Source organism: Strix uralensis, chromosome 1 (genome assembly GCF_047716275.1).
Source record: "Strix uralensis isolate ZFMK-TIS-50842 chromosome 1, bStrUra1, whole genome shotgun sequence".
Taxonomy (NCBI): domain Eukaryota; kingdom Metazoa; phylum Chordata; class Aves; order Strigiformes; family Strigidae; genus Strix; species Strix uralensis.
In genome coordinates this window covers 131263918-131328826 of record NC_133972.1, presented here as the reverse complement: position 1 = coordinate 131328826, position 64909 = coordinate 131263918, and the positions used below count along the sequence as shown (strand labels likewise).

Genomic DNA, 64909 nt, shown 5'->3' with positions numbered 1-64909 from the left:
GCAAATGTTAGGATTCTGGTGTAATTCTAAAATCCATTGTATTTCCTTTATATTACCCAAATAATTTGGCTATCAATCTTTTCAGTGTTTTGTAGCTCATGATAGTAAAAAAGATCATCAATAAGTCAAAGATGATATTGGATTGGCATGTGAGAACAGTCTTGTTGCATATATAGAAGCTTGGCTCGAGGCACTTGCAACACAACAGTTGATGTTCTTGTGGTTCATTTTTAGAATGGAAAAAAGAGATGAGAGAACATGACTTAATCTCATCAGTAGTCTTGTGTGGTGCAACTCTCTGAGGTAGCTTAGGGTACTTTGTCATCAAGTGAAAAATTGGAAAAATCTTTCTTACTGAGTCTGGATTGTCATCATATATAACTAAAATTTTGCAGTGGAGAAAAGACTTTTAAGGGGTGACAGTTTGTGATGATTTCTTGGCCTGTTTAATTAAAATTTGATTGTGTAGATTAATGACTATTGCTTACTTCTGCATATAGGAGGCATAAGCTTTGACACTGAAGTTAGTATCATAAGAACAGATGCTGAAGCCTGAAAAGAATTAAACTAACTTTAGTTGGAGTGAAGGTTATCTGAATGGATCTTATCTCAGTGCTGCATGTTGCTACAGTGATGAGGGATACTGGTGGTGTGAAAAGCTGTTGGGAGAACAAGAGTGCACCTATGATGCCAGTTTTATCTTGGGTCAGTTGAATGCTCTTTAAATAAATCTGAGTCTTTCCTGCTTTTCACACTTCAATTTGCACCAATGATGGTGTCAGTGCATGAATGGGGTTCTCTGATAGTTGAACTGTGGGACACACATCCTGTGCATTTTGGCTACTTGGCAAATGTTCAGTCCACCGGACCAGGTAAGATTTTGTTTGAAGTATGGCCCTTTGAAATGCATGCTGAGTGAAAACTGAATTCTTAGCGCCAAATGTCTTGCTCTTCAAGTCAGATTCTTGTGTCACACTTCTTGCTGATGTAAGCATAGCCTAAGATTTGTCTTGAAGATGTTGTGAAAGGTTGGTCCTATGATTACAGCTGTAATGTTGGGCACAAGAACCATGACAGGGCATTAATGGGAAAAGAATATACCCCCATCTTCAAAACCAGAAGTTGGCATTGTTTTCTTTTTTGAAGGGAATGCTGAAACACTGCTTGGTAACCTGATGGCAACCCCTCCTCTTTTCTGGGAGCTAGAAATAACCAAGCTATTCATAACATTAAATAAAATTGCTCACAGGGGTTGTCCTGAAACATCTAAATATTGTGTTAATGTATTACACAAATTCTCCTTTCCATTGCTTTGCTAGTATTAATCGTAGAGTGATTTGAGTTGGAAAGGACCTTAAAGATCATCTAGTTCCAACCCCCCTGCCATGGGCAGGGACACCTTCCACTAGACCAGGTTGCTCAAAGCCCCATCCAGCCTGGCCTTGAACACTTCAGGGAGGGGGCAGCCACAGCTTCTCTGGGCAACCTGTGCCAGTGTCTCACCACCCTCACAATAAAGAATTTCTTCCTTGTATCTAATCTAAATCTACACTCTTTCAGTTTAAACTTGTTACCCCTTGTCCTATCACTACACTCCCTGAGAGAGTCCCTCCCCATCTTTCCTGGGCATAGTTTAATTCTTATGTGGTCTGTTTCCAAGCTGTGTGATACCTGGCATTCTCCTCCATTTAGTAAAGAAAAGCTTGTGATGTTTCACTTACATCAGTGTGCAGTATTGATACTCTGGTGCCTATGAAAACTGAAAGCCATGAGATTTCCAGCCCCTGGTGGTTAATGTTTATGTGGCTCAAGGGTTGTGATCTCAGGGAGATCATACCAACAACTGTACAGTAACAAGCCCGGAAACCTGGTGGGGAGGGGAGGGTGGGTAATGGAGGACCCTTCTGTGCAGCCGGTAATTTGGACTGTGAAGTTGTCAGAGCTGAGACTTCTCCAGGAGGCTGAGTGCTCAGCCTCTCCTAGAGGTCCTGGGGAATCTTGACATAGCAGAGAGCTGTAGGTTCTCCATCTCCCATCCTATGGATCCAGGCCTATACCTGTAGTTGCTGAAAGGCCTGGATCCATGGTCCCATCAGAGAAAATGGGGCAGAGCTGTCCTGGAACTTTTAACCTTTGTAATCAGGAAACTCAACCAAAAGCTTTTGTTGAGTTTCAACTAATTCGTAAAACTTTCTACTGCATCTGGGTTTTGTCTGACAAGTTACAATTAGCTTTAGCTTTTGCTACTGAACACTGTTTTTACTATTCACCTGTTTGCATTAGCTCACTTAACTTGCTCAGCCTCATTCTCCCAAAATCTGGCATGGGACAGGTAGGTAGATGCCATGGTGGCAGATTGAATGCTTCAGGGCTGTGTGATAACAGTGTGGGTAGAGCTTGGTGTTAGGAAGAGAAGTGTGTGCCAGCAGCTTCCTTCCTTCCCTCTGGTGACGTGAAGATTTAGAGATAACTGGAGATTAGCTGTCATGGACCAGATGACTAACTTGCTTTTAAAGCAAGGAGCTGCAGTTACCTTTCTCCAAATTATGGTAATCAATCTTCTCTTCATGAAACTTTTCTTAATTTTTCTAATTTTTGTTTTCACTCGTTGCATCCAAGAATAAATGAAGTTTAATTTTTCTATAATGAAAGTGACTGAGTCTTTGAAATCTTTATAAGCTGATTTTCAAGTTTTGCATTTGATGTTTCTTTTGCTTTTCATGATACATCTGGTAAATGATTTCCTTAAACTTTGGTCTCAGTCTGAAATCTAAATGGGAAATAAATTTGAGTAAGTTTGCAAGATGCAGCAAAGAATTTAAACCTGTCAAAATTCAGTGCAGGAGGGATGCAGGGAAGCATGACAAAGAACAGTACTGACATCTGGAACTAAGGCAGGAAGATGCTTTAATCATATGCTTAATGCATGTTTATTCCCACAAGCCATTGGAGATCTTAAGACCTGCAGTTGCATGAAGAGGAGGCCAGATCTTGGTCTTGGCCAGTGAGAGCTACTCTGCTACAAACAAACCAGGGCTGAGCAGGGCCTGGGCCCTGCACGCTTGCATCAAACCTCTTTTCAGTATCTCATCAGAATTGCAAAAATGTCTTTGTGCACCTGCATGAACAAATGAAGATTGTCAACAATTTCTAATACTCAGACCTGCTGGGCCAATTTTTATTTTATTTTATTTTTTTTTTTTTTTTTTTTGGTGAATGACATGCTAGCTTTAGCCCAGTAATTGTCAAGGGGTCATAAGAAATCCTGTTGATTCATCTCTAACCAAAAGCTCTTGCTTTTCCCTTTGGCCGCTTCTGCAGAGTAGTTGTGAGTTGTCTTTTTTAGAACGATGTGCTGCATCAAAGAAGATGATAAGAACAGAGCTAGTGCTCTCATGATGATCAGGTATGTTAACTTAATTATATTCACTATCTCTTAGACTCCAAAATGATTATTCAAAATATCTGAACTGCTGTTGAAATTTTCAAATGGCCAAGGGTATCATCATTCAAATACCATAGCAGCAACCTTGCTTGCAAATGTTAGGTGCAGCATTTAGGGAGTTCTGTGGGAACTCTTCTTTCCTTGGGGTATGCATATTTCATTGGTATGGCCAGTTCTGAGATGCATCATATATTGCTGAACACAAATGATGTGCTAAAAACTGTCGATATCCTTTGTTTAGGAATATTTTTCATGACCTGTTCCTTGGCCTTACTGCTGCTTCTAAGCTAAGTAAGGAGCCTAATGAAAAACAGAAATGAAATAATGTCTGACTGTTATGCAGAGTGTCTTGTTTCTGTTACTTGTTTGTATCCAAGAACACTTCTGTGCTATGGGAATGTAATTTTTCTTTAGAGGGAAAACTTGAAAAAATCCTCTTCAAGTAAAAGTGGGCAGTGGGACAATATGTATATATATTTTTTTAGCCTGATAATCTCACAGGTTTTCCCAGAAGTGCACAATTTGTCCCTCTGCAAATTTAGTTTTCATGCAGAAAGGAACAATTTAGTTTTTCATGAGTCATCTTTGGTGCTGTTATGTGCATATTCATGATACAATTTTTTCAAGGCTCTTCAGTTAGTTTGCCTTGTCTGGATTCTGTGTAGAGGCAAAACTGTCAAGCTGAAAATTTAAATAACTTTTTCAGTGTCATCATGAAATATTTTAAAAAGTCTACACACATCCAGCTCTGCCAAAAAATGGGCAAAGAAATTGGGTAGCTGATTGTGGCGATGACAGTTAAAACCTAATGATTTGGAAATCACAGAACTGCTACAGTATCGGATTATTTCGTAGCAAGAAGACATGACAAATTGCAGACTTAAAGGTCATCATTCTCTAGATAACTTCCATGAAAAGGAAGTGTGCAAACCAAGCCTATTCTGTCAGGTTTGAATGGCTAAAATACACCTTTGGATTATGAGTCTGCCAATGTGGGGATCACAGCTAATACTTTGGTTGTGGGTGCATGCAACACAGGGCAAGATACTTTAGTCAGCAATTAAAAAGACGAAATAATTTTGACATAAAGTAGTGAGTAGAAAAATGACCTTTAGAAATGTTTGGGGTTTTTTTGCTTTCAAGATTTCTGTGTTGCAACTTTTTTTTTGGCTAGGAGATCACAGGATATTTTAATTTCAAACCTTTTATAAAGAATCATTTTGTATCTGGCTTCCAGCTACTCAATGCCAGGGGAAAAAAAAAAATCTTTTGAGTGCCTGTTTGAAACTATTAAGCAGAACTTCTCTCTGTAGTGTCATCTTTATTGGGACTTTTTTTCAGTGTTGCCATAGTTGCCATCACTATCCATTCTCTCATTTATTTATTTTAGAGCAGTAAGGACCATTAATTCCTTGTTTTGTAAAGTCACTTGCAAATTTTTGTTGTTTATGCAAATTTGGGTTTCTAAGTTTGTATTTTCAAGAGGGAGGTGTTTTCTTCTACAGCAATGGGGTTGTAAACATCTCTCACTGGCTGTGAGACTACAGCTTCATGTTAGTGTAGTTTAAATTTTTGTTGTAGGCAGATATGAAAAATCACAATTTGGGTTAAAAAAGACAATTCATACTATGGAGTAATTCTAGATCACCAGACGCAATAAATACAATACTTGAAATCAACAGATTTTTAAAACGTTCTTCTCCACCTCCTCTCCCGAGATGGCTTGAGAAACAGGTGTTGGAAAATGATGATTCTGAAGAGCATAAAATTGAAGACCTTTTTCATGCAGTGCTCATAATAGAAGTATTTTGTATTCGCTCTGGTCATATCTCACAAGATTCAGGCTCTGCTGTATCAGCAACATGATACTTGAAATTTAATCTGTGGGCCTTGGTCTCCATAGCCTGACAGAATTAGGTAATGTATTGTCAATGTAAAATAAAATTCTGAAATAAAGTAATAATAAAAAAAACCCACTTTTTTTCTCAGCAATTCTCTTTTTACCATAGTAAATTTTTACCATCAGTAACAGTGAAGGGTAAACCACTTCTGGAGAAACACTCTGAAATGAACTCCATTGCAGCTTGTGTAGGTGATGCTTATAACATGCAAAAGCAAGTTAAATCTTAGTCTTTGTCAAAATAGACTGCTCTGTGCCATCTACTCTCTCTGCTTGGTGTCTCAAACTGTATTTAATTTGAAATGCCTGTGGTACAACATCTCTAGCCGTTTGCTTCTCCCTTGTGCCCCATCTCGATTCCACAGAAGTAATTGAATTTGTGATGTTTGTTGGGTAAATGGATTCCAAAAGAGATCAGCAAATGGAGGATGATTTCTCAAGCCACACTTCAGCTGTCAACAGCTTGTATGGTCTTGCAAGAGTTGTGAAAGAATGAATATTGATAGCTTTTTTTCCCCTCTCTGTAGACAGACAGCTACCACCTTGCTTACCTTAGGGGAAAAAAACCCCCAACAAACCAAACTCCTTGAGAATATGTGCTGAGGCTTCATGGTGGTGCACATGTTGCATTTTTGCTGTTCTCCTGAGTGTGTCTAATCCTACTTTCATCCTGTGTCTTGATGCAAATGCTGACTCTTAGGGCAGTGAACAACTGCTTGCTGTTCCCACTTAACCTTTTGGCTTTCTGGGAGGCTGGCAAAGTAGTAGAAGGGGTTGTGTGACTTTGTGCTAAATATATGTCACCGCTGCTGACTTGTTTCCTTCTGTAAGCAGACCTACAGCTTCATTTTTCTCTCTTCCACCATGACCGCAGGAAAACCTGCTCCCCCTGAGGCTTAAACACCAGGCAAGCCAGGAAAGGTAGTATTTCGTCCTGTTGTGGTTATGGCTAAAGAGCTCCATGTAGCTTTTCCTGAGGTGAGAGTTGTTTGTACTTCCTTTAAAGCTACTTCTTTTTAAATCTCGATTATATTTTTTTCTATTATGTGAAGCTGTTAGAAATTGCAGATAAAACTTGCCATTTTATGAAGTGATAGGCAAGCTATTTCCTACCTGAAGTGCCTGGGGAGTGAGTGAAATAGAGCCATACCTGATCAAATGACACTTCTGAGACTTACTCAAGGGTCTGATAATAGTCTCATGGCTTTCTACATTTAGGCTGATGTGTGTGCCGTGCCTGAGAGGGCATAGCTCACCTATGTGAGGGCAAGAGGAGCTGGTTGGGTTGTGCAGGTAAAAATACCTGGCAGCAAAGAATTTGTGCAACCAAGGGGTGCTGCTGTGTTTCCATAGCCTGGCTGGGGAGTTGTTGCAAGGAGACGCATGGCTGAAGGGACCTCGGGAATAACCTGGGTCCATGTGATGCTGAGGTTTGGGCACTGGGAGGTGGTACTGGGAGGAAATGTGCAGCTGCCTCTAGCTTCTACCTGCATTCCTGTTTTTATATGGTCACCTTTCCTAAGACCCAGTGTCCTGGTTGAATTCCTGGTATTGGTCTTTAACAGGTTAAACTGATGCCTTATATACCTGAAGCATTATGTATAGTCACTTCTGTTTTGCCCTGAGAGGGGCTCCTCGCTGATGACCAAAGGCTAAACCTTTGTTTTCATTGACTTTTCTGAGCTTTTAGAAACTCTGCTGCCAGACCAGGTAACAACTCGTCTGTCGATTTAAAGTACCTTTTGGCTATAGTATTTTGAATACAATAATTGCCCTGAAAGGCCTTTACAACGGGATCCGCATAAAGCTTCTCTAAATCTTTGGGAATTTGCTTATAGTAAACATTACTTTGGCAAAAACTTCTGCTCTTCTCCTAGCATTTTTGAAAATGAGTGTCTGGTAATTTCTAAGGGGTGACCAAAGTAGAGGACAGATGGTGCTTTTTCTCAGCACAACTTTGCAGTAAAGGAGTTAAAAATAAAGGTTGCAGTATTATCAGGAGCTCCTGTCTAGCATAAATAACTTACACTGCTTAATTAAACCAGTGCTTGGGAATGTTATTTAATCACCACTGTTGCAGCCCAGGATTTGTAATAAGCCAAAGAGGCTAAACAAAAGCAATCTGTGTTCTGATGAAATTTCTTATGAAAATAGCCGGTTATAAGCCATGCAGATGGAGCAGGCTCTGCAGCTATCTTGCTGTGTAGCCTCCCTTCTGAGGTATGGCATCAAGAGATAACTGTTTTGTAATAAACAAGAAGGTTTTCATGAGAAGGTCTCAACTTTTTTAGCGGACGCTGTGAGCAGTGCAGGGCATTGCTTGGTAACCCCATCCTCTCCAGACTGCTGTGGCCGCTTGAGGAGGGCATCAGTGAGGGACCTGCTGTGTTCAGCTGCACTGGTGGATTGCCCTAGCATAAAAGTTGTTCTTGATTTCATCCCTTTCAAAGGCTAATTCAGTGATCTGGTTTCCCTGGACAGATCTTTGCAGAGACCTCTTCCGAACTAGAGGATTCAGGCTAGTGCAAGTGTCTGTGCTCAAGGTGGTGCTGCAGCAGGGAATGAAGAAGGTTTGTGCTGGGAGCAGGGAGGGCTCTGAAGCAAAGCCACTTCCCATTTCCCCCATGAATTTTTCCTAGGGCTTAACCAGTATCCTTGAAGGGCTGTGAATCCCTGTGGAAGCAGAGCATTGTCTCATGATTATAGGAAAGGTTCAGGAAAGATCAGCAAAGGCCTGGCTTGTTGATTCTGGGCCCCCATTCTCAATGGCTGCAGGATTAATTGCCTTTGTCTTAGTGTCAGTTGTGTTTCTTGCTCCTACTCTTGCTGTTGGGAGATTGGACCAGAAACCCAATCCCCTGATGGCTTTAAACCTTCTTGCTTCCAGATTCACTGAAGCTATGGTGAGGATATGATAGCTTATTCTTGTGTTGATATTTTCCTATAGCTACTTAACCTTTGGTGGCAGTAACTCTCCCCCAGATACCTCCCGAAGTCATTTAGAGGGAAATTACTTAGAAATAGTTATCTCTGTCTCTAGTGGATCCTAATATTATTGCAAAGACTGCTTTCTTTCTCGAGTCAGAATGCAAAACTTAAGAGCACTGCAGGCTTGATGTATTAGAGGTGTTAGAAAGTCCTGACACAAGCCTCACATCTGTGTTAGAGGGAACTGGTTTATGAGACACGGGCTGTATATGTATTATCTGTAATGGAGCTGACACCTCCTCACACAAAGAAAAATCTTAAGCGTGAGGACCACAGGCAGAACTAATGAGCTGGTCTATAACTGGAGCTTTAATTACTGAACTGATATGCTGTGTTTCTGTTGTCTTTGCTGGGTCAGACTTGTGGCTTTCTGGGGAAGGCTGCAGTATTATATTTAAATTTAAAAATGCCTTAATTAAGCTGTTTACACCCACAACTATTTTTTGTTTGCTTTTGTAGGGAAGCAAAACAGCTTTTGTAAATGTGGTACTTCATAATTAACTTGTGACTGAGTCTGCTGGTTCGACTTGTTTTTCACACAGAATGAACCGCTCTGAGATATAACAACACACTCTTGTGTGTTGTTAACTAATTTGGTTTTTCTCTTGCATCTGAAGAACTATGCGGTCAAATACGTCAATCTTCACTTCACCCTTAACTATCCAAAGTAACCCAGGTATTATTTGCTATTGCATTACTCCATTCCCATGGTAATGTTCTTTTGAAAATAATAGGGAAAGTCACTTTTATTGTCTCAGAATAATTTTCCCCAAAGCTGTTTTCCCCCCTTGAATAGTTTCTTTCTGATGTAAGTACTATGATGTTCTGTTAACATCACGCACGTATTTTTGGTTCATCAGTGCCTTCACAGTGGCCTCATAATTTCTTTGGTGCGTAGCAAGATGAAGATATGAGGGGAAGATACAGAATCACAGAATCATCTAGGTTGGAAAAGACCTTGAAGATCATCCAGTCCAGCCATTGACCTAACGCTGACCATTCTCAACTACACCATATCCCTAAGCGCTATGTCAACTCTACTCTTAAACACCTCCAGGGATGGGGACTCCACCACCTCCCTGGGCAGCCCATTCCAACGCCTAACAACCCCTTCTGGAAAGAAATACTTCCTAATATCCAGTCTAAACCTTCCCTGGCACAACTTGAGGCCATTACCTCTTGTCCTATCGCTTGTCACTTGGTTAAAGAGACTCATCCCCAGCTCTCTGCAACATCCTTTCAGGTAGTTGTAGAGGGCGATGAGGTCTCCCCTCAGCCTCCTCTTCTCCAGACTAAACAACCCCAGTTCCCTCAGCCGCTCCTCGTAGGACATGTGCTCCAGGCCCTTCACCAGCTTCGTTGCCCTTCTCTGGACATGCTCAAGTAATTCAATGTCCTTTTTGTAGTGAGGGGCCCAAAACTGAACACAGTAATCGAGGTGCGGCCTCACCAGGGCCGAGTACAGGGGTAAGATCACTTCCCTGTCCCTGCTGGCCACCCTATTTCTGATACAAGCCAGGATGCCATTGGCCTTCTTGGCCACCTGGGCACACTGCTGGCTCATGTTCAGCCGGCTGTCAATCAACACCCCCAGGTCCCTCTCTGACTGGCAGCTCTCCAGCCACTGCTCCCCAAGCCTGTAGCGCTGCTGGGGGTTGTTGTGGCCCAAGTGCAGCACCCGGCATTTGGCCTTATTGAAACTCATGCAGTTGGCCTTAGCCCATCGCTCCAGCCTGTCCAGGTCTCTCTGCAGAGCCTCCCTACCCTTAAGCAGATCAACACTCCCACCCAACTTGGTGTCGTCTGCGAACTTACTGAGGGTGCACTCAATCCCCTCGTCTAGATCATCAATAAAGATGTTAAACAGGAGTGGCCCCAAAACTGAGCCCTGGGGGACACCACTGGTGACCAACTGCTAACTGGATTTAACTCCGTTCACCACCACTCTTTGGGCCCGGCCATCCAGCCAGTTTTTCACCCAGCAAAGCGTGTGATCATCCAAGCCACAAGCAGCCAGTTTCGCCAGGAGAATGCTGTGGGAAATGGTGTCAAAGGCTTTACTAAAGTCAAGGTAAACAACATCCACAGCCTTTCCCTCATCCAATAAGCAGGTCGCCATGTCTTAGAAGAAGATCAGGTTTGTCAGGTAGGACCTGCCTTTCATAAACCCATGCTGACTAGGCCTGATCCCCTGGTTGTCCATTATATGACTTTTAATGGCACCCGAGATGACCTGCTCCATGACCTTCCCTGGCACTGAGGTCAGACTGACAGTTCTATAGTTTCCTGGATCATCTTTTCTGACTTTCTTGTAGATGGGTGTCACATTTGCCACCGTCCAGTCCAATGGGACCTCCCCAGTTAGCCATGATTTCAGGTAAATCATGGAAAGCAGCTTGGCGAGCACATCTGCCAACTCCCTCAGCACCCTTGGGTGTAACCCATCCGGTCCCACAGACTTGTGTGCATCCAAGTGGTGTAGCAGGTCTCTGACCATCTCCTCTTCAACTGTGCTGACCCCAATCTGCTTCCCCTCCCCATCTCTCAGCTCATGAGGCTGGGTGTCCAGGGAACAGCCAGTTCCACTGCTAAAGATGTAGCATTAAGTAGACGTTCAATCAGAGATAATTCTGTGCTACCTTACTTAATCATTGTCACTGCCTTTCTTATGCTGACCCATTTCACACCAGTATGAAAGCTGTGCAACAGTATTTGGGTTCTACCCATCCTTCCCCATTTCAGTCGTTTGTTCTGTTTGGCCTTTGCTGGCTGATATCTCAAACCATGGGTCAACATAACCTAATTCTTGACTGCAGCAAAGGAGCACCATCTGTGTTCCTGATGAGGATAACTAGTATAATCCTATAAAATCTTATAAGGCTTTGGAAGATTATTGGATGTAAGAGTAGAATTTTTGTGTGTGTGTTCCTAATTTTGTTAGCAGAAAGGGTAAAGCTTTTCTGCTTTCTCTAGCTCTGGAGCTAAGAAGAGGTTAACTCCTGCTTCTGCTTGCAAGAATTAAAAGTCTTCTAACATGTTTTCCTGAAATGCGGGGCTGTTTTTGCACATGTGTAGCTACATAACAAGCTCTAATTAAGAGGATTTACAGTCTTCTTCCTGAGCTGAATTGCTCTGAAATGTTTCCAAAGTTTAATAGGCTGATTGTTAATGCAGCGTGATTTTTTTTTTTTTATTTTTATTTTTACAAAACTTATTTGAGTGATGAGCTGTTAGTGATTTGTTTACTTTAACTGAATTAATTAGGTATTAGGTATTGGTAACTACTCTGAGCATTGTCCTGAATGCTTACCTTAAAAGGAGATAATAGCTGTTGAACTAACGGCACAAACTTGAGACTCTCCAAGAGAATGAACTGGGGGCCGGAGGGTGCCCAGTCTGAAATTGTAATCAGCATCTTTGGATGATTCTAGTTTGTATCCGGCTCCAAGTGGACAGTGAAGCTGATGCTGGAGACAGATTGTCTCTTGATTCATTACTCTCTACCTTACATAGAAAGTTAAATATTGGGGCAGAGAATGGGATGAAGTAGACTGAGCATGTTACAGACACAGAAGACAGAGGTTAGTTACAGTTATCTCAGTGAATCAGCTATGCAAAATGTAGCTGCTCCAGCAAAGCAGATGGAGAAACTTCCTGAGAATGCTAGGCTGGTGGTCACAACACCCATCTGGAGACAGATACCTGGTTTCAAATGGATATTTCAAATTAGGCAGATTAGGTTTTAAACATGAGTACTCGCAACCACAATGAGTAGTCAAACCATTATTTTGAGGCTTGCAGATTTTTCCATTTAGACTTAAGTTTCTAAATAGCTTAAATGCTTTTCAGAGTTAATGGGAACTTTCCATAAATAGAATGGAAATTAAATGCAGTCAGGCAAACCTGATTTCATCTTATATGGCAATATAAGTTAATCCACTTAAGAGCTGGATAGGAGATGGCTCTTATGCACACAGAAGAGCTGTTGTAATATTGTCTTGATTTTTAATGTAGCAATTTATTGTTTCTCTATAAAATTCACTGTAAAATTTCATCCACATGAATAAAAACAGTATTAAGTGAATAACTACAGAATTTATTGGATTTATTGTGATGAAATTTGCTCATAAAATGCCTACGAGCAGACTGTGATTCCATCAGGGTTATTTGTTTTTTTAATTTATTTGACTTAATTTTCTGTTTAGAACAGGGTTTAGTTCCTCTCTGTTATTGTTGGCAGCAGTTATGTGATTAACTGATGCCATCAGTTTGAGCTAGATGAGCTGCTGTAACTACATAAGCCAGAATCTATCACTTATATGTCTTGACTGGAGGAAAACAGCTTTCTAATTATGAGAAAAATGGAGGCCACAGGGTGGAGAAAAGGATTTGGCTCTTGGGGAGCAACAGTAAATGAAGAGGATCAGGAAACTTTTCTTGACCTAAGCAATATCTAAAATGTCAATCCCAGACACAATAGCCTATTTTTATATCTGTTCTGAGTTCAGATGTGAAATGAAATCTTCTTCTGCAAATTATTTATATTACAGTAGTTTCTCCCTGCCCTGATGGGGGCTGTTGCCCTTTCTGCTAGGCATTGTGCACCCTAACGGCATCTTGCTTGTTTGCCTGAAATAGGGCCCATCATCCCCAGTGTGCTGTATTAGCTGCAGAGCCTTGGTGGTTTAAATGTTGAGCACTATTGTTTATGATTATAACTTGAGTATGTGCAGTGGGTTGTTTTCTTGTTTTGGGAAGCTGGTGTAAAAGGAATGTGATCCCATTCAAGACAGTCATTAACTACTCAGCCTTCTTCTTTAGGTATATAAAATACAGCATAGGATTTGCCAGAAGTTATGGACAGTGACAAATGTTCATTTGTTGAATTAGTTTGGTAGGGCAACAGATCTCAGTAGCAGGAAGGAAAAATACCTGTTCTAATAATTTTTGGTTATTGCATGCTTTTTCCCTGTGAGTAGCTGTCTGGCTTTTTGTGGGAAGAGAGTTCAGCTCTGCAGCCATTGTGGTTACAAGATTACAATAATCTGTAAGCAGAAATTCTTAGTGTGCTTGCAAATCTGCAAGCTGTTTCACCTTTTAAGTTACAAAACAGGAGCTTCTCCCTTATTCTGTGGTTTCTGACTGAATGTGATTCAAGTCCTAACAGATGGAGTTGGATGTTCAGCTCCTGAGTTTTGCTGTGAATCTTCATGAGCTGAGCAAAGCCAACAGAGGGAATCATAGAATGGTTTGGGTTGGAAGTGACCTCTAAAGATCATCTAGTCCAACCCCCCTGCTATGCATGGCAGGGACATCTGTCACTAGATCAGGTTGCTCAAAACCCCATCCAACCTCACCTTGAACACTTCCAGGAATGGGGCATCCAAAACTTCTCTGGGAAACGTCATGCTCAGGTCCCACACTACCCAATACATCCTTATTAACCACAGCTCCCTTCCCGTCATTTGATCTAATACATAGATACCATTCCCTTAGTCTATGGAACACCTCTGTAAAATGTCCACAAAATGTTCATTGACAACAAGGTCTCCCTGGAGTATTTTTCATTTTTGATTCCAGAATTTCTATGATATTTTATGACCTGAATTGTACAGATAGGGGGATAAAGTTTTTGCCAGTGTTCTGCAGGTTTTGCTGTGCCTGGTTTATCTCATCCTTCCGGGGTTATATCTGCACTTGGATTTGAAAGGGAATAAGCTCTGGCTGCCCAAGAAAATCGGTGTCTGCAGCATCCTAAATTTTTATATTCTCTGATAGAGCTGTAGGAGCAGAGTTTAAGATTAACAAAGATTAACACCTATGGAAACAGCAGGTGTTTTTCACTAGCTGAGGAACAGCTATTTGAAACAAGGCAGGCAATTGGCATGTAAGAGCTAAGGTCAAAAGGAGAATTGAATCCTCTGCACATACTTTAGTGGTGGCTTCATTTGCATCTGTAAAATGAGCTGTATAATCTGCTTGTTACTGGAGAAGTGTGTGTTTTTGTTTTGGTTTTTTTTAAGGCTGAAGCCATATTCATTCTGAATGTCTCTTCAGTGATACAGAAAATCACTAATAACAAAGGTGAAATGAATGACTCTCCATAGTGTCTGAGCAATATAATTTTTATTTAGTCTCCAATACTCATCCCTGTTTTTTTGTTCTGGAAAGTTCTGGTTCTTTAGTTTACTCATTTGCCTATTAAAACCTAGATGCTTATCATAAAAAATACCAAAATTCCCTATAGCTCTTCACAGAATTGTTTTTCCTATGCTCTGTATCATGGGGAGTCTAGTGTTACAGAGCAATATTTATTTCAAGCTATTGTTATTTGTTGGGTTTCCAGTGCTTTTGAAACAAGTGCATTTATGCACTTTTTTCATTTTTTAGATCACTTGTTATTACAAATGAGTATTCTAAAGCTTAAACTTTGTTCTCTAAGGCTGACTGAAGTAAGAGAAGAAAATAGATACATTATTTGTAAGAACAGCAATCAATTCTAATGTGAGAGACAATTTTCTTGCATTAAACTTTATGTTCCTCCTATGCCGTTTTTCCTATGGAATTAGTTTAAGTGAAAATTAGTAGCTGATGGTCAGCCTAAAGTATTTAGATCTCAAGGGTACTCTGGAAATGCTAGGTGGCAGAGGTTTGCTGGAACACTACCACTTTGTTACTCATTTTCAAATACAGACAGAAAAGGCATACTGGCACATGCTTTTTACCTGGTCAGCTCCCAAGTATTCTGTTTAGTGGAATGAAAGAATAAGAAGTATTTTTTTTCCTTAATTTAATCCTGCTGAAGATACATGATGAATATGAACATGAACTAGATGAATAAACCATCGGAGAATTTGAAAGAACAGGTTTATCCAAACAAGTTATTTCTTTTTTTTTTTTTATTAAAATGTAGAAAAAGAAGAAAGAAAAAACCCAAAGAACGGAAAATTTAAATAGATATCCACCATGTAAATTTTGAAAGATAATTTACGATCTGAATTTCAGAATGAAGTAGGCTAGCATGTGAAGACCACCACGGACTTCAAACTGCACAGAAGGATCATGTTATCTCTGTAAACATTATTTGGCAAAACCCCCCTTTATTTTCTCTCTCTTTTGTGCAGTATTTTGCCATGGTTTAAAACTTATTTAACACAGAGTAAGGGTTATCACTTCTTTGATATGTTTTCATATGTCTTCAAATTTACCCTCAAAATGCTGTTCCTCAAAACATAGTTCTCTAATGTTCCCTTAATGTAGTTTATTCACCCCAAATACCTGAGAGAAGATATTCTTCAGTTTCTAGCTATCACTTCTGTGTACTTAAGGCTCATGTGTTCTTGATATGTAGTCAGTCGCAACTTAGCACTGCACAAAAAAACAGAGACTGAAGTCAACAAAATTATTTTGTTGGTATAAAACCAATTAAATGAGACATCAATATAAAGGCTGTAATAATAAAGGCATAGCAAAAATCCAGGAATACAGAAGAACTCCAGAAGAGGAGAGATGAGGTACTCTAGGAAGTTGTAACTATTTTATATTGTTGTGGCAGAAATACCTAGGAGATGCTCTTTATACAGTATGTGAGCTCTTTCTGTGCAAGCATAGAAAGCAGTGGCTGATAGCATGGCTGTGCTTTAGACCTTGAGCCATGATCAAGGGCAAGCCTGCTCGGGAACATGTGGATATAGACTTGATGACTAACTGACGACTGAAGGTGCCAAAGTGTTTGCAGAGCACAGCCCCACCTGCTTGAGCAGCAGCTCTTCAAAGTGGGGTAAGAGGATGTGGTACTTCTCCAGGTACACAGCTGTGTGTGTACAGGTCTGGCATTAGATGCATAATGTACATGAGTTTGCAACATATCATTTCATGCCACATCAATTGTTTAGGTCATTTTTGCTTCTGCATCTAACCCTGTGAGTCCTGGAAGATGTGCTTGTAACCTGTTTGTCCTGGCTGTGGCAAAGGAGTGGTGGAACAGACCGGAGAAGTGTTTTCTCTCAGCTAAAGCAAAGTAGATTCCCGGGGCCAGGCAGAGCAAAGTTGTGTGCTGTCTGTGCCTGCCTGTTGCTCTGGGTCAGTGTCTCTGTGTGGCTAAAATAAGGTTTCCTTAGAGTGTGTGCAGACATTGGCTTTTCTCTGCAGCTAGGCTGAGGTCCAGGATCCCCAGAGCTCTGTGAGAAAGCAGAAGCAGCAGGGAACTGGTGTCACAGGTGGGATGACACCCAACCTGTGTGTTTTTTCAAATTTACAGAGGCATAATTTCTCATTTCCTTGCTTTACATGGACTCTAAATCATGTGGAAATGAGAGAGTGAAAAGCATATCACCTCTTTCATAAGGTCAGGTTAGAAGAAATGTCCATGACATCAGAACAATAGTACTTGAAAGGAGAGGTATAATGAATACCTGCTGGGCTGCTCTTCATATATGCAGAAGGAGAGACTAAACATAATGAGACTTGTGGGCTTTTCAAATGATAAAAGGTATGTTTGTGATTGAGCAACTGCCAATTATTTCAAAGACGAAAAGAAGGCATATTAATAAAACTGAAATTTAAAAAAAACAGGGAAATTGAGATTTAAAGAGACTTTGGCTTTCTCTGTTCAATAGTGCATCAGTGATTGGTAATCCTTTGTAAGGTGAGACAAATACAGTAACAACTGGATCACGACTCTTGCTTAATAAGTGGACAACAAGCAAAGCATCTTCAGGGTCTTTTTGTGGATAACAGCACCAAAATGATGAGTATGGTGGATTGAATCTAAAATGATAGCAATTTATTTGCCAATTTAGTTACAGGCTGTTTGGAATAATTTAAAAATCCTATCCCTATGGCACTTACAGCTGATAAGCATTATGTTAAATGTACATGCACAAAACCTCAGGGAGTGTAAACCATCAGATTTAGATAATAGCTTTATAAGCATGCACTGTGTGGTGAGTGTCTGCCAGGGTGCAATGAACAGTGAGCTTGTGAAACCACATCAGTGAATATGCAATTGTTTCAAAGGAAGTTTTCTGGCTATCCGTTCATCTTAGACTTGCTTTTAAATAGAGGAAGAATTACCGCCACTGAGTTCTCTTCTTTAAGTCTGATTTTTATCAAGTACAGCAGGTTTATGAAGCTAGCTCTCATGGTCTCCTGTTACTGGGTCGTCTGGCACCGAACAAAGCTGGAGTTAATAAAATGAATTGTATGGGAAATGATCCAGTGGCATTGCTAGATTGTACCTTTCCTTGCAATGGTTGCTTCTGTCACATAAAAATATGTACCTATGCAGATTGCAGGAAGAATTCTGGTTATAAATACTTAGTTAGATTAGGATGAAGAGGGTTCATAGTGCTACCCTGGGGGAAAAGCAGGTCCATCAGGAAGACATCAGCTAATCTCACCACGTTTGTAGCAGACCAGAGGGTAAAATCAATCCCTGTGCAGAAGGCCGATGTACAGGTCTCTGTGGTATTGATAGCCATGGGGGAAAGAGAATAGCAATAAACTAGTTTGGCAGAAATCCTTTACTATCCTGCCAGGATTTAAGAGGAGGATATGTACTCTCCTGCTAGATAACAGGCTGAACACTTGAGTCTGTTGGAAAGCTAAATCAATAAATATTTGTAACTTACTGCCAAAGCACTGAATAGCTCTGTGGATATTTCAAGCCCATTCTTTGGACAAATAGCTGTGGGAAGATGACTGTGCAACAAATGACTTGGGACGTTATTTATCTAGGGTCTCCTGGCGGTAGGACTTGGAAAAACACGTTGTGAGAGTTGTCGTTTGGGGTTTTCTGCTTTGTTTTGCAGAAGTGAAGTTTGATCTGTTGTAGGAATGGCCTGCTTGGAGAAGTTATGGTGTAATAAGTAAAATGTGATTTTATGGCTCCTGTAGTGACTCATTTTATTCCCATCGTGCTGTTGTTGTATTAGAGTAGTCTTCCCAGGGCATTATCAGGTGGCTGGAGATGCATCACAGGGAGGAAGAGCATGGGACTGTGAAGAAGGCTGTGCTCACTGAGGCAGAAAGCCAGGGAACAGGACAAGGGCAGGGTAACGGTTGGAAGGGACCTTATGGATCATCCAGTTCCAACCCCCCTGCCATGGGCAGGGACACCTTCCACTAGATCAGGTTGCTCAAAGCCCCATCCAGCCTGGCCTTGAACACTTCCAGGGAGGGGGCAGCCACAACCTCTCCGGGCAATCTGTTCCAGCGCCTCACCACCCTCATAGTGAAGAAATGTCCTGAAGTGCTTTACCAGCATCCAGTAAAGTTCAGGGACTTCCCCCCCACCAAGCAATATTTTGAAGGGATTTTGTTTTATTGATTTTTAAAAAAAATATTTAGCCTGAGTGCTGCTGTCTGTGACAATGTTTAAATAATGCAACAGCAGAAAAAGATAAACAACATCCATAAAACCAGCAGTTGCCCAGCTGGAAAGATTAAAGCAATGTTATGCCACTAGACCTAGGAAAAAGAAACAACCCACCTAATGTTTTTATCTCTGTTGTGGTTCAACCCCAACAGGCAGCTAAGCACCATGCAGCTGCTCTCTCACTCCTCACTTGGCCCAGTGGGATGAGGAGAAGAATTGGGGAAAAAAAAGTAAAACTTGTGGGTTGAGAACAGTTTAATAATTAAAATCTAATAATAATAATTGTAATGAAAAGGAAGATGACAAAAAGGGAGAGGAAATAAAACCAAAGAAAAGAGAAGTGATGCACAATGCAATTGCTCAACACCTGCTGACTGATGCTCAGTCAGTCTCTGAGCAGCGATCTGCCCCTCCCAGCCAACTCCCCTCAGTTTATATACTGAGCGTGACATTCTATGGTATGGAATATCCCTTTGGCTAGTTCAGGTCAGCTGTCCTGTATATGCTCCCTCCCAGCTTCTTGTGCACCTCCTCGCTTGCAGAGCATGGGAAACTGAAAAATCCTTGACTTATCCTAAGTGCTACTTAACACACTGATGTTTTGGTTGGTGCTATCAACATTATACTAAATCCAAAACACAGCACTGTAACAGATACTAGGAAGAAAATTAACTCTGTCCCAGCCGAAACCAGGACAATCTCAAAAGCAAACAGGAGGAGTCTCATGGCCTTTCAATAATGTATGTACATTATTTTAGGCAAAAGGAAAAGACAAAGCTCAAAACTGACAATATTTTGTAGAGACTGTTCTCTTCATAGTGCTGCTTCCTAAATGAAAATGCCTCAGTTCGGGTACTGCTAGTGGCAGACCAGAAGTTCAAAAGGAAATTGTTTCTCTGGCTCTGCTTGAGACCTTGAGCTATCTGAACTCATCCCAACACTGGCAGCACCAAAGATACAGAAGCAGCCATCCAAGGCACTGATATGTCCAGGGTTGGCATACTGCATGCTGCTTTTTTCTAACTGAAGAGACTTCAGTTCAGGTATTGCTAATGATAGACCAAAAGCCCAAAAGGAACTTGTACCTTGAGCTGTCTAAGCAGCACTGGCAGCACCAAAGATGCAGAAGCAGTCATCAACATGTGGCCTGTGCTGGCATGCTGCATGCTGCTTAGTTCAAGCCTTACCTGAGCTTGAACTGGCTAGGAGATGTGGGATAAAAGGACCAAGTGTTCACAGACTTGTCAGGAAGAAAAAAAAAAAAAAAGGCAAATTCTACTGTAAAAAAAAAAAATATCCTGCAAGCACAGATTTTTTAAAATTTTGTTTTGTCTAAAGATGAAGTTGATGGGTTTAGCTGGGAGTTTTGTCTCCAGTACAGCTCCAGTGGACATAAATGATGGCTCGTATTAGCAAAACCCCTCAGACGGATGAGCCTATGGGCTCTACAGAAGGATAACAGTGAGCTGGGAATTAAATATGACCAGGAAAAGAAATACCCAGTAGAGTCTATGTACAATGAATATGTATGTGGCCACTAGATGCAATGGGCTTGAAAGTACTGCTGCCTGCAAGGAAGAAAACCCCCTCTGTCTAGCTCTTGCTAGGAGGAATGAACCATCATAAAGAGAACAAGTGTGTAAATTCACAGTATCCTGCAGGGACTAAGAAATGCCTCATCTGGCACATCTTCCTCTTGCTTCTCGGTGTGTGGACCATGCACTGTCAGCAGGACAGTGACTGAACAGTGACACAGCTCACTGTGACTGAACTCCTGCTGGGGCAAGGGGCTGTGCTGAGCTCCTGGGCAAGGGGCTGGGCTTCCTGTCCTCAACCCAAGCAGAGAGGGAGTGAGCTGCCAAGAGCTGCCCTCATTCACAGTGTTGTCTCTATGGCCTCACTTTGCTGAAAGCCCTGCCAGTCCCCTGGCACGGGAGTGAAGGCTGAGGCTCGGAAGCTGTGGAGACAACACAAGGTTAAGGTCACAAAAACACTGGGGAGGTGAGTGGGAAGGCCTCTAACACAATGGATATATTTTAGTTACCTGAATGAGGGTGTCTAGTGCAATTTGAGATGCCCTAGAGATTATCAGTCAATGTGGGCAGGTAGGATTCTCCAAGGCATCTCAGGTGGCACCAGGTGCTGATGTTCAGGTGACTGAATCAGGCCATGGGAGATGCTGGCTAAGCAACAGTAAAGAAAGCCAAAATACCTGTAAAATACATGCAGAAGAACCGCAGATGCTTCTGCTAAAGTGAGTGTGATCTGCCTTTGGTGTCATTCTATGTCTAAATGTGTCAGTGAAACAAGTGGACTGGAGTGTGATCTCCAATCAGGGTAGGGGCCAGGAGATGGTGATGGTGTAACCTCTCCTGTATTCTGGTGTCTTCATATATTCTCCTCGTGAGAGGTCTGTCCTGTCTACAAAACCTCTGATTCTGCTCTGTGACACAGGTGCAGGAAAGTGCCTAAAGAAAGTAAGAAGGATTTAATTCAATGAAATGGTCTATTGAAGTAGTGGAAGGTTTCCTGGTGATTTATGTGAACTTTGAACCAAGCTGCTTATAAAATGCTGGTCTGGGGCTGGGAGTGATCAGAATTGTGTGGTGTCAGACTGTGTATGAGCAAACTTGCTAGTTTCAGGTTATTCTACACTTAGAAGGAACCTATGGCTATTTTTTTTTTCTCTGCTAGTCTTTTAGTCCTTTTTTCATCTATGCAAACATTTTTGTGAACTTTGAGAATGGTCCTCTGTGCATTAAAATGTATTTGCTGTTAAAATGTTAAATCAAACAGCAGCTTGAATATTTTTAAAGGTCATAGTCACTGAAGCAAAACACACATTGCATACACCTTTTTGAATTGTTTTGCTTTTTTTTATTTTTTAAACATGCAATCCTGCAGTATATAGACAATGATGCAACTACAAAGTGTAGAGTAAAATCTAATTTGGTTTTAAAGGAATTAGAAAGCATGATGATGTTTGCATCTCCCATTTACCTTTCATACGTGATTAAGAAGAAAAATACCAGGAAAATGTTAATGGTCTTTTTTTAGAAAAAGCCCAAGGCTGTTAGTAATTCACTTTTGCTGTGTTTTCTCCATCCCTGTGAGGCTCCAGGAGGGTGTCTGGGGCAAGTGTATCAGTGGCTTCAATGAAAGATGAAGTCTGGGAATTGCAGTTCTGCAAGCAGAGCTGAATGATGCAGCAACTTCTGCAGCTGTGGGATTGCAGCTCTGCAAGGCTCTAAAGAAATGCTCTGGCTGCTACAGCAATAAAGCATATTAAACATATCATGTCAGATAAGCAAGCATGCTTTGCAAGCATACACTACTATAGTCAGATGATTCTGGTTTTGGTTGTATCTGGTCATCTGGCTACTGCTAATATGTTAAATCTCATCTTAATTTGCCTCTTCTAGCTGTCAACTGTATGTAGATACAAGCATTTATACTATTGACAATAGTCCTAAGTACACATCTATTTATAAAACAGTAAACCAGTAGAAATGCATGGAATTTAATACTGGTGCTTCTGTGTATACTGTGTTCTTACTGTATATTGAAGATAAAGAATTGCACACCCAAATGGGAAAACTGATTCAGTAATAACAGAGATAAAATTGTCCTAAGTATTGCTACTCCAGGTGACAGATACAAAGCATGAGAGAGGATCAGAGAATTTAAAAGCTTTTGCCCGGGGTCAGGTTTTAGCCGTGTGGACTGGTTTAGCCTTTCAGCATGGGGGCACTGACGGCTGCAGGGCTGGCATTGCTACTCCCTACTGGAGTTCAATTGTCCTCAGAGTTTTGGTTCATAAGCATATCATTGTCACATAAGAAACAGTGGGGGGGATTATTTGTTCTTCTTCTGTTTAATGACTGTTAGTTCCCAGCTCATTAATTTTAAGACCAATCCATTCATCCATCCATCCTGTGCACAGTATATCACATAGAGTTTTTTCTTCTTCCTTTCCCTTATTTGCTAATATAAAACAGATGTGATGGTGCAATTATTTTCTTCAAGGTAAATAATTTAAAGCTGAATTTAATAGAAGGCACTTATTAGATTTTTCCACTGTAGCTGATGAAATTAAAAATCTAATCATTCCTGCACTCAGGAGGGAGAGGATTCTTACAATTTATATAAGTTTACATTAAAAAAAAAAAAGGCAAAATTTGCAGAATTTCATGCAGGTTAGGATTTGAAAAGCATTCATTTTATTTCTGACAAGGATGAACTGGGCCTGCCATGGTATCTGATCATTCACTGTCAGCAGAGGTGGCTCCAGTTGCTGCTGTGAGTTTAGCTATCTAACTATCCAGCAGACTTGCGTCCTGCAAAGTGCTGGATGTCTTCCAGCTCTCCTTCACTCCCTTTTCAAGAAATGCTCAGCACCTTATGGACCTCAATCAAACTGCTTGTAATTAAAGACTTGGGTCTGTGTCTCCCAAGTCATTTAGTCATTTGCCTCTTATTCTTTTAATTTGGTAATTTCTACTTGAAACAGATGCAATATGAAAGAGCAAATACTTGACCCATGTCTAAAAGAAGCTGCATTCTTTGTATCAGCCCCTGAATGTGTTATAACTATCTGCCCATAAGTCTTTTTCTGAAGTAATGTTATGTTTTGTGGCTCTGAGGAAGTCATTAACATCCTTATGCTCTGAATCAAAATTGTAAAGAAACCACCACCCCAAAACCACAACAGGGCTTTGTGGTGCTGTAGATGACTGAGTTATAATTTATTAATTTGACAGACTATCATCTGGGCAGTGTCCAATTTATAATTAGAAGTTCTGCAGTGTAAGCATCTGATAACAGCAGAACATCAATATGCATGCGGCTGTACATGCAGGGTGTTTCAGTAATTCAGAAAAAGAGGTGCGTAAGTCATCTGTGAGGGTGCTGGTGGAGGCAGTCAGGAGGAAAAACACCATTTGTTTCTGCAGCTGTGAGGTTGTTCATTCATCAGCATGTTTTCATTCTCTGAAAACACAGAAACGATGCATTCAAATCCAAGTACCTCCTTGACTCTTAAAAGAGTGTTTTGAACAATCTGGTGCTATGGATGATGTATAGATGTATAAAGAATGATGTGATTTGCATGTTTTAGACATGATTGTGAATGGCAGGACCAGTTAACAGAAATTAACTGCATATGTTTTTAAATTGACAGCTGAAACATTGGGAAAACTTTCTCAAAATACACATATGCTTCACTTGCAATTTTTTTCCTGAAATTTAATTGAAATTTTAATGATTTAAAATAATTTCACTGAAAGGAGACTACAGCCCACTTAGAAACAAAAATAATTTGTCACCATGCTAAAATTCATTAACTTGATGGAGTGCTACAATCTGGGCAACATCAAATTACTGTAATTAGCACTTTTGTGATGTAAGCACCCAGGAACAACTGAGCCTCTGTGTTTTGCCTGTTTCCCTGCACTTCTATTCATTTCTTCTGCTGAATAAGACCCTCCGGCTCCTATGAATGTCCACGGTAGCTCGAACTTCCCCAAATGTGATTATGCAATAGTTTAAAGTTACATAAAGTCAAAATGAGTGCCCAAACTGTTGCAATTCCACACTAAAATTTATGAGTGGAGATCCAGAGCCTTTTTTTGCTGACACCTCTTGTCTTTAATGGGGCAGCAAAATGAGGTATGTGAAAAGCCTTTCCCCCCTCCCCTGGGTTCTGCACAATTTGCGCTGCTTCTGTTTGCTGGCAGTAAAAGGGGGAGGTCATCAGAAAACGAGACCTTGTGGTGCGTGACTGTGGGTTAGCAGCTTTCCTCTGGGTATTGTAAAGGAACTGAAACCATCAGCACTGTGCAGCATGGGGCCGTGACTCTCTGTATGCTCAGTGGCGGTATAGCTCAATCCCAGGGTAATGAATAGGCATTTTAAACCCATTCAGTGTAAAAACATATGGGGCGAGGTGTAATGCAGAAGGCAAGATATTTCAATTCCAGTTAGCCCTGGATTAAGATTTGTGTGTGTTATTAGAGATTTGCTGATAACATATGACTCTTCTCTGTGGCAGGGGGGCAGCTCTCCTTTTACCATGTACACATATTTGTCAGATGAGGAAGACATCTCTTGCCCTTTTTTTTCAGAGTGGGTTTTTCTGAGCTGAACTGTCCTGAAAGGCTGAATAGTACAAACCACAGTTTTTGTGGCTAAAGCCAAAGCAGCTCATTTAGGCAGGAAGCACAGGATGTTTTAGAACACTGAGGACTTCTTGTAGTGTTTTATTCATGATTAAGAGCTAGCTTGGAGAGGAGGGGAGATTAAGCGGGGTGGTGCTGGTGGGAAAATGGGGATGTGATTGCAGAATTGTTAGCAGACAATTTAGAGGCCTTTATGAAGGCTGTGGTACCCCCTCCTTCTCAGGGAATATGTACACATGTGCCACAACCTTGATTAGCCTTGGTGACATTTTGCCTCCTTGGCATCATGCCTTAAAGAGGAATGGAGTCTCTCACCTGGGAGGGCTGAGACACTGGGAGGGGGTTGGGAGATGTACCCTAGTCCCTCATGACCCATCACTGTTTGAGCAAGGCGCACGCTATGCTCATCAGCACAGCAGCATTTGGGTGTGCCATGCCCATAGAGACATGCTGCTCCACGTGTTTCTGCACCCCAGCAGGCTGTTGAGGTGTCAGCGTGGGCTGGGGACCTCAGCCCGGAGACTCTGGGGAAGAAGCAGAGAGAAGCAGAGGTCAGCCCTTCACGGGAAGGCTTGCTGTCCTCCTCCTTAACAACCCCTCCCCAAAGTCACAGGTGTGACATGGAGAAGTCTTCACCTGACATGCACCCAAACCCCACAGCTGCACAGAGCACACCCCTCAAACCTCTGTCATGGAGGAGGAGAAACAGATATATAGGGGGATAAACAGACGGGAAGGGATTTTGCTGATCTTTAAACACATCTCAGGGTTTGTGGAGCTGCATGTGTTGTCAGACTTATCAAAATCTTTAGCAGAGGAACGGGTAGGCAGTAAGATTAGGGTATTCACAAGTTTCCAAGCAGCTTCTGTCAAAATAAACATTATTTTGTTAACAGAACAAGCAGTAATACCTATGTATTGTACAGCAACATGACTATATTCTACCTGCATATTACAACAACTTTGGGATAAGAAAAGAGCATAATCATTTAATCACATATGTGTTAGCTGTAATAAATAGGTTATGTTTTCAAAAAAGCCTAAGTGATTTATGGTTCTAGATTTACTTCTGTAACAGCTTAGGTATTAGAAATGTGAGCTTCTTTGGAGATCAGTGGTACTCGGGCTCTAAAGCTACTTATATGCTTTTAAAATTGTATTCAATGATTTGAAAGAAAAGTGATTTAAGAATAAACTATTAATTCTGAATTAAACAGGATTTCAGGCTAACTTTAAGATTATTCTGAAGTGTCCCTAAATCTAACAATATAGATATTTCACTTTATCGTTACACCCATGATTATCTTAATATATTTGCATAAATATGCATTTTTAATACCAATTTTAGGTTATGTTTCCAGTGTCCTTAATTAAAAATATCTGCTATGTTCTAACTATGTACTGTCAGAACTACTCCCCACCACGCATACCCGTACAGACCATTTCACTTCACTAACTGCTTTTAATGTTGTGTGAAAAGCTTCTTTACTTTTTAGAAATGAAATATGTTCTTATTCTTCACAGGAGTGAGCCCTTCCCCTTCCTAGGAAAAAGATGAAGCCGGTAATCTAGAGGTCGCTTGGGATGTGGGTATTTCTGTTAAAGGCTGCCTTTTAGATCAGATATGTAAAGCTATTTCTCACAGCCCTGGTTAATGCTCTAATCATGGGGACCTTGACAGGATCTTGTTCGTTCTGTTATGGAAGAGGTGAGGTGGCCCCTGTTCTGCAGCTAGATATTCCAGCAGGAAACTGCAAAATCTTTCTCAACGAGGAACATTACTTAACTTGACATATTTCTAGAAAAAGTTTTGGAATAGACATTTTCAAGCAATGCACTGTAGAATCTCCAGCCAGTGTTTGCAGCAGTTGCTGTTACTGCAGCATTGCCTCCAATCCCTCATCGCTTCTAACGTGTTCAAACACGCTGCGCAGGGGAGACTCCTTTCCTCAGAGAATCTTTCCAGGGAATGGAGAAACAGTCAAAAGGCAACTGGAGCACAGTTTATGTGGCAGCTCCCTGATAACCAGCTCAGACTGCTGGTTTGCCAGGCTTGGACCCTACTTGTTATGTTACTTTGTTATCTGCAGAAATTACTTGGGGAGTCATAGGGAACTTCTCTGCACAGAACTGAGAAGTTTTGTACTTGTTTCTACAGCACTGATGCTTCTCCCCCCCCCCCATACCTTCACCTCATTAGTGAATATTGCCAAAGTCCAAGAGGGGTTTTACGGATGTAACTATAATAGCAGGGGCCAATGTCCAACATTTAAATACTGCTGTTGCATTTGTATCATGCCTGTTAAGCAGACCACAGCTAAGTGGCAGCTAATATGATTATGAAACCAGGTCTACCTTGCTTGTGAAGCCCAATCTGATGTAAAAGTGAATATTCCTTTCCACTTACAAAAAGCGATCCTAGGACATACCTTCTGGGGCTGCAAGACTGTATGCACGTGTCCAGTAGATCCCCCAAACCAGTGAATAAAGTGCTTCTTGGGCTGGAGGGAAATATTTTTCCATTCTGCTTGATTTTGAGTGAGGAACTGATTTCAGATCTGCATCCGAGGGAACCGTGCCAATTAAAAAACCCCTGAGTACTCTACAATGAACCTCTCTGTCTTTTCTTCTGCAACTGTCCCGCTCACCGCAACAAGTATGTGAACATAAATCTGCCCTTCCAAGGTGAGTGCTTTAGACTTCTAAGATGATAATTTTCATTCTGGAAATGTTTCATGGCAATACGGAAAGAGACACCCTAATTTAGAAAAGACAAGGTCTTATTTCATATGAAATACGTCTGCCTTTAATCATTTTAAAATTGAAATGAGAATAATGAATATTACAGCAATATCATATCTGAATATTCCAGTAATAGCTCCATATGTTCTGGATTATTATCAACTTTCATGAAATATTGCAAAGATAATACTTTTATAGAAGAAGAAATATAATTTAAAATGCAATTCTAAACAACATGGTGGGGTTCTAAGTTAAAGGAAGCCAAATTCAATGGCTTTCCAGATCTTTATTTTGAAATTGAGCAGAACAGGTTTCTAAATCTTTTTCACACCAACTGAAACATCCAGGGTTCAGAGAGTCCAATGGCTCCAGGGAGTTACACTTGTGACCATCTCTTAGATATGCACAAATATCTTGTGAGGAAATTTGATACTAATTGATGTTTCAGTAGGCTTTTATCATGTGTTTTGTTAGCACTCTGAGAGGAATTAGAAACACAGTTAATTTTGCTGTTCTGTAGAATGATCAGAGAGCTATCCAGCTCTCTGAAGCCAGACAGCCATTCTTGTTAGGGCTTGTTTCTACCCTTTATTTGTTAACAGACAGTTCTGCTTGATGTCTGCCTGTCATTTTGACTGCCTATCTAGAAAGCTGGCTTGCAAACATTTTCTTTTGACAGCATGTCAGCCAGTCTTAGGAAGGTTTCTCAAAAAAATTGCTAGCACAGAGTTTAAAATGGGTTTAAAATTGCTGAATAGATGTTCAAGTGTGTGGGAGGAGTGGGTGAGGGATGGCTTTAAAAAGTGATTAGCAACTGGGAACACTGGAGTGATTGACTCCTGCTTTACTGTACAACAACTGAGTGTAATACACAGTCTTGTGTATTAATGAGTATTTTTAATGCTATTTATGATATAAAGGAAGGAAAGTGCATGAGAAAAGATCTTGTCATAAATTGTGTGTGTGCTTTTATTGTGGTAGAAGTCATGAACTAGAAACTCTGCTAGTTACGGATACAGAAGCTTACTGCAGATTATAAACTCCAGTTATGATGATTTTAGATGATGATTTAGATGATGATTTTCAAAATGCAGATAAACTTAACTTTATGGGAGGGAACACAATTAAACAAAATACAGATTCTGGACTATGTTGTTAGACAAGAGTCCTTGAGGGAAATACAAACTTGAATTTGAGATTACTATATCACAGTACTTCAATCCCTGAACAAAATCAGAAAAAAGGAAGGGGAAACAAATATGTTTGAAACTATGATTAAATAGACTGCTCAAGTAGGAAGAAATTATGTGATCTCAGCAAGTATCTTGCCAAAAATGGTGAGAACAACCCACTGAAATCAAGGCATCTTAATAGTGCCTTGCTGGAACTCAAAAAGGAGAGCAAAGGGGAAAAAATTGAAGAGCATGAGGCTGGAGATGAGCAGAAATAACCAGATATAGGTTTTGTAGTGTCTGGCCTGCAAAAACCCTGCTGGAAAATGGTACCACCATGGAGCAAGTGACATCAGTCATGTCAGATGATTTCTTCACATCAGTTTTTTTACCAAAGAGATTGATACCTATTCAGACCTGACTTCCAGTAAAGATGAAGAAAGGACTGGACAGTGACATGATGAACCTAAACCAAGCACTTTCTAAAGGAGAAGTATACAGCTGTGTTTCTTTTATATGGTAATGCAGATCAGCAGGATCCATTTTAGGCTTGGAAAGCCAAGAAACAGGAACAACTTAGCTGTACATATAGAATAAATTGCTGTGAACATTTGCAGCTGCTGGAGAAAAAAAGCATCACTAACACACTGAAGAATAAAGCGATTGTATACTGAATGTCTGTGGTAGTTTAAAACTGTTATCAGCAGGACAATCTTTGGCATGAGTTGGATCACTTTTGGTAATGTTTATTCTGAGGTGAATGAGCAACAAATGTGGATTCTTAAAATAAATGTGGCTCGTTCAAATATATATTCCTGCCCTAGTAAATTTCTGACATTGTCAAGTGGTTCCTGTTTTGCCTTTCAGTTTCTTCAGTCAAAACTATTTCTGATGGGCAATTTTCAGCTGCGCTCTGGCACATGAATAAATGACAGTGTACCTTGTTAAATAGCTGTGTTATAATAATTAATTATAATAATCTTTCTCTACTGGTTGATGGGCACAAGATAAATTCCTTCCCTTCTTGATTTCTGTTCAATCTGTTCCAGGCTGTTAGACAAACAGTGTGATGTATTTCACAGAAGATGTTTTTATTATCACCTGTAACCTCCATTACACAAATTGCATAAACTTTCCTAAAAATAGAGGAAAAAAATCAGATGCCATGTCCAAAATGTATGTTTAAAATGTCTTTGTCATATTTCCAAGTGGAATTGCATAATTACCAGATGCAATCCCCTGCAACCTGCTACTTGGCAAAGAAGCTTTGACTTACGAGTGTGAGTCCCCTCTATTGTAAGCACATTGGTGGGACATGGTGAAGGGCTCTGGGTGATACCTTGACAACTCCTGACCTTGCATTTAGCACTCTGGGGACTCGTCCAAAGGTGGGATGCCTGAGAGCTATTAGCCAAACCCAAGCTATTCTCAACTCTAGACAAACTTTAAGGTAAGAACAGAGTGAAAAGTTTAAGAAATCTGCTTCTTCATTCAAAGACAGCTGCAGAGCAATGAAATGATAAAAGACAACACCTCTAATTCTCATGCCAGCTTGAATTCAAGGAGGTTTCTACAATACAGCCATCCAAGCAGGTTCTTGTCAAATTGTTACAGGGCTGGAGCTTGAGTCCCCTAGACAAACCTTCAAAAGATGGAGTTTTTTTCCTTACATTGTCCTTTCTCAGCTGGGCTTCTGTAGAACAAACCCCCATGTGCTGTTGCAAGGTTTTGCAACTCTTCATCCTGGCAAATGATTCAGTGTGGGTGGTAGCTGATGGCTCAATTTGCATCTCCTAGTCAATGCACAGCTTCCATCTTGTACCACCTCAGTCTTTATGGGGAGACCATGATGATGTTTTTCTAGCAGAAGTTGCTTACTTATCTGCAACTGCTTAATTTTTCAGTTGCTGTGATTTTGAAAAGTTGGTATGTACAAAGTCTATGACTGAGTCAAGTCTAACAGACCAAATATATAAGGTCATCAGATGAGCTTCAGAGGCTTCTGCTCACTCAGGACTCTGCCACTGGTACCTGAGATATCCTACCCTTGCTGTTCAAAACATTAGACTCATTTAACTGAAAAACTTGCAGAAGTTTGCTCGTGAGTGGTCGCTCCAAGATTGTAAGGTCAGGCTCCATAATGAAGTTAATGGGCTTTTGGCTTGTATATTGAGATAACTGCACATCTTATTATCCAGAGGGTCTGTGCCTTGTTCTGATCCACAGGACTCACAATCCATCGTGCCCAAGAATGATGTGCCCTGCTGGGAAAGGATTAGGGGAGATCAAGATCTTAAACGTATCTTTGTGGGTCTCCCTGGGTCTGACTCTTCATGGTAGGACTCTGTGGACTCCAGCCAGCTGACAGACAGCCTGGTCCTAAGGCTGGTGGATGATGCCCACCAGGAGCCATAGTCTGCACAAGGATTTGGTGAGGATGGCCATGGGAAAAAATCCCTGCTTGGATTCTGATATTTCTAGGTGTTAGTCAGGGGAATTACATATGAAAATAATGATTTCAAGATGCTGCTGTTCAAAAACAATATTATCCTTCCCATTCAAAAGCAGATGGAATTACTTTTATTTATTTATTTTAACAAATAAAATTTTATGAAAAATGGAACTGCCCTCTCTCCAGGTCAGTTTAGAAGTAATGGAAAAATCCCACTCCTCTTTTTCCTTTCTTTTTTTTTTTTTTTTTTTTTCTTTTTTTAACCCTGTAATTAAAATGGATGCTTTTTAACAAATGTTTTTTAACAGACTTTTGACTGAATACAGGTCTGGCAAGTTAATTTTTGGTAGTTATTAGCAGTTATGCTGAGTAGTTGTATCAACTCATAAATCAAATGGGATTCTTGCATGTAGATGGTACTTTGCTTTAGTCAAATAAGTTGAGGTTTTTTTGAGATAATTTCTGAAACTATTCTCCAAAGAAACATGTCATGGGTGTTTTTAGTGAGAAACTTCCCAATTACAAATTGAAACACAGATATATCTTCAGAAAAAGAAACTTTAAAATACCCTTTATCTCACCATGCAGTAAGCCTTCCTTTCAAACACAAATATAAATGCATCAATTACAAACTAGCTGTTATCTCGCAATTTATGAGGTGAATAACAATGAAATTAAGTGTGTAGCTTGTCTAAATTATCATCAGTAGTGTCCAAAAACCATAGAAGTGGAATTGTTCTGACAGCTTAAAGTTGCTCTGCCACAGAGGACACGGGAACAAATTACAGATCTGCCATGTCCTGAGTGAATTTCCTAGAGTTCCCCTGGCAGGTCTGACTGATGCTGCCGTGGTCCTCCACAGGTCCTGCTGCAGTGCAGCTGTCTGTCCCCTGGGAACCCACCGCTTGTTAGCCTGAACAGGGATAGGGCAGAGGGTGGACGAGAACTAAAAGGCTTTGAACATGTGATTTTGTGAGATTTGAGGGAGGTACCCCTTAGCGATTCTGAAAACAGTAGAATAGAATGTCTTCACCCAGAAGGGACCTACAACCATCATCTAGTCCAACTGCCTGAGCAATTCAGGGCTGGCCAAAAATTAAAGCCTATTATTAAGGGCATCGTCCAAATGTCTCTTAAACACTGACAGGCTTGGGGCATTGACCTCCTCTCTAGGAAGCCTGTTCCACTGTTTGACCACCTGGTCTGTAAAGAAATGTTTGCTAACATCAAGTCTGAACCAGAATCAGAGTAGTTCTCTGACAAATCCCATGTCATTGTTTCCCCTCATGCAGCTATAAAAAGGGATTTTGAGTTTTAATTCAAGCATGCACATGAAACACCAAGTGAAATTCGCTCCATCAAAGACAATGGGAAAACTCTGGCAGTGAGAAATCAGAGCAAAAAGGACTATTTTCTGAAGGAGTGAAGATATTGCCCCAAGGCAACTCCACAGGATTGCTTTGGTGGTCGTGGAGAATTTTTCTGGTAAATATATTCCCTTGTGAGAGTTACCACTGGTGCAGAACAGAGGTGATGGTGTAAATGTACATACATATATATATATATTTTTTTTTGTCAAGACTGGATGGTGGATTTCCTATACCGACAACCCAGGGGAGTTCCAGTTTTATCTTCTACTATAAGGTGAAACTGATTTGCATTTTTACATTGGTCTGGATATGAATCAGCCAATTTTGTACTTCAAGAAAACCTTGTTTGATATCACCTGCTGGTCTTTTAGTCCAGAAGTTGTGTATTCACTTTCTGATGCTTCCTAAGCTTGGAAAACTCCCTTATGTACATTTTCTGTGTCTCCACAGCATCTAGAAAGCTCATAAGTTTTCCTCACAAGTCTGTTTCTTACATGCCAGCAGGTTCATTAGTATTAGTGAGTTGAGATGTGTAAGGAAGTTACAGAATTTCACCCTGGCTATTGCAAACTCACCCACACATCTAAGACAAAAGAGTTGAGAAAAATCTGTATATTTGACAAAATTTCCTTTGTCTTGCAGCTGTAAGACTTTGCTGTATGTGATGCTTGTTCTACATATTTGGTGTGAGCATGCTTCCCACCCTGTCACAGTTAACCCCATTACTGAGCTCTTGGATACCCTTTGTTTGGGTGTTGTCATATGAAAGCTAGATCTTCTGGATGGACTTTGATCTCTTTCTCTGAGCAGTGTGGCTGGACCCAGAGCTTTGGGCTCAGGTGAGGTAACTAACAGCTGGAGAGAGGGCATCTTGTTATCCAAAAAGAGGATTCATGCCTGGCATGCAATAAACCAATCTTAACACACTCAGGAGAGATATTGTATTTATTCAGGCCTGGGTGCTCGGTGGATTTTCCACAAGTCAAGCACATCAACAGCAGGTTTTTGTGCTTCTTTTATACACAAAAATCAGAGGTTAGTACTTTTCCAAACATGCTTATTAGATACTGATTGGTTAGTGATTAGCATACAATTATAATGCAGCTTACATAATACTTCTATTACTACACATTCTCAGGGGAAGGTTTTAACCTGGGCAGGGGTCTTTTTGACCTGTGGGTGTGTTTTAGTATTATAATGAAGGTAGTTCACTTTCAGGACACTCAAACGTTAGTTTCATTGCCAAGTTAATGAATCGATTAGTCACTTTGCTGGGTTGTCAAATAACTCATCCTCAACAAAATCCCAGACATTCTCTTTATGATCCATGATGTTCTGCTTATTTTCTAGGGTTCAGAGATCAAAATCTATCCTTGATGAATTTCTTATCACTAATCAAGGTCATCTTGACCACACTTCAAAGTCTCACTCAACCAAGCTTCAAAACCTCGTAATTGTCCCCATATGTGCAGTAACTATAGTTGCTAGCACAATTATTAACCATGGCTACTAGCAAATGTGAAGTATACTATAGCAATCTGGCCCCTGGTACCTCACTCTTCCAGCTGCAAATTGCCATTTCCCAGTTGAGCTGGTATCTGACTGTGCTTAACCTGTTTCCCCCTGAGCATCAGAGCTTTAGCCCCGATGCTGGAGTCTGGGTTAGCATAGTGGGGTGCATCTCATTTTTACACTTTGAAATCAATCTTGCTACTCGTTTGGGCTCATGAGACCTTTCCCTTACCTGACCTAATGTGCCTGGAGTCCTGTCCACAAAGTGGTTTGTCTTAAAGTAAATTCATTCATATCAAAGGTGCTGAGATCTTTCAAATGTGTCAGAGAGCAGCCACAAGGGCAACTGGTGTCTGCCTGCAGGGAAAACCTTCCACAGACACACTTAGCATTTCTTTGGAGAACAAGGTTTCACTTTCAAAGGTGGAAGAGGCTATGTGAATATTGTAAGGATGAATCAGTATCATAAAGGCATTCAGAGAGGTGCAGGTCTGGATCTTATTATTCTAATTAACTATATTACCAGTAAAAGGTGGAGAAAGTTTTCTATGCATGAAACAGTAAAGCAGGGGCTCCACGGTCTCTATCTTTGCTGCTTCCAGTAAGTGCGTTATGATCTCCTGGTAAGCTTATTGCAATATTAATAATGTAATTTGTTTAAAAATATCCTGGTGTAGCTATGTGTGCTGATTAACTTTTATCTCCAGTGTTGTAGATCATCTCCAAGTTGCCCACTTGATCTGACTAAGGAAAGGCTGAGTGAGGCAAGGCTACGCTTACAAGCTGTAGAATGATAGTCTTTTCAAGTGGAGACGATTTGGAAACAAAAACAAGAGTAAAAGAGGAAACCCATGTTTTCTCCCCCTTTTTAAAATACAACAGAAGAATTGAGTCCCTAGGAAATGCTGGGAATTAAGGAAATAAAATACTGGGGTTGGTATCAGAGAGTGGCCCGGGACAGTCAAACTCTTCCTTTGACTGCACACAAACTGATACAGGGCTGATTTAAATGTGAATGCCATCTTAGATGGGACTTAAATGGAACTTTTAATGCAAGAGATAGAATGAGGAATACTTGGTAGCTGTCTTTAGTTGTTTCATATAGTAGATCCCATAAAGCAGGTGATGCCATATGAAGGTTTCACTACACTGAATCTCCTTTGTGCCCGAAAAACTGATTTGGTTTGAAATTTACCTGAAAACTGGGTTTATGACTTCTCTTTGGTGTCTTCATTTCCTTGCATAAACAGAATTCCTTGGAAGCTGCTATATAGAATTCCTTGTGTTGATGTATTATGGGTGCTTATTGCAGATGCCCTGTGTTTATCTTGCACAAGGGGTGGGCAGTTTCTCTGGTACTTTTGCTGAATTCTTTTCATGCAAATCCTAGAACTGTTGATAGTATTTTGTGCCTGGAAGAAATGCCATAAAATACTTTGTAAATCTTCAGTTCTTGTAGTTTTATATTACTGGCGAGTTTACAGGTTCTACAATCATTCAAAAAAGCTGGAAAGGACAAAAAAAAAAAATCTTTACTAATTTATTATCCATAAGTAAATGGCTTCTGATTTCAGTGCCATGAGGCAGCAAATGCTAGCAGGCTCAAGAGAAACGGCAGAGTGAACCTGCATCTTGCTGTGATTAGTGATTTCCTCTTGTAGCTGATGAACCTTTTTTTCTTCCCTCTGTGAAAAGATTAAATCAGAACAGGGTGACTGGGAATCCAGAGACTATTTGCAATACTTCTTTCCACCTTTTTCTTTCTCTCGATTATGGCTTCTATGTCCTAAATTGTTTTCTAAAGGTGCCGTCAGCTGGTTGGTCTCTGAATCATGCAGGCACCAGTGGAAGAATGCAAGAATGTCTTACAAACTTTAAGGTTTGATGTGGGAAAAGGCTACAACTCTTAAAATGGTTGCTGTTCCAGAGCAGTGAGGCTATAGAGAAATATAATTGTAAATTTTTTGGGTATTTTATAGATTTATAAAACTTCACAAAAGCTATGCCTAGAATTTAGCTATTCACAATACATTTTTGTCACACCTGAATACTTAAACATGATGAATTTAATACAAAAGTATTTGTGTTAAAATATTGTACTACATGCTTCATGAATTTATAGTGCTTTTAAACACACAATAAATATTGCTACCTTAAATAGGATTGTTTTATAAAGGCTTAATGCTTTTGGCTGTGCTTTTCTTTGGCCAGTGTTTCCTTCTGAGCAGCCATCTCAAATAGAAGATCCATGTGCAACCCTTCAGGTTATTTTTCCATTGAGTTTGCAATAAACTGGAGCCTTCTGCAAAATCCTTGGAGTAAGAGTGGTGCAGCCTTATTGTTTTAAGTCTTCCCTCTAATGTATCGTCTAACATTCACATACTATAATGCTCTCTGCTCTAATGTCATGCTTAAAGTGATGGCACAAAGTTAATGTTATTGCAACTTGTAGGGAGTAACCTAATGCTGAGGGTAAGGTGGATTAATCCCATGGGGAGGAAAAATCGAAGAGACATTTTTCATGGCTTCTTTGCAAAGAACATGCACATTTGCCTGCAATCCTAATGGTGCATTTGCCTTGTTCACGCTTCCAAGCCTGTTTATCACTAGCATGCTGCCCCAAAGGAACTCCCTTGCTATGCTGCCATTAGGGTTTTTTTAAACCTCCTCTAGCTTTTCCAGTCTGAGAAGTAGCCAGCCTGACAATCGGACTTTGATGGTTCTAAAAAGGGCAGTGTGGAAAACTTGATTGCTCTCTCTCTATCTTCCTCCCTCATCCTTTTCCCCAGAATTTTTCCATTTTAAATGGAGTAACACATTTTATCTGACTTCATATGAAGCACTTCATTTTGCGGGCCTTGCTCTACGTGTTGTTTTTTTAGGTCCACTTCTGTAGTATGGAACTCTCCACCAAGTAGACACTCCACTAAGACAAAATATATTTCTCAGAGTATACAATTACATTCTGGGATGTCCATAACTTGGTGAAACATTTAACATTGTGCCTGAACTGTTTTTCTGCACTGCTAACCCCTTTTCTCAAGGGGTTGTGCCTAACAAGTGCATCATGGCCAAGGAAAGCTCAAGAGTGTGCAGGATCCAGGTGGTGGGAACCAAACACCAGTGTATGAGTGTTTAACTGAGAAGCAATCAGGATAGTCTTTTTTCTGAAAAACTAACCTATTTCTGGTACCAAAATGGCTTGACCTCACTTCTGGCACTTACAGCTTGGTTGCTTGAAACCTCTAAGTTTTCATTATTATGAAAACAAAAATGTTTTCTTAGAGCAGTGTGAATTGTCATCCTTTTGCGTTTCTGAGTTTATTCTTTCTTCAGAAAGTTGTTCAGTCATTAATTTGACTACATAATTAAAGCAAACACTATGGCATTGAAAAGAAACATTTCAGTTGCCTTTAAATATGAAATTAGTAAACAAATGAGCATGGAACAACACTACCCTTTGTGAACCTAAAGCACTGGTAACTCTCCAAAGGAGTAACAAATTATAAGGATTTTTTGACAGGCAAAGAAACCTGATTTCTTCATTTCGGTGGGTAACTGTTCCTAGCATCCTTGGTTTGTTCAGTTCCATTTTTTATCTACTTCTGCCATACTATTTGTTGCTAAAAGCATTCTTTTATCTGAGAAACACCCTTAAACAGCTCTGTGGACCTGCCAGTGAGCATGAAAAGCATGCTGAGAGAATCCTCCTTTTTGTAGAGATTCAGTGTTTTTCTGTGGCCTGTACTTTGCTAAGCTTTTCAGGCTTAAAATCAAAGGTCTACAACCTTCTGCCAAAATACTTGCAATCTATTTCACTCTGGATTGCATCAGGAGTTGGTAGCTTGAGCATGGCTTTCTGCTCAGGTCCTTTTAGCCTGAGTGAATTTTAGAACAGTGATCTACAATGATCTATAGCCTGAGGGCTTCAAGAAGTCCTCTAAAAAGACTACAAAACTGTTTAACAACCGCCCCCCCCCCCCCCCAAAAAAAAAAACAAAAAAAAACCCAAAACCCAAACCCAAAGGAAAACATCCTGATATTCCTATGTAGTTGGGTAAACAGGAAGAAAATACAGGTTTATAATATAAGGTTCATCTCAATGAACATTCAAAATTCATCGTAGTTTTCACTTGTAAATGAATCACTGTGGCATCAGAGCATCAAATGGGAGCTGGATTATCTTTTAGAGCATTCAGGTAGTTCTTCAGTTTCAAGAAAAGTGAGGAATACTGTTGTTGGGCTCTCTTTTTACATGTCCTTCTTGATTAGGGTTGGAAGGCAGAACCTTTGCCAGTTGTGCTAGTCTGTCCATCATTGCAGGATTTTTCTCCTGTAAGATATTGTCTGCTTGCTATGGAAGGATGTGACTGCATAGGAATGGTCTGCAAGAGTTATTCTTCAATAACCTTTTGGTAAGTTGACTTTCTTCAATGAAACTGAACAAAGGGGCCATTAGTGTGTCAAACCAGAGTGGCAGCATGGCAAGAGGGGCTTGATACTGATTGCTTAATGTGCTTTCATTTCAAAACTGAGGGCTATTTTTTTTCCCTGACCAATGGCTTTCCTGGGTAGGCAAGCCCTCATTCACTGCCTCGGAGACGCTGAACTGAGCATCTTTAGGAGGTCTGGTCTCATCTCACTGATGAGAACTGGGAATGGAAATAGAAACGAGCTGCTTCAGTGTGGGTGTTAAATAGCTGTCTCCGAAAAGCCTTTTCTGTACTGGGTGCCTCAGTCTGTGCTTGGAAACTTTACCCCTTCCTAGCCCTCCCCACTTTCCCAAGACTCTTGCATAATATTGAAACCCCCCAACAAATCCTCTGTCCTCAGCCTGCTGCAGGAGATCTCCCATCCTTTCACCTTACTGGATTTTTTTTTTTTTGGGGGGGGTGAAGAATGTGTTTCAAGTAGGCGAGATTTTGTACATTCATCTGTTCATTGTCAGAAGTACTTCTGCTTTACCTTGTGACTTCTGTATCTTATGCTAATGGATATCATGATGTTGTGTATTGCCTGAAGATGCAGGACAGTGGCTGAAAAGCCAGTTGCATTCCGATCTCCCGATGAGCATCTGTCTTCAATTTTGACTTAAAGAGTCATTGCAATCTTGTAGCAAACTGAGCTTCCATGAATGGCACTGTGATCATCTTAACAGAGGAGCATAGTCCATATTCTTGGTATAGTCACAACCTCCTTTTACAAGGGCCAGAAAGCAGAAAGTAGCTTGTTTTTAAATTCTTTGAGACATGCAGGAAAAGGAGGCAACTGATGAATAAAGTTCTGGTTTGTCCCTCTGAGACCCTCTGTCCTCACAACAAAAAAACCCTCTTGTTCCTCTAAAATGAATCTGGAACAAAAGATGGAAAAGATCTTTTATCTCAAAATTGCGAAGGGGCTTTGAAAGCTTACATTAAAGTCCCTGTTGTGTCTCTGGCTTACCAGGCTGTAAAGGCAGCTCTCCAGCCTCCTATATCAAAGTCTTGAAAAAAATAATCATAAAACCTTCCTCCCCCCATCCAAGTAAGTGCTCAAACCCACTGAGGGAGTCAATCCTAACATTTCATCAGTACACTGTTGAAATGACTGTCTAAGTTAACAAAAGTCTACTAAGTTTTAATTTTTAGAGCAAGCTGAACTGGTCAAAATCTTTTGAACAATTTTTTTCCCCAGTTTGATCTTCCAAAGGGTTTGTGTCTGTGTCTCTGTAGAATAGAAGAGTTTTGATTCAATTTGCCTCTAAAGGCCTCTAAAGTTCTACCTGGAAATCATGGTCGGGTTTGGAAGAAGGTTTACTTACACCAGAATAGCAAATAGGCCAGTGGGTTGGTGCAGTGACTGTACCTGCAGTCAATGCCCTGGGTTTTTGGGGCAGAAGAGAGGGCTGGGTGTGGATATTTTGTTTCAACTTGCTGTGTTGATGCAGGCAATGTTGTTTTAGATTGGGCTGTCCCCTTCGGCTGATGATGTCTGATGGTCATGGGACCATCCTGCATTGATGTGGGGTAATGGTTGGACTAGACAATCTTCAAGGTCTTTTCCAACCTAGAAGATTCTGTGATTCTGTGAATGTTTTCAGCACTTCATAATACAGACAAGAGACTCCTAGTCACTTTTTGTTTCCCACCTGAATGTCTGCTGTGGGCCTGCTCTCATACAGCAGTGTGATGGTTCCCCTGCTCACCTGTTCCTTTAGTCATGCTCTAAACAAAATCTCTTCTTAACAATATATTCCTAAGGTATACTGAGCTTTCATCTCTCCCTACAGTGTAGAGTCAAGGGTTTCTCTAGGCTTTAGATAAATTACATTCTGAAAGGTAATGCTGGCTCCATGACAACACCAAGCATTTACAGTCTCAGAGGAACTGATCTTGGTAATGCATCAACCTGAGAAGACAACTGCAGCATTGCAGCAGGAGAAAACAACCCAGCACACAGGCTCGTCCATCCCCACAGCTGCTAAGTGAGACATGCCACCAGCCTGTGCAAGTTGAAGAGGCCGGAGCTTCCTGCAGGTGCATTCCTGCTGTTTGTGTGCCAGTTGCAAGCCTGAAAATAAGGCCCCCAGGGTCTACAGAGCTGCCGTTAAGTCTTTCAGCATGCACCTTCTCGGTGTGAATGAAACTCTCTCCATTTTGGCAGACTCCGCTCTGGTCATTTCTTTCACACGCTCAGTAAACAGCTGCACATTCAAGTGTCTCCTTAGACGTTTCACTGCCTAATTTATTTTCTTTTCTCCCCAGTGGTAGAAAATTAACAGGCTGATGCTGGGATGGTGGTGGTTACTGCCATGCACTGATGGACGATTGCAGGGGAGAGGCTCTTCTGGGGATGGACACTGCCTCTGGGTGCATTCTTGTTGAAGAAGGGCCAGAGGGGAGTGCAGCATGAATGCAGCCCTGCTTCTGCTGCATCCTCAGAAATGAGGCACTGAAGTCCCCCTAATGCTGAGCAGGTACTCTCTATGCTGTGATGTTGTTTTCTGTTTTCCACTGGCTGGATGGTCGCACTCAAAAGAGTTGCGGTCAATGGAGTGGAGACCAGTGACAAGTGCCCAGTGACAAGTTCCTCAGGGGTCAGTACTGGGACCAGCGCTGTTTAACATCTTTTTTGGTGCCATGGACAGTGGGATTGAGTGCACCCTCAGCAAGTTTGCTGATGACACCAAGCTGTGTGGTGCGGTTGACAGGCTGAAGGGAAGGGATGCCATCCAGAGGGACCTTGAGAGGCTTGAGGAGGTGGGCCCATGCAAACCTTGTGAAGTTCAACAAGGCCAAGTGCAAGGTCCTGCACATGGGTTGAGGCAATACCATGCACAAACACAGGCTAGGCAATGAGTGGATCGAAAGCAGCCTGTGGAGAACGACTTGGGGGTATCAGTGGATGAAAAACTGACTATGAGGCAGCAATGTGTGCTCGCAGCCCAGAAGGCCAATTGCATCCTGGGCTGCATCAAGAGAAGTGTGGCCAGCAGGTTGAGGGAGGTCATTTTCCCTCTCAACTCCACTCTCATGAGACGCCACCTGGAGTACTGTGTCCAGCTCTGGGGCCCCCAACATAAGAAAGACATGGACCTGCTCAAGCAGGTCCAGAGGAGGGTCACAAAGATGATCAGGGGGCTGGAGCACCTCCCCTATGAGGACAGGCTGAGAGAGTTGGGGTTGTTCAGCCTGGAGAAGAGAAGGCTCTGGGGAGATCTTATAGCGGCCTTCCAGTACTTAAATGGGGCCTACAGAAAAGATGGGGAGGGACTCTTTATCAGGGATTGTAGTGATAGGACAAGGGGTAATGGTTTTAAACTGAAAGAGGGAAGATTTAGGTTAGACATAAGGAAGAAATTCTTGACTGTGAGGGTGGTGAGGCACTGGAACAGGTTGCCCAGAGAGGCTGTGGATGCCCCCTCCCTGGAAGTGTTCAAGGCCAGGCTGGACGGGGCTTTGCGCAACCTGATCTAGTGGAAGGTGTCCCTGCCCGTGGCAGGGGTGTTGGGACTAGATGATCTTTAAGGTCCCTTTCAACCCAAACCATTCTATGATTCTGTGCTGAACTGAGAGCAACAATGTATGTTGATGTATAGCTCAAAGTGTTGATGTATCTTCCCGGACTGGAGCAAAAGATGTCTCTTTTTTCTGCTTTCTTTTTTTCTTTTCAGTTTGTCTTGAATGCCATGGATGTAAAGATCTGTTGGTTGACTGCCATGTCCAATTTTTTTTATATTGGTTTATTGTTTTTCTTTCTTTAAAGAAAGGTGTCAGAAAACTCGTAAAGAACGAGGTTTTCATAAAGCCAAAATTGACTGCTGTTATACTTTTGGAAGCTTAAAATACACAGAATTGCAATACTGAAATGCTGCAAGCTCGTGTAAGATTTACTGTTGACTCTCTACCCCCTCTCTTATGACACACAGGCAAAGGCTCATAGACCAAATATCACCAAAACTGTGTCCTTGGATAACTTTGCTGTTTACATAGGCATGTTTTTAAAGACATGCTCCAGAGGGTAATGACAGTTTATAGTGCATCTCAGAGCACAGGATAATTCTATTTTAAATATAGAAGGTAGTTCTTCATTCCTGAATGCTCAGAGAACAGTGCAAAAGAAATGTGTTTTTCATGCTGTTATAATTAAAGGGAATATAAAATTTAAAAAGCCCTACATGATCACAAGTTTGAATTAATAGCAAGGGAAATATTTTGTTTATTAAAATATACAGAAGACTGAAATACCAGAAATGAAACAATGGCATCCTGTAAAGAATTAATGTATGAGGAGACAATATGAATGGATGTCCCTGGTTTCATTTTGTGTACCTGTTTTTCCTCTTCATCCTGCTTTTTCCTTTCCTTTTCATGTATTCACTATATGACTTGTCTCCTTGTAGACAAAAGGATATGGGGTTAAATTGCTTCAAAAACAAAGTAATAAATTCCACTTAAATTCCTGTGCAGTAGGGGACAGCTTGCAGAAATGATGTTTAATTTTTGTTCATTGCCTTTAGAATGTGAAAGGGATGGTTTATGCAAATAGTGCTTTTAGTTGGCTGAAATATTGCTTTTACTAATGTGTTTTCCTGTTTTCTGCAGATAAAGCATTGGCTATCCGTGTCCTAAGTGCACCACTATGTTTGAATATCCTACTTTTAGAAACAAAAATATTAATGTTACAGATTGTAAAGTACAAATGTCTGTTGAAGTATTTCTTAAACTGAATTTATTTTTACTCTTTTAATTAGATCTTATTCTCCTTCAAATTTTAGTAAAAATTTTTCAGTCACTCATAAGGACAATACTGACCTAGATATGGTTCTGATCTGTGATTGGTATCATTGTACATAGGCATACAGGAATATTGACAGGACTAAATAATTTCTTAGCTTTAAGCAAGTGAGCTAAACTTCTGGCAAGAAAAATGACATTGTTCTGTCTGACAGGTTGTTTTCTACTATTCTTTTTTCTAAAAATACTTGTAGGAACTTACAGCCAATTGCGGAGTTTGGTGTTTAGTTTGTCTGGTCTTGAATATGTTGTTTCAGAAGAAATTCAGCTCTCTGTCTGGAAATTAAAGTAGGCTGTCTATAGAGCACTTGTGTCTGACTTTTTGCTTATTTTAAAGATAAATAAAACCTTTCCCACACAGACCTTGCACAGCAGACCCTGTGGTAGAAATACCATCTATACAAAAATATATCAGCAGTGTTATTCCAGCCAAACTTCTGCAGCACACTTTCTGCCCTCAAAGAGTTTCTTCATGCTGTTCACCAAATAAAGCAGGCATCCTGAGGAGAATTCAATTATATTACTTAAACACATGAATTTAGGAGGCCTGCGTGGAGACTATGTAGATCATCCCAGTTTTGGCATTTTTGATGTTGAATGATTGCATCTGGAAAATAAAATAATTTTGTCTGAATTACTTTGTAGGGAATTATTATTATTATTGTTGTTTTTATTATCTTTAATTTGTCATTGAGGAAAAAATTCCCCAAGGCTGACTTCTCCCTCTGTTCCACCAAGTAAGTCTGACACTCAGGTAAGTGCCAAAATGTGGTGGGGATGACAAATGGACTACTTGTACTTTACATTTTTCAGGGCTTTCTAGGAGGAGTAGGCTGACAAAGTTTCTTCCCCATGTGATATCCCCAGCTGAAGACACTGGGTACAGGTGCAGGATTTTGTTTCCATCCCTCTTCTCCATCAGGATGACCATTATATACATAGAAAATTACTTCTGTTCTAGGTATCTCATAGCTATAGCTGTACCAGTGCTTGGCATACTAGAAGATCTTCTTTGTGGTTCAAGTTGCCTGAAATTGATGACTTTCAGGTTCCCCAAGAAAGCTGTGCATTTGCTTCTACTGTTCCTTAGATGATAATGGAAGTTATTTTGGAGAAAAATCCAATCTTTTTCCAGCACTCATTCTGTGGGAAAAAGCTTTCCTTCAAAATTCTTGGGAAGCCTTGGGCACTTTAATGAAAACAAACCAACCCAAAGCAAAAGCAAATGTTAGTTTAATTTTTAAATGTGTTCTCTCTACGACTGATGGAGAACAGACTTCCCTGTTGAGGAATTCAGAGTGGCTAAGTTATGCTTTTGCCAAATCAGCGTTTTTCCTCCTGGTAGAAAAAGGCAAGGACGATGAGTTAATTGAAGCCAAAATCAGCGTTTAGGGTTTTCCCAGGCTGTTTTAATTCAAAATTTTGAGAAAAATTTTGAAAGAAGTCATAATACTTGATTTGTTTGTGTAACAAATGTAACCTACTTGACAAAACTTCTCTATTTTGGGAGGCAGAACAATCCTTGACCTTCTTCCAAGAATATACTGGAAGCAGAGAAGAAGGGAGAGTTTTTCTCTTCCGCCAAATACCAACTGTGTGAATTACTAGTAATGTGAAAGATCAGTCTGCATGTCTGGTACTCATATTACTTCTAAGTGTTCCTGTATGGCTATTAATTTAATAATTGATTTACTGATGCTTTGTGTTTTGGGATCTGTATTTTGAGTAGCGGAGAAAACAAATCTATTGGTAGCACACTGCCAAGTTCATCTATTTTGTTACCTTAACCTAAAGAGCTACTTTAAATGAGCGGCGTGCTATTGCAGACAGGTATCCAGCCACAGCTGGGTGCTTTTTGGGTCCAAAAGAAAGGGCTCCTGCAGGCTGTGAAGGACTCCAGACTGTGTCCTTGACACCTGTGGTGAGATGATGTTGACTTCTGTAATTCTGAAGCCTCCAAGCTAAAGCTCACTTCAGAACTAGCTGTTTGCACCAGGGAAGAACTGAGCAGGGGAACTATCTGATATGGTACAAGGGTAAGATAAACTTTATTGGCACATGGCTTTATAATGGAAGAAGTCTCTACCCTTTGTGTGATATGGAGCTTATTCCAAGCAAATCTCTGTGAATTTAAACAAAGAGCAAAGGATTTACCTGCTGCCTCCTGCATATGCCTTCCCTCTTACACTGCTGTAATGTGATGCAGGGCCATATTCCCTGGCAGCTGGTGCCCTGTTCAAACAAAATGTATGTAAAACCATTGGGCTGCATTAGAGCATCTTGCATTTGGTGAATCTGATCTATCAGCACAACTTGGATTGATTTTTCGAGCAAGAAATCTGAAATTAAAGATGTCCTATTGATTCCCTGTTGTTTTCTCAGTCAGAGTAATTCTGATATACTCCAGAATTCTCCCCCAGTGCTGACTTTAATTTGGGTCAGAGTACCTACAACTGCAGGATAACATTGTGGTGTCTATGTAAGAGGCAGGGATAAGGGAAATCTGGCAATGTCTCAGTACACCCTAAGCTGCTGGCTTGGTACAGAAGTGGTGTGTAAAATTAGCTTTGCACCATTCAGGGAATTTTCCTGGGACTTAGTCTTCCAGAATTATAGCTCATCTTAATGAGATAAACCAATATAAATGAGCATAGCATGGAATTGGATCTGACAAATCTTGGCTTGAACAGCTGCTCCAGGTAACAGGCAATGAAGAATCACAGCAGGAGACTTCTGAATTTCATCTCCGCTCTTTCCTCTGCCTACCCCAACTTGTACATCTGATTCTCCATGCATTATGGCAGTTGATATCTAGTGGTTTGGGACAGATATGGCAGAAAAAGCTGCCGTTTGTCAAAATTCAGTCTGCAGAACTGCTGTTCTTGTGACAATTCTGAATGTGAAAAGATAGATAGGTTCTGCTATAAAAATCTTGGGGTTGGAAAAATCTCAGCACTATGGAAGCAGAGGTTAACTGTTGGTAAGGTTGTCATGCCCACCTTCCATTTGAACTGGCAAGCTTGAGTGGAAAACTTAATAAACACTTTGAATCCTGACCAGAATTACACATTTTTATAGGTATCAATATGAATAATAGCCTTCTGTATTCTCTGAGAATGATGAAATATAAAAATGTCTCCTTAGAATGAACTGTAAAATAAACCAGCCACATTACTTGGGTGTTCTCCAGGTTTCTGAGGTGCACATTCCTCTGTCCAGACTGGAAACTCACTTATCCAAATAACCATTTCAAAATTGATGGTGGACTTTCTTAAAAATATTTTTGTGAATTTTATCTAAAGTTATGTGAGTCAGTTACTCATTTTATTAATCTCAGTGGTATAACTACTTCTACAAAATAAAAGCACGTATCCCTGATATTGCATTTATTGTCACATGTGAAATGTGCCCTGCCTGGCCCTTGAAAGCTGCAGTCCTGCGCTCTGGTTCATTCCCAGCTGCAGTGCTGTGCAGATGGTTGCTGTGGCTATGGGCCACTGCCTTAAAAGAACTTGGCCCCAAGAACAAGTGGCATGGCACAGCTATACCTTTTCTCACTAATTTATGCCAAGTACCAACAGTTGATTGATTGATTTTTAAATCTTAAAAGTGTTAATAGTACTCTTGAGATCTGTAGCATCAACATAATTCACAGTACTGGCAATATTTAAATAGAGATTTTTAATTGTCCTTAAGATATCTGAGTTTCAAAGGGATTTAAGTACCAAACTCCTTTTGAAAATCCTGATGTTATCTGATAGAATTTTATTTAGACTTGTTTTTTGGATGCTAAATTCAGGCATGGCTTAGGATATTAACAGGAAGATCTGTCCTGTTACACATAACTCCATATAGCAAGAGATTTCACCCATTGCACTGGTTTTCATTTATGTCGTGAAAACTCTACCAGCTTATACATTACTGGGATTTGGGATGATTTGCACTGATGAGATTGACAGCAGTCAGAAGATGGGTATGATGTGTGCAATAATTTTGCTTAGTAGGCAGGGTATGACTCTGATTAAAGGCTCGGGCTTTCTGTGGGACTCTTTCTTGACCCAGCAAGCCATTTACAACAAATGAACCTGAATGCAGCTAAATGTCTTGCTCTTTGTTTTTCTTATGTTTAAATTCAGTTTTGAACTTGCATTCTTTAGAAGTCGATAAAGCCTTATCGTACGAGGTTGTTAAAAAGAAAAGCTGGCAGATGACTGTTGTGCTTCTGTGCAAGAGGGGTGAAAGCTGCAGGCTTCTGCACAGAAGCGAGTACTTGGCCAGTTTGTGGTATATGGCACAATTTACAATTCTTCATGTCAACAAATTGCTTGTGCTTCTCTGCTTCCTTCCCACAGCCAAACTCTACCTTGAGGAATGGCCTCTTTGTCCTCCTAGAAGCAATCAAAGGAAGTAGAAATCTCACTAAGACCTTTAAAATTACTGAGTATTTTGTATATTTGTTTCAAACTGTTAATCTGACAGGGAGGTTGCTGCCCCAGTTTGTCTGCTGGGCAGGAGGAGATTCTGCCTACCAGATTCACAAGTAGGTGTAACCAAGGGAGAGGGATGGGTTTTGTATCAATCAGGCAGTTGCCACATTTCACATCTGGCTTATTAACACCAGCTTCAGCTGATAAGACTTGAATTTGATAGGCAGAGAAACACCCTGCAGCTGTGCACCAGCTGCAGCAGCTACTCTGCTACCTGTGCTGCAGCTGCACAGGAGTGGTGAGGAGCTACTTAAGGAGCTAAACTCCCAAATTGCTGGTGCTTATTTTATGTGGAAGTGTTCTTACTCCTAGTCTCTCCCTCCTTGAGCAAAGGGAGGGCTGAGACAGCTGTCTTGGAGTTGCAGTTTTTTATTTAGAAGTTATTTTTCGTATTGTGTGAGTGACTCTCAATTATACATACATATATATGTATGTATATGAAAACATACATTGTATGTATAAAATCACTCTTGTTTGCTTAATGTTAAGTGAACATCAAGCTGGAAAACAGAGACTTTCACCAAAAATGATACTGGAAATTACTAAATTTTCAAAGACACTCAGAGTGTCTAAGAGTATTACCAGGAAGCGCCAAAACATGGTTGGTGATTTCATCCTACAGACATCGGTAGGGGTTGAATGTCTTGTCTATAAACGTGCCTTTTAAAGAGCATGACCAAGCACCCGAGTTTCTGAATCTGCAGTGCAGTTGGGTGTCTCCCACTGGCCACTATGGGGCATTAAGGCTTTGGTTGTGCTTCCCCGCTTGCTGTCTTTATGGACAGTGGTCATAGCCTGAGGGATTCTGGCATTGATACTGTTCAAATTAATTTTCTCTTGTATGTGCTAAAGGTAACTGACGTGGTGGGAGATCTCAGTGTGATCCGAAATCCCAGGCAAGTTATTTGTAAGGGTTGCAGCACACACAGTGGGAACAAACTACTGGTTAGAGGCTCTAAAACTGGTTTTAGAAACAGTTAAAATCCAAAATTCTCCAGACAATTTTTATTGAGTGGTATTACAAGGAGGGTTATAGTTATAGTTCTGACATTTGTTGCTGAGTTTAGCAGTAATCTTTCTTTTCTGTTTTCTGTATGGTATACTAGTACAGTCCTCATAAAGTCTGTGTCACTGCAGGAATATCAAGTACTTAGAAATTATTTGAACTCCATGAGTATTTAATGGTAATCTATGCATTTCTTAAATTTACAGGTGAGGTGGAACAGTATAAACAATCAATCTGGGGAGGGGATAATGTTTATCAAAGTTTCCCTTCCCTACCTACAAAACCACATTTTTCTCAGGAGAATACAACTCTGTTGGCAAGAGGCACAGTGGATACTAAAGTCACTTGTGAAGACAGTCCCTATTCTCCAGGTTCAACTGTAGTGGATGTTTAAGCAGAAATAATTCATTTTGACTAGCTGCTGAAGTATTCATCTTCAGATTCTTTAGCTTACTCATATCAGAAATGTATCAAGAATTATTCCAAAAAATCTTTTACCATCAATATGTCTTTGTTGTCATACATTTATAAACCTCTCTGTGAGACCTTAAATTTCAGGATAAAACTGTGTCACAGTAATCCTCTTCTTCCTTTTTTTTTTTTTTCTTTTTTTTTCCCCCTCAACTTTGTCTGCAATCCTCTAAAAATGTTATTGAAATATATTTTAAAAATCTGTGATCATACCTCTCCAACAGTATAATGACAAGGGCTGATTGCAGGGAGCAACTCTCCACAACCAGGTATGTTTTCCTCACAGCTTATGTTTACCAGAGGAAGTTATTTTGCAGTTAGCAACAGGATAATAATTTATAGTAAGCTAGTTGCTCTGATCTAATTTCTCTGATGATCACTCTGACCATGCATTAGCTACAAGACATTTTTCCCCGTTTACAAAGGACAGCAAAATCCCTCACATGATGCTCTCAGGATTCAGCCAATCTAACCTGTTTTAACACACTTTTTTGTCATTTGAAACTCAGGCATCTAATGGAAGTTAGATGCCCAGCCTCTCTTGGTAGCTAATGGAAAGATTCCTCTACCCGTTATTTTAGGGGGACATAATTATTGAATCCTTAAGACTTAGATAATGTTTTGTACTCAAGATATTTCTATCTTTTATTTTAGGGGGACTTCATTACAGAATCACAGAATCATCTCGGTTGGAAAGGACCTTGAAGATCATCTAGTCCAACCTTTAACCTAGCACTGACAGACCCCAACTACACCATATCCCTAAGCACTATGTCAACCCGCCTCTGGAACACCTCCAGGGATGGGGACTCCACCACCTCCCTGGGCAGCCCATTCCAACGTCTAACAACCCGTTCTGTAAAGAAATACTTCCTAATATCTAGTCTAAACCTTCCCTGGCACAACTTGAGGCCATTACCTCTTGTCCTATCATTTATTACTTGATTAAATCTTTAATTAATTAATTAATACAGATTAATCATTAAAGCTTAAGGAAATAATATTGTGATGTTTTAAGGGAAAGGTTATAGTTGTCCGTCTGAAAAAATGTAAATATGAAAAGAAACCAAGTACGTGCGACTGATTTGAATGCAAGATCTAATTTCATTTCCGATGCCAACAACACTAACATCTTGCTGCTAATTACAGCTTTTCTGTGTTTAAACCTTATGGTATCATGCTACTGATACACTCTTTTAAATACAGCACAGTCTGTTGGGAAAGCCTCTGCTTTTGGGACGCCTGTTGTGTTCAAGCTGTAGGAGAAAAATCAGTCCTTGAAATGTGACCAGATGAAATAATAGTAATAATAATAATAATTATCATCATCACACAGTAATTGTGTGAAGGCGACCGTTTCAACCAACACTTTTCATCAGTTCAGTTCCTGAACACTTCTGAGAAAGGCCTGTATCACAGTCCCACCTATAAACCTGGGAAACTGAAGTGTGGGGGAAGTGAATTGTGCAAGGCCACTAGCTGGCAATTGAAATAAGGATTCATACAAACAATTACTACATCAGATAAGTGTGATTGCCTTGAGTCCTGTTCCAATGCACAAAACTATTCAGGGTAGTGCTGAATAGCTGTGAATACGAGCTACCAGCCAGAGTCTGGATAGCACCCTATTACTGCACTGGTAATGCACTGTATTGTCTCCTGTCTAGGAGCTTGTCAACCTTGCAGGTGTGGAATTACAGAAATGTGTTTGGAAACACACATTTTCTGATGTTTATCAGCAAATTAGAGAGGATCAGCAAAAGATGTCAAAAATAAGGCAGTAGTGCAGCCCTGATCCCGAGAGCGATGCTTTCCCTGCACACAGTTAATCCCCGGTCCCTCGTGCACAGGGAGAGGGTGTGCAAGGTGAGTGTCTCAGCATGAGCAGCAGCGTGAGGTTCGGTTGGAGCAGGTGCCTGGCCATGATGGCGGCTTTGGCTCTTCCTCCTGCCTGTCCGTCTTCACTCAGCCTTGCTGCCTGCCCAGGCTTTCCCCAACGGGGAGAGCCCTACTAGTTCAGGAGTTACTCACCACAAAAATAACCAATGAGGTGTGTGAGAGCACGACAATATATTTCTCCTCCATCACAAAAAGATTATGTTTTCCAACAAGATTCAAGGTTCTTCAGTATGTAGTCTGTTTCTTCAGTTTTTGTTTTCTCTGTTTTTGTTGTTTTTACAAATGATATTATGTTTATATAATTCTCTTAGGGGACAGAAAGGAGAGCAGACTTCCAGTTTCTTCAAATTAAAATGTAAACTTTCCTTTGTAATGTAGATTTTGTAGTAGTCTTCCATGAACATTCATGCTTACACAGATACTGACTGTTACCTCTGTGTCTTTGTGTCCTTAGAGTAGAGGTGGCACAGCTCCATGGAAATGGGGGATACTCAGCATTAGAGGGGACAGTCTCCTGTCAGCTCTTCCTCTTAGACCAATAACCCAGAGTCATTTAAATGACACCAATGCATCCATACTTTTTAACTGATGAAATGTGTGACACGGAGGGTGCTTCTGTGAAACTGTTGAAGACTAGATATAACTCATCTGTTTATAGTGTCAGATAAGCAGCTGTGAGGAACAGTTGTTTTATAATCTGTTTTATATATATTTATTAGAAAGAAATATTCCATACACAGGAAAAAGAAGTAAAATGCATTGAACTAATTATTTGCTTAATTATACTTAATATGTCATAAATGTGCTTTCTGGGCCAAAGCTTTAGCTAGATCTTTTGTCCATCTCTGTTTCAGTCACTGAAAATCTGCATCCACCAATAATTACATCCCCAGCATTTGCATTTGAAGCATAGTCTAGATAAAACTGATACATGCAACTAAAAAGGGTCATGGAAGGTCTCTCGTCTGCTATTAGTATTCAGATGCTAGCATTTTCAAGACGAAAAACTTTTATTGCGTAATGGTAACAGGCATATACTCTAGTCTTTATGCTGGATATTTATGATTGCTTTTATTATTGACCTAAGTTTACAAGCAAATGTTGTACAAAGGAAAGCTGTCCTAAGTGGGCTGCTTGTTCCACGCACTGCAGTACCAGGTGACAGAAAGGGAACATGCTATTTTTGAAACAAAGAAGCAGCAGAATTATCTGCAGGATGTTAATATTGAATAGGTAGATCATCAAATCCTTCCTAATAGACACAGAATCCTTTCCAGTGAGAGGAGGCTTCAGGAAGATCTAAGTGCAAACAGTCTCGTTGGAGCTTAATCATTCAACAGGCCAAAGAAGATTAAAGCAGATGCTGAATATAAAAAGGAAAAAAATCTTCCTTCCTCTGTACAACATCTGCTTCTTTTTTTCTGCCAGAGGTGGCTACTCTGCTGCTTCCCACAGCTAATAAAATTAGCTAAATCAATTGAAAAAGCTCACTGCTATGTTTTAATAGATATGTATTTTATAAAATTAAAGCTGTATGTGAATGACATGCTGAGAATGAATTCTGAGTACATATTTATCTGGAGGCTCAAATTTAAAAATTCCTGTATAAAACCTTGTTTGTAAAGATGAATGAGGGGGCTCAGCAGAAAAGCAGGTGGAAAAGGAGAACAGATAAGAAATAACTGTTTAGAAGAAAAATGCTTGATGAACTAAGCTCACTGATTTAACTGTTTGTAGTGAGTGGTGTTGCCCTTCCTTCAGTATATACTTTTTTTCTCACTTTCTACAGAACTGTAGGTAGAAATGTGTTTTCATGCATCTCTTCCAACATCAAGGTTGATTGGCATTGGCAAATGGTTCCCCTAGTTGTTATAAAGGACTGTCCCAACGCAAGGCTCAGGAATGTGTCTCTAAGAAACTCAGTCTTTCCCTGGCCAGGAAATCCTCAGCAGTTCCAGGTTACAAAACTTGGAGGGGGGTTGTACATTCATAAAACCAAATATTTAGCACTCGTACAGTGTTTCTAAATGGAGACCTCTAGAAAAAGCTTTAGATGGGGGGGTCACTATAGTTTTCCTTATTCATAGCACTGGAAGTGAAGGAAAGTGAAGGAATGGGTTGAACTGGGACAACAGGGAATTCAGTCACAGGACACTGAATTACAGTGAAACTCTGAAATATACAGCAACTGTGTTTTTAGATATATCTGTATACATATATATAAAAAAACTTTAAATATATATAATAAACATTATTTATTATTAATATCTCATGTAAATATATATAATATCAAATTATCTCCCACTCTGTGTGTGTGTGTATACATACATATTTTTATAGAAATATATGAAAGTGTAGTTGAGGAATAAACCCACCAATTTGTACAGACTGAAGTCATTTGGGAGGTAAAGGAGGAAAACTAATAATATTCTTTCTGGCAAAGAAACTTGAGACTCAATAAAAGCAAGGACACAAGCTAATAATAAAAATACTTTTGTTTATTGCTCACTAACTTCCTGGGTTTATTGCACTCAGAGATACAATATTTCTAGGGAAACAGCAGAATTTTCCACTTCAACCCTGTCAATGTCGTAGCATGTCAGGACAGAAGGCCGACTCTTTCCTTTCCTTTTCTTTATTTCCCTCTCCCTAAACATGGTAACTGTATTAAAATAACATCAAACAGAGCTATAGCTATATTTGTCCCCTAAAGTACTGGTTTTATTCATGGGAAATGTGTCCCTTCCTCCAGAAAGGTTCCTCTGAAAACTGTGAACCACTTCTGGGCTAAAGTATTGATTCACTATATTTGATCCCATCAGAGAAAGAAAAGTCTGTTTTGGGAAAATGAGTGTCCCTGTTCATGAAGTCCTATTACACAATTCCTACCTTTATTGCTTTTAATTTCTTTCCCAGCAGTTTCCAGTTCTCACTGAGATAGGATAATAGGATGGCTAGACACTGGATGCTCTCCTTTTGAAGGGTGTAATAACTAATCTGTGGAGAGATTGACTTAATTTTTTTTTTTTTCCTGTTGTGTCTAATAATGGAATGTCTTACTGGTTTTTATTATTAACCTGAAAACAACTGAAAGCAACTTCAATTTACACCAGCTCTAGTATTGGCCTAGGAAGTTAGCAGTTCTCAGTGATATTAATGTAAATTTACTTGATGACCTCCTGTTCATCTACTCCAACCTCCCCCACTCAGCCTGTCTCTTCATAAGCAGGAGTCTAAAAAATTGAGTGCATTTATAATGGGAACAGTGCATTTATGAAGGGAAATTTGGGTGGCATTTTGTGCTTTCCCACAGCTTAAAATGGGGCACTCTTCATCGACAATAAAAGGGGACAAGCTCACTGACATCTGCTGGTTGCACACCACACTTTTGTGGTTGATGGGGGCAGCTAATGCCCAGCACGTCTAAGAGCTGGGTCCTACAGGATGCTAAATGGTGAGAGTGATCCCCATGCTTTTAGTGTAGCTTCTTCTGTGTTGTCCCAGTGCAGCTTAGAGAAAACCGCTGCAGCACAGAATGAGCTGGAGCTGGGCATAGGACAGGAGGACACCTGCTCCCATGCTAAGTAGAGGCTGAGCAGGAAGTTCATTGTATGGGGAGAAGACTGCAGGAAATTCTGTGGATCACCTGATATTCAGAAACTGATGCTTTGCTCCATGCAGGCTAGGTATTTCTGTAAACAAGCACTTGGAAATGTGTTTGTCCTAAGGCAAATACATTTTATTTATTGAGCAGGTTCTATATAACATTTTTACAGTAACATAGTTTTTTCCAGATTCTAGCTTAGATTCTCAGAGGAATAAATCACTGTCACTTCAAAGGAGCTACCTACACTGTAGCTTCACCTGCCTTCAAATAAACAACTTCACTTTACACCAGCTTTAGTATTGGCCTAGGAAGTTAGCAATTCTCAGTGATATTAAAGTAAATTTGCTTGATTGTTTTGCATGCTTTTTCAAATGAGAAGAATGACCTTAATTACCTTATCTGCTGCCTTTCAGCACTCTTCTGGCCAGAAGCAAGCGGAAATAGCTCTGCAGAAAGGATAGACCTAGGGCTAAAATTGAATGCTGTATTCAGTAATTATAAAGGTGAAAGCAGTGGACTGACTAGTGAATTAATTCTTCTCTGTCTGGGTAGATGTGGAGCTTTAGAAGGAAACACTGAGAAAGAGATATAAAACATTTTTGCAGGCATCTGCCTCTTGGGAATTTACAGACCAATATATTTAACATTTGGAGGGTAGTTCATCTAACATTATCACTTCGTCTGGGTTAGAAAAGTGCTTCAGATGAAACTGTTCTGTGGTAAGAGAAACTTGAACTCGGGATTTATGTCTGCAGTTCCATTCCAGATTTGGGATGTCAGGACATCCCAAGGGCTACTTAAGTCAGCACATAGTTTTTAGCTCTTCAAACAAAAGCCTTTTTTTTGTTGAGCCTTCTCCTGCACCTCTGGTCAGGAGGCTCATCACCTATTAGGAACAGCTTCCCCAGAAATTATGGCTTTATGCAAGATGTTGGGGAATGACTTTGAAACATTTCATTGGTAAGAACTACTTCCATGTGACCTCTTTATCACTCAAAAGGACTTTGCTGTGTGGTGGGTGCCAGGTGCCCACCAAAGCCACTCTATCACTCCCCCTCCTCAGTGGGACAGGGGAGAGAAAATATAATGAAGGGTTTGTGGGTCAAGATAAGAACAGGGAGATCACTCACCAATTACTGTCATGAGCAAAAAGGACTCGATTTGGGAAAATAACTTATTACCAATCAAATCAGAGTAGAGTAATGAGAAATAAAACCCAAATCTTAAAACACCTTACCCCCACCCTTCCCTTCTTCCCGAGCTTAATTTTTCTCCTGATTTTCTCTACCTCCTCCCCTCCAGAGGCAAAAGGGGGACAGGGAATGGAGGTTGTGGTCAGTTTATCACACATTGTCTCTGCTGCTCCTTCCTCCTCAGGGGGAGATCTCCTCACATTCTTCCCCTGCTCCAGCATGGGGTCCCTCCCACGGGAGACAGTTCTCCATGAAATTCTCCAATGTGGGTCCTTCCCACAGGCTGCAGCTCTTCACGAACTGCTCCAGCATGGGCTCCTTCCATGGGGTGCAGGTCTTCAGGAACAGACTGCTTCAGTGTGGGTCCCCCATGGGGTCACAAGTCCTGCCAGCAAACCTGCTCCAGCGTGGGCTCCTCTCTTCATGGGTCCACAGCTCCTGCCAGGATCCTGCTCCAGCATGAGCTTCCCACAGGGTCCCAGCCTCCTTTGGGCACATCCACCTGCTCTGGCTTGGGCTCCTCCACGGGCTGCAGGTGGATTCTGCTCCACTGTTAACCTCCATGGGTGCAGGGGCACAGCCTGTCCCACCATGGTCTGCACCACGGGCTGCAGGGGAATCTCTGCTCCGGTGCCCAGAGCACCTCCTCCCCCTCCTTCCTCACTGACCTTGGTGTCTGCAGAGTTGTTTCTCTCACAGATTCTCACTCCTCTCTCTGGCTGCAGTTGCTGTTGCACAGGGTTTTTTCCTTTTCTTAAATATATTATCACAGAGGCACTACTACCATTGTTGATGGGCTCAGCCTTGGCCAGTGGCAGGTCCCTCTTGGAGCCAGTTGGCATTGGGTCTGTCAGACATAGAGGAAGCTTCTAGCAGCTTCTCACAGAAGCCACCCCTGTAGCCCGCCCACTAACAAAACCCACACATGCTGTTTGGGGCAAGAATGGTTTGGATCATCTATTTCCAACCCCCCTGCCATGGGCAGGGACACCTTACACTAGACCAGGTTGCTCAAAGCCCCATCCAGCCTGGCCTTGAACACTTCCAGGGAGGGGGCAGCCACAGCTTCTCTAGGCAATCTGTTCCACCCTCACAGTAAAATATTAGTATTTCTTCCTAATATCTAATGTAAATCTTCCCTCTTTCAGTTTAAAACCATTATCCCTTGTCCTATCACTACACTCCCTGAGAGAGTCCCTCCCCATCTTTCCTCTAGGCCCCCTTTAAGTACTGGAAGGCCGCTATATAGTCTCCCTGGAGCCTTCTCTTCTTCAGGCTGAACAACCCCAACTGTCTCAGCCTGTCCTCATAAGGGAGGTGCTCCAGTCCTCTGATCATCTTTGTGGCCCTCCTTTGTACTTGCTCCAACAGGTCTATGTCTTTCTTATGTTGGGGGCCCCAGAGCTGGACACAGTACTCCAGGTGGGGTCTCACAAGAGTGGAGTAGAGGGGGAGAGTCACCTCCCTCGACCTGCTGGCCACACTTCTCTTGATGCAGCCCAGGATACGGTTGGCTTTCTGGGCTGTGAGCACACAGTGCCAGGTCATAGTCAGTTTTCCATCCACTGCTACTCCCGCAGGGCTGCTCCCATTGCCCAGCCCGTACTGTACAGTACTATATAGCACTTTTAAAACATTTTGAGTGTAAAGCTAGATACTGCTCTGCTGTGAAATCAGGAGGCATCCATGTGTGTCAACCATAATTGTCTGAAACAGTTGCTGACCTCTTTAACTAGTGATCTGGTGTTCCCTGTGATGAATTCCTTTTGGCCAAGCATAATTGTTATTCTTGTAGCACTGTTGTTGATTCAGCTTTCATACTTCATAGATAGCTGCAGATGCAACCATAGATATTTTCTTTTTGCTTTAATTTGCTGTGGAAAACTGGTAATTTAAAGTCTAAAAGACCAGCAGTAGAAATAGCCCAACTATTTCATAGGGTTCAGACTAATATCTCTTTCTATTCTGTTTCTCAGTGGTCTTTTATGGTTGTTGATTCCCTACACTGGTCTCCCATAGATTATTGATCACTCTTCTCTCTTTTTGTCTGAATGTCAATTTTATTATTTTAGGGCCATAAACACTAATATGGCCTGGCACAATGTAAATAGTCTCATGTGAAAAAAACCAAGTCTGTTTAATTTGATTTTACTCTTTCTGTGACATCTGCAAGGTGCAGTTAATTAGGCAAGAAACCTCATTTAGGAAAAATCTTTCCATCAGATTGGGAGAGCCAAAGGCCCAGCACATGCTAATTTGTTGTTTGTCAGATGGGTGTTTCCCTGGCACTGCCAAGCCCTAGAAACTGGTTGGATGGTTGGGCTCAGAGGGTGGTAGTTAGTGTGGTAGTTAAATAATAAACTGGAGGCTGGTGAGAAGCAGAGCACCACAGGGGTCTGTCCTGGGATCTGTCTTGGTTTACATCTTTACCAATAAACCTGGAGGAAGTGACATTACATACGCATCAGATGAGCAGATAATGCCAAACCAGGCAACATGCTCAAAGGCAGGGCTGCCATCCAGAGGGACCAGGACAGGCTGGAGGAACAGGCCAACAGTAAACTTATGCAATTCAATAAGGACAACTGCAAAGTCCTGCCCCTGGGATGGAAGAATGGCTGGCAGCGATGCAGGATGAGGACAGACAGGTGGGGCAGCAGTCTGCTGAAGAGATCCTGGGGGCCATGGCAGACAGTGAGTGGCACATGAGCCCAGTGTGCCCTGTTGGGAAGAAGGCTGACGATATCCTGGGTGGTATCAACAGCAGCACAGCCTGTAGGTTGAGGGAAATGACAGTCCCTTTCACTCAGCACCCTTTAGGCTACACTGAGATTCTGCATTCAGTTTTGGGTCACCCAACAGAAGAAAAGACATTGATCAACTGGAGCAAGTTCAGCAGAAGGCTGTTGAGATGGTCAGGGACTGGAGTACTTGCCCTGTAAGGGGAGGCTGGGGGATGGGGTCTTGTTTGGCCTGGAGAGAAGACAGCTTTGGGGCACCTAATGGCAGACCCCCAGTATCTTTGGGGAGGCCATTGAGAAGAGGGATCCATGCTCTTCACAACAGTACATGGTGGGAAGAGAAGATACAACAGGCACAAACTGAAACAAGAGATGTTCAGACTGCATACAAGGAAAACTTTTCTCCATGAGGACAATCAGACAGTAGCACAGAAACAGTTGTACAGTTCCCATCCTTGGGGCTTTTCAAGACCTGTCTGGATGAAGCCCTAAGCAATCTGGGCTGGCCTCATGTCTCAGCCTAGCTTGAGCAGGTGGTTGGACCCCTGCAGATCCTTCTAACCTGAATTTTCCTGTGGTCCTCTGGAGAGATGGTATCTGTCATACAGGAATTTGCAATCTAAATTGAGACCAAAGATGGCCACAGGGGAACACAAGAGATGCAAAAAAAGCTATAAAGCATTCTTGATCAGGTGGGAAACAGTAGTTTTGTCATCCAGTGGTTTTACTGTTTTGAAAATTTAGACTAAATGTGAAGTGGGGAAATGTCAAAAATTGTGGTGACTGTGACCCATAAAGACTGCATGACATTTTCTTGACAAAACTCTGTCAAGGATTGTTGACTTTAAACACTGGTGCCTCCAACGTATTCCAGTATAGGGATGACTTCCTATCTGGAAGAGGTCAGTGAGAAAAATGAGTCACAGCTGCTTTCTTGGGAGCATGCTGATTTCAGAGACCAGGAGAAAAACCCAACATGGAATATACATATTTTTCAGTTCACCTTTTTCCTGATATTTCTTTTTTATGCAGATCAAACTGGGCTGCTTAGCATAATGATTAGAAATCTGCATTACTCTCTGCGTCTGGATTTTGTATTCCTATGTCTGGGTTTTCTAGTCCTATGGACTCTGATTTAAGTGCTCTGTTTAAAATTATGCTTCCTAGATTAGCAATGACTGCATACAGCCTACAAAGTGAATCTGACTGCTGTAAGCCCTTTATAGAATGCTTTAAAGATCAAAAAAGGAAAATGAACTATTTGTGTATGTGGTATTCAACTACACAAAATTTTGACCCATCTCTTCAATCAGAAAGGTTTTGTTCATTTAGGAGGATTAAAAATTACACCTTTTCTTTCTGAGTCTCTCAGTCAACATTTGCCTTTAAAATGGCAATGTGCAAAATTTCACAATCTTAGTATCTCATTGCTTGTCATCTGCCTCTCTCCAAACATATTTTGCACTTCCTGAAGCAGAAAGTGCAAAAGATGTGCCCAAATCTGTTAACAGAAAATGTACAAATATCTTTTGCCTGTGTGAAATGTATTCACTGTCATAAAGATCAACTGATATGTTTAATTCATACCACAAGTTTTTAATCTGCTCATTTGACCTTTTTGATATACTGTCAGTAACACTGGTGCTTGAATAATGAATTTTATCTGTTCTAAGCACTAGACTGATTTACTGCCTTCACAGTAGGGTTTAAAAAGTGTCACATCATTCAAGTGGTACTAAAAGTGAACGATGCAGTGGTATAGAGGAAAATGGTAAATATTGCCTTTAGCAACTGTCGAAAATACTGGAGCAAATACTTTGCAAGAAGATTCCTGAAATATTTCTCTCTTTCCTATAAAGTATAAAAATAATTCTTCAGCACCTTCTTCCAAGGACTCCACACCTTTTTATGAATCCTCAGTTTCTTTTCTCATAGTTTCTCATGTACACACTGGAGTATGAGGTGTCCTAAAGTTTTGATGTGTTCATACGAATGGCCTAGTGTGAGCCAGTATTCAAACAGAGTTAAAAAAATGCAAGAAAGGCTATGAAACTGTATTTATGTGGCAAAGTTTTGGTATGGGGGGAGGCTGCAGCGGTGACCTCTGTGAGAAGAGATCAGGACCTGCCCCCCTGTTGGACAGAGGCAGTTCCAGGTGGCTCCAACACGGACCCACCACTGTCCAAAGCTGTGCCCATCAGCTGCTGGTGTCTCTGCAAAAGATATTGAAGAAAGGGTAGAAAATGCTGTGCAGCAGCTGTGAGAGAGGAGTGAGAAAATGCAAGGTCAGTGAAAGAGGGGATGGAAGTGCTCCAGGCAGTGGAGCAGAGATTCCCCTGCAGCCTGCGGTGTAGACCATGGTGAAGCAGGTTGTCCCCCTGCAGCCCATGGAGGGCCACACCAGAGCAGATAATAGCCACACTGCAGTCTGCAGAGGATCCTGCACTGCAGCAGGTGGATGTGTCCCCTGCAGCCCGTGGTAAGCAATCTTCCTGTCCTTACCTCAACCCATGAGCTTTTCCACCTCATTTTCTCCCCCTGTGTTGCTGAGGATGGGAAGTGAGAGAGCAGCTGGATGGGCACCTGGTGGTGAGCCAAGGTCAACCCACCACAGAGACACGTGGCATATAGACACCAGTTAAGATAGGTTTAAGAACCAGTTGCAGATAGGTGAGAAGAACAGACAAAAACTTAGAAAATAAATCTAATTTCAGCCTGGTTCTGAACTGAGGGATTTCTGATCTGAGCAAGTTCAGAAGTGAATGGACGTTGAATGGATGATTAATGTATTTATGATTCGCTCACCTTTCTTCCTAACCATGGAGATAGGTAGTTGTGATAGTTGGTAAAGAGTCTGCAATGAGAGGCACAGGCTTTATACATTTATATGTATTTCAATCTCAGAGTGGAGAGAGGTGTTGCCACACAGCCCATACAAATTCTTATTATCACCCAGCATTGAATTAAGACTTTATTTTCTTTTACAACTTTTCAGTTGTAAGCAAATGCTTGCTTGTAGCAAGATGCTATTTAATTCAATCTTAACCCATTACTGTGAGGTTGAGGAATATTGCTGCCTTCCCCTTAACAAATGTGATAACCAGCAGGCATTGTTCAAGATGACAAAGAAATTCAGGGCTAAGACTTCTAAGAATTGGAAGCTGTACTGATGTTTTCACTACATATCCCTTCTGAATGTGTTCCTTGTATGAAGCAGAAATCCTGAAGGTAACAAAATAGTTCATCTCCTTTAAAATCTCCATGGTAATGCATATGCATATGAGGGAGAGTTGTGCAGATGAAACCAAGTCAAAACGAAGCATCCTTCCCTTGGCCTTTTCTGCCTCTTCCATGCCCAGCCTGGGGAGCATCCCACATTGAAAATGTTGCACTTAGATCAGTAAATTTTGACCATGGTAATTCAAGATAAATATTATTTCCTCAGTAATTGGAAAAGTGCAATTGGACATAAACACAACACAAAATAGCTTTAAAAATTGAAATCAGCTGTTCTAGTTATACATCTGCATATTCATGTTTATACTTAAGTTTACATATAAACATACGTACATATATACAGACAATATTATGTATTTTCAGAAGTTATGCGAGACTGTCTCAGATCCAAAATACTTCATCAAAAGTTTGTCCATTAATAAATATGTTCTAAAAATAGTGTCTTTTTACCAAAAACATTTAAAAGAACATTTTGAAACCAGAATCAAGATTAGAAATGCTATTAAAAAAACTTTTTTTAATTATTATTTAATTATTTATATTTATATAAAAATTTATATTATTTATAAATTAAATAAATTTATATTAAATAAATTAAAAATTTATATTATTTATAAAAATAATATAAATATTATTTAATTATTAAAAAACTTAGATGAGAATTAAAGATCTCTGAGATGAAATGTATTTTCTTGCGTTCATGACAAATATGCATGGACATTACAAGATACACGACATCCTTCATGTTCTACTACTTTGTTTTTGGTGTTTGGATTGAATAAATGCTGTGGTAAGGTTCTGTGACAAATCTTTATTCAGGCATTTGTTCAAATTGAAATTGTTTTGTATAAGATACAAACTGGAAATTTTTATATATTTTAAGGATAAGTTAGTCTTCAGTCTGGGCTTGATTTTTAGAGTCCCGGTGAGATTTCAAGAATAAACCAAATGGCAGAAAATGGGTTGGCTAGCTTTGGAAGCATCTGTATAATGATAATAGCACTAACATAAATACACATTGTTCTACTGGACCAATGTCTTACCTGTTTTCTACCAAGAAATTCTCGTTGACAGGAATTCTGGTTTTTAATGTAAACCAGAAGATGACAGCTGGCATCATTGGTGGTAAAGTTTCAAAGCACTGAAAAAAAACCCTCTCAAAACTCTTGTGCTCACTCTCTGGACTTTTTTTTGGATACCTGTCAAGCTTTGCAACATTGGCGGTTTGTGAAACTTGGTCTCTGGTATATGGAAGTAAATGTCACACTTCTGAAGTATGACATCCCTGAAGTAGCACAGGGCTAAGGCAGTGCATGGTCCTGGGCTGTGCTGGTAGGGGTCTTGCTGACCACAGTGAGGAAAAACATGCTCCAGACCATGAAGGCTTCAGCACACTAACAGCAGGGAAATGAATGCTCCTGCTGGCATTACAGACACAGTAAAGTGGTCAAGATTTTACAGCCCTTCTGTGTCTAAACCCATCCATATTTTTTTTTTTTTTTCAATGTAGGTGCAAAACATTTTCAAGTCCTAGTGTACAACCAGCTGTATGCTAAAGAGCAGCATGAGGTTTGTTGGTGCTACAGACATCTTATTTACAAGGTTAAAAAGTATATCTGGGCTATATCAAAGGGAAAACATTTATATAGTCTCACCAAAGAACATTCCCGTGAAGCTCTTGTAGGTGCTTGAAAAACTGCAGTCTGGTTTCCTCACACCCTTTAATTCTTAATAGGCTGAGACAGTGGCAGAAGTGACAGGCTGACAATTCTGGATACAATCAGACTGGATTTGGCAAGGCCAGGATTTCAATCTCAGACCTTCTCACAAGGAAGAAAATGTTTATTAATTGAAACATTTTATTAAAGCATATTAAAAAACTGCCTTGCCCTTGCCCTAGCCCTACATAATGACAGTTATATGGAAACATATTAGCTGTTTATAATTACCTGTTCTATCATCCTTGGAAATTCACCATGTTAGAATACCCAGGGAATCCTAGGGTAAAACTTGATCAGATGAAATAACAACCTTTTGATCATGTTTGAAAGCATGACTGTTCTTATTCAAGCAAAGCCACAGTTAGTGTCTCACCAAATAAATATTAGCTGGTATGATATGCAATCTCTGCTGAAGGAGATGATGAGCTGATGAATCTCACTGTACAAGGTGTGATAGTGTTACAGCTGTCTCCAAAAGCAGGTGATAAAGACACTGGAATTACTGAAATATAAGCAAGGGTGAGATCTAGTCTACAGAATGTTTATTCCTGGTCATAATGAAAAAAAAGAAAGAACATAAAATTCTCCTCATCTTCTAGTTTATGTTGAGTCTCTGAGGCGCAGATGGTTAGAAAGGTGCCTTTTTATTTCTGAATTGATATATACCATACTGAGACACAGTAACCATGGAAATCAATGATGCCTCTCTTGCAGTACTGGAGGAGTACTCCAAATACAATGAAAGGAAGTAACTGTAGAGATATTTTGTATTTTTTATCTCCTAGGGACAAAAATAATGTTAATTAAAAACTCTAATTGTTACATTCAAGTGTAGATATGTACTGACACAAAGTAAAATGTTACAGCAATTTCAACATAAATTTTGTATCTAAACAATAATTTTCAGATAAAATAAATAGAAAGAAGAAAGAAAAGGTCCATGCAGTTAAATAAGTATGATAAGACTGGAATTTAACAGAGTGATCACAGTCAACTTTAAGAAGGTCAGGAGACCTTCCTTCATTCTCTCCAGACAGAATATAATCCAGCCAGAGAAGGGAGAAAATAGCTGTCGGTGAAACTCCAATAAATTTTTCATATCCCTTTAGGACTATAATCTCTTTAGAGCAGCAAAGA

At 40.6% G+C, this 64909-nt stretch overlaps 1 long non-coding RNA gene across 2 annotated transcripts; it reads left to right on the top strand.

Annotated features, from left to right (window-relative positions):
• The first annotated feature begins 6220 nt into the window (after window positions 1-6220).
• Window positions 6221-50373, top strand: LOC141954299 (uncharacterized). 2 transcript variants are annotated; one of them, XR_012632143.1, is made up of 2 exons: window positions 6221-6323; window positions 50029-50373. It is a non-coding gene; the product is annotated as an uncharacterized LOC141954299 (long non-coding RNA). The 2 variants fall into 2 exon arrangements; XR_012632144.1 differs by lacking the exon at window positions 6221-6323 and adding an exon at window positions 36349-36399.
• Window positions 50374-64909: the final 14536 nt, after the last annotated feature.